This window comes from Vitis riparia, chromosome 19 (genome assembly GCF_004353265.1).
Source record: "Vitis riparia cultivar Riparia Gloire de Montpellier isolate 1030 chromosome 19, EGFV_Vit.rip_1.0, whole genome shotgun sequence".
Lineage (NCBI taxonomy): Eukaryota > Viridiplantae > Streptophyta > Magnoliopsida > Vitales > Vitaceae > Vitis > Vitis riparia.
Genome location: NC_048449.1, coordinates 2,567,107 through 2,620,305, shown reverse-complemented (window position 1 = coordinate 2,620,305; position 53,199 = coordinate 2,567,107). Strand labels below are relative to the sequence as shown.

The window sequence follows — 53,199 nt, the reverse complement described above, 5'->3', positions numbered from 1 at the left end:
ATATATTTGATTCCCAATTAAGAAAATATGATGGTCTCTCTTTCACTTGAGTTGAAGGCTTGATATACCTTTATAAATTGATTGTTTCTAAGTAGCTTATTTGGGACTTTTTTTTACTAATAGACAACAAAGGTATGTACTAAGAAGCGCAAAAAAGAGGGGGCACACTCTTTGTATATAGATAGTATACACAAAACATCACAATACAAGCATCAAAGATATACAACTCCTTCAAATGAAACATGGGACCACTCTAATAGTGATTTAATGAACAACTCCTTCAATCTTTGATCTAAATCATCAAGAGTCCTTCGATCATGCTCTTTCCAAATTCCCCAAAATAAGCAAATCAAAGCCATGCGTAAACAATGCTTCTCTTCTTGTCTAGCCCCTTAAATTTCCATTCAAGGAGGAGGTTTCTCACTGAAACCAGAATTCCCATTTCAAGCCAAAGACCGTTGACACATGACACTTTTGTCTTATCACAATGAATCAAGATGTGATCAACTAATTTTTCATTAACTTTACAAAGGTTGCATCTATTGACCATGGATCATCCCCTTGTTCATTAACATATCTAAAATTAAGACATGCCCCTAAATAGCTTCCCATGTGAAAAAAACACGTTCAAAGGGGAGCTCGGGATCCCCAGATTTCTTTGATTGGGACTACTAAATTGCTCTCAACACTTGGGGATTTGTAGTACAAATTGACACTAAAATTTCCCTTCCTATCGTCTTTCCAAAGTAAATTGTCCTTTCCTTCTTACACTTTCAAAGGGTAAATAAGCTCTAGAAATTGGGTCACCTCCTCTATCTTCCCATCTTGGAAGGGTCTTCTAAATTGAACTTTCCAATGGCTATCTCCACCTCTTTCTCCATCCTATAAATCTACAACTGTAGCATTTTTGGAGGAGGCTATTCCAAAAAGCCTAGGGATGCATCTTTTAACTTAAACCCTCATGCCCATCTATCCCACCAAAATCTTGTATGTCTACTAGAGAAGCATAGCTTTTTTGGGACTAGTAGAGACACAAAGCAAGAATTTTATCTTAAGACTCAAAACACTATGATTAGACAATGCCTCAAATATGGTTATTTCTTCATAAACTAGGAGAATATCAAACAAATGCCAAGAAAGAGTGTAAGCCAAGCACACAAGTGCTACACAAGTTACTAAAAATTAAAAATGAAAGCTACACAAATGTTAAATATGAACCCTTGAAGCAATATATGTTAGCACTGAAAATCTAAAAAATGCAGTTCTCCTAACCTTTTGAGGATCTTGCTGACTGTGCAAACAAGGATATCAAAGTTTCTATACCAACTTGGTAGTGTCTTTTTTTTTTTTTTCTGTGCTCTTTAGAACCCAATTAATGCCAAATAGGGGGAAAGGTCATAAACCTTAAGTTCAAAACTGCTCAAGTTTAGAGTGGTCCCAAGATTCATTGGAAATGGAGAACCCCTCTATTTTGAATTTCTTAGATGCTCTTTCTTGTGGTTAGCTTTACCTTGTTTTTTAAGGCTAACCATGTATTTGTTTGGTTCTTGATTTGGCATGTATTGTGTATACTGCCTGTATACATAGGGTGCACCCTCTCTTTTTTGCATTTCTTAATACATGCTTTTGTTGTTTACTAAAAAAAAAAAAACTGTTCAAGTTGACAATTATCCTTAAGCAGTCTATACCTCCTTTGTGTACAGTTTTCCTCATAAAGTGGAGGTTGTACAATTCTCCTTGTATAGTGGAGGTGTTTAGTCTTACTTTGATCAGTATTTTGTGTTTGTAGGGAGGACGTCTCATTCTTCTATTGTACTTCTTTCATAATTAATATATCTTTTGTTTGCAAAAGAGAGGTTGAGTTATGGCAAATAGATGTTTTCTTTGCCATAAGAGTGAGGAGACAATTGATCACCTTCTTATCCATTGTGAAAAAACGAGGGAAGTATGGATGGTGTTCCTTTCCTTTTTTGGTGTTTCGTGGGTTTTCCCCCGGTCGGTCAAGGAAACCCTTTTAGGGTGGAGGGGGTCTTTTGTGGGAAAGAAAAGGAAGGTGGCGTGGCAAATGGGACCGTTATGCTTGTTTTGGGTTATTTGGAAGGCTAGAAATTCAATTGCTTTTGAGGATTGTGAGCTGTCCATTCAAAGGCTGAAAGCATCTTTTGTGTATTTTTTGTGGTCGGAATCCAAAGTGTGGATAAAAGATGGTCCTTCGACCTTAATAGATTATATAGATTGGGTATGTATGCGTTAAGAGAGAGGTTTTTTTGTTCTACCTTGTCCTTTGATGTTTGGGCCCTTTTGTAAGGGGGTAAGTCCCTTTATACTGTAATTTGGTGGGTCGCTTCTTTAGCGCCTCTTTGCAATACAATCTTATACTTATTGATCAAAAAAAAAATAATTAATATATCTTTTGTTTCTGGTAAAAAACAAAAACTGCTCAAGTTGACTTATGTTAATCAATTTATGAGGAAAAGAGGTTGACGTGGGCCCAATTACTTGCATAGACATTTATGGCTTGCAAATTTATGAGTTGAGCTTTGGCATTGCTATCTATCTATCTATCTATCTATCTATATATATATATATATATATATATATATATATGATGGAATTTGCACTTTTTTTAAATTATTTTTTTTCCTTTTTCTCTTACTTCTAGAACTAGGATTCAAGGTGCAATCAAGGAAAGGACACTGAATGGTATAGTTTAGAATCCAGTTCGAGTGATAGGTAGATTGGAGACTTTTGCCATGAAATTCATTCTATTTATTAGACAGAGACTAATATTTCCTGTTATTTTCCTTCAAGCCAGACTTCATAAGGCTTTATTATCTGAATGCCTTTTTATTTTTATTTTTACCTTTGTTTGTATTCTTTTTTCATTGATATGCTCTTAGTTGGATTTTTTTTTAAAGAGGACATTGGCTAGTTAGCAATATTACTTCAGGTTTGGGTTGGCCAGCCCTCTGTTCTGGGTCATCTTAATGCTTGTTTTTTTCAATGCATGGATTTTTCCTGATGCTATGTGTTTATATAAGTTTATATCAGGGCTTTCAAGTCTTGCTATATGATAGAACATGTTAATAGGAAGTCAGTGGCAATCTTTAGTGTTTGTTTTTCGGCAACTTTTATCTTTACATATTACCACATGCCTATCAAAAAAAAAAAAAAAAAAAAATCTTTACGTATTATCAAACATGCATTCCATTTTTCTAATTTATTATCTATGCATATTGAATGCTGGAAGTCACAGTTTTTGTTATTCTTCTCTTCTTTTCATTCAAATATCATGTTACGGTTAATCTCCATTCATTATGATATTTGCAGGTTTATTTTGCTGGTTTGGGATGCTTGAAGAATGTTAGGGCCGCACTCTGCAGAGGAAGAGCATTGAAATGCAGTCGCTGTGGGAGGCCAGGTGCAACTATTGGATGTCGTGTTGATCGGTGCCCAAAAACTTACCACTTGGTTAGTTAGTTGATGATCATTCAACAAGAAGTCATCCCCTTTTTCCTTATTTCCTTTTGTTTTATAGAAGGCAGTCATCTTTATGTTAAATTTCAAATGGATTTTTCGGACACATATATTATTTTTAGCTTCATTGTTTTTTGGCTTATATAATTGTTTTTTGTTGCAGCCTTGTGCACGAGCTAATGGTTGCATTTTTGATCATCGCAAATTTCTTATAGCCTGCACAGATCATCGGCATCTCTTCCAACCTCATGGCAATCAATATTTGCAACAGATAAAGAAAATGAAAGCAAAGAAAATGAAATTGGAAATAAGGAAGGTGTCAAATGATGCTTGCCGGAAAGATCTTGAAGCAGAAGAAAAGTGGTTGGAACACTGTGGTGAGGATGAAGAGTTCTTGAAACGGGAGAGCAAGAGGCTCCATCGAGATATATTGAGAATTGCACCTGTGTATATTGGAGGCCCGGGCTCTGAAGGTGAGAAACTATTTCAGGGTTGGGAGTCTGTTGCTGGCTTCAAGATGTCATCCGGTGCTTGAAGGAGGTTGTCATCTTACCCTTACTGTATCCTGAGTTCTTTAATAATCTGGGGCTTACGCCTCCTAGAGGTGTTCTTTTGCATGGTTACCCTGGAACGGGCAAAACTCTGGTAGTGCGGGCATTAATTGGATCATGTGCTCGTGGTGATAAGAGGATAGCATACTTCGCACGGAAAGGTGCAGATTGTTTAGGAAAGTATGTTGGTGATGCTGAGCGCCAGCTGAGACTCTTGTTTCAGGTTGCTGAGAGATCTCAACCTTCTATCATATTCTTTGATGAGATAGATGGATTGGCACCTTGTCGTACAAGGCAGCAAGATCAGACACATAGTTCAGTTGTGTCCACTTTGCTTGCTCTATTGGATGGTTTAAAATCTCGAGGTTCAGTTGTAGTAATCGGTGCAACAAATCGTCCTGAGGCTATTGATCCAGCTTTAAGACGGCCTGGAAGATTTGATAGGGAGATCTATTTTCCTCTGCCATCAGTCAAGGATAGAATTTCTATTCTCTCACTGCACACACAAAGATGGCCGAAACCAGTTACCGGACCCTTGCTTAATTGGATTGCAAGAAAAACTGCAGGCTTTGCTGGGGCTGATCTGCAGGCTCTTTGTACTCAAGCAGCCATTATTGCTTTGAAGAGGAACTGCCCCTTTCAAGAACTTGTGTCTCATGCTGGAGAGAAAGCTCCTGATGGTAATCGCTATCCCCTTCCCTCCTTTGCAGTGGAGGAGAGGGATTGGTTGGAGGCTCTTTCATGTGCTCCACCCCCCTGCTCTCGTAGAGAAGCAGGTATGTCTGCAAATGAAGTAGTATCCTCTCCACTTCCCACCCATCTTATATCTTGTCTACTTCGACCACTATCCAGCCTGCTTGTTTCCCTGTATCTTGATGAATGCCTCTATTTACCTCCTCTTCTTTACAAAGCTGCAAAAATGATTAAAAATGTCATTGTTGGTGCTTTGAGGAAGAAGAAAATGCCTAATGATCATTGGTGGGCCCAAGTTAATGATTTGCTTCAAAAGGCAGATGTTATAAAGGAGATAGAAAGGAACCTGTCATGTCTTGGCATTTTAATTGGAGAGGCTGGTTTTCCATTTTCTGATGCTTTAAATGATGATACTGATGAAGACAGGGTGAGGTTTGACCCTTCGAGGGCATACCACAATGGAATTCACACTACTTTGTTGCAAAATATTTCGTATACATCAGGAAAGAAATCAGGATTTCGCATATTGGTTGCTGGGAGTCCCCGGTCAGGCCAGAGGCATCTTGCTTCTTGTATTCTCCACTGTTTTGTTGGGAATGTTGAAATTCAAAAGGTTGATTTGGCTACAATTTCACAGGAAGGACGCGGAGATGTACTAGAAGGGCTAACAAGAATATTGAGTATGTTCCCCTTTCTTTATCTTGTGTTTTATTGTGTAAATTTGCAGAGAATGTGTAGTTCAACCTTCAAACTCCATAAACTTATCATCTAGCAATGCCTCTAATTCCTAATATGCTTTTAATTTAGTACTCCTTTGTCGTCTTCTTTTCTATTCAAGCAGCATGGGCATTCATTTTCCTAGTTTAATTCCCAATTGCAGTCTGCAAACTTTAGTTGTGAGTTCTAGCCAAATGCAATCAGATTAATTGGTGTGACTTCTTCAACTTGTTAGGATAATGATTCTCTCTCTCTCATTGGTTCTTGAGTATCATGCATTTCCTAATAGAGGACAGCCTTAAGATGGTTGCCTATGAACAAACAAGGTGGGTTTGGGCTTCTTTCTTTTAGAATTTTAAGGAGAGGGACGGGGAACTAAGGTTATGGCAGCAGGGAAAAAATATATAGTTTACAACAAATAAAGAGAAGATAAAGAAGGGATAGAATATATGCCCCCCACAACAAACTAAACAGAAATTCAAATTAAAAGAAAATAAAAATCTTTGAGAATAAAACTTTTGAAGGAATGGATGTTCCTAAAAAAGTATAGCCTATAAAAGAACTATTCTTAAAAAAGTATAGAATTTTTGGAAATTAGACAGTTTATAGATAATAGAGGCTTTTTAAAAAATAAACAATTTTTAGAAAATAGAAACTTTTAGAAAAGGGAAAGTTTGTAACCCGCCAGGGTAGCTTGGTTGGTTACAACGAACATTGGGAAGTGTGGTCCCAGTAAGTGGCACATGGTCCTGGGTTCGAATCCTGCTACTGATGATACCCTGAATTTACCTGGTGTTGGTTGTTGTAAGGCGGTCAGCACCTCAAGATTTGGATCCCCATGGAGAGTCCTAAGGGCTTGGCCATGGAAGGTTCCTTGGTTATAAAAAAAAAGGGTAAGTTTGCACGTATGAGGGTTTATTAAAATAAGAAGTTTCAAAGAAAAGGGACTTTCTAAATTCTAAGAATGAGTCAAGTTACTACTTATAAATTCTAAGTACGAGTCAAGTTACTACCTACCACTGATCGACTCCAAGTAAACAAATTTGTAAAATTATTCAAAATAGCCAGACTTCATTTCGTTGATAAACCCTAAGGGGCTCTTCCTTGTCATTTTCTCTTTCTAGTTTCTATTGGACTGCTGATTGTGTTGGTCTTTTAGATTTTACTTTAGGAATCTTTACTTGTTCAGTTGTAGTTTTGGCTCTCTATGTGGTTGTTGCAAGGCGGTCAGCACCTCGAGATTTGGATCCCCATGGAGAGTCCTAAGGGCTTGGCATGGAAGGTTCCTCGGTTATAAAAAAAAAGGGTAAGTTTGCACGTATGAGGGTTTATTAAAATAAGAAGTTTCAAAGAAAAGGGACTTTCTAAATTCTAAGAATGAGTCAAGTTACTACTTATAAATTCTAAGTACGAGTCAAGTTACTACCTACCACTGATCGACTCCAAGTAAATAAATTTGTAAAATTATTCAAAATAGCCAGACTTCATTTCGTTGATAAACCCTAAGGGGCTCTTCCTTGTCATTTTCTCTTTCTAGTTTCTATTGGACTGCTGATTGTGTTGGTCTTTACACCAACTAGATTTTACTTTAGGAATCTTTACTTGTTCAGTTGTAGTTTTGGCTCTCTATGTCTCTCTCTTTCACATTGATTCTTGAGTAGAAGATGTTGTCTCTTCCCTAATTTTTGTTGAGCACCTAACTTACTTGGTGTCCTGGATTTTATTTCAGGAATCTTTCCTTATTAAGTTGTATCTTTGGTTGTTTGTAACAATCTTCAACATACATTTTATGTAAATTTTCTTTTATTTGGTTGCTTACAATGTGTTGTTTCTTGAAAAATTAATTTGTCAATTTGTTGGGTTTAGTTTCTTTCTTCCTTTAGATACTTGATTCTGGGTACCATTTTTTCCTAATGTTCCTTTCTCTCACATTTCTCCTATCTTGTTTTGTCTATAGTTCATCTGGTCTTGATGATGGTATACATGCCTTCATTTTCTCGTTGTCTCATTTCTAGTGTCAGTATTAATCAAATTACGTATGCATGCCTTCATTTTCTTGTTGTCTCATTTCTAGTATCGGTATTAATCAAGTTACATTGATAATGCTCATGTATTATACAATCTATGTGAAGCAACTGCATATTAATTATCACCTAATCTTAAAAGGTATTTTGTGGATGGCTTTAGCAAGGGGGCAAATGTAGGAGGAACCACTATGAAGTCCTAATAGAACTTTTGTAGCTCAAGAACTTCTCTGTGATTGTGGTTCTTAATTGATAATCTTTCATCCAGTAATATTGACTTGTACAGCTGAGACACAACCCCCAAAACATGCTTGAACAAGGAAATTCTTGTAGCAATGTTTGTATTGCAAGAATTAAGAATTGATTTTGAAAGAATACTGATAATTAACTATTCTTATGGCAGTGAAATGCACTAGTGTGGGTTCATGCATGCTATTCTTGCCTAGAATTGATTTGTGGGCTATAGAGACATCTGATCAAGATGATGAAGAGTGTTCCTCTTCAACAAACCATCAATCATCTGAGGAAGAATTCTGTATAACAAACAGTCAAGTTGTTGAAAAGGAAAATGTATCCGGTCCAAGGGCATGCAAATCTGCTGAGACAGGAGTGCCTGAAGATGTTTTGCAGAGAGCTTCACATGCATGGAGGTCGTTTATTGAGCAGGTGGATTCCATGTGTGTGTCCACGTCTTTGATGATTCTGGTAAGAATTGGATTTTGCCTCTCTTAGCTGGTAAAATTTGTACCCTAGTATGGGCCTATGGATCAAGCACTACTTTGGAAGAGAAATATATTACTTTTTATGTATAACAATGACAGACAAATGATATTAATATATGGTGCTTAAGATTTCTATCCTTTACTAACCTTGCTCTTCTATGTCATTTTTGTCATCCTGCTGGTGCCACACTGTTTTGGTCTGTCATATGAGCTAACCAATAATCACAATTTATAATATGTTGTTTGAGTCATTTATAGATTGTAGCATTTCCTTTTCTTTTGCCATCGGCTATCCATACTTTGCAAAAGTACCATGATTTTGAAAGTGATTTTAACATTCTTTGTATGCATTTTTGTTTACACCAACAGGCTACTTCAGATGTGCCATATGCAGCATTGCCTAAAAGAATAAGGGAGTTTTTCAAGACTGATATATTGAACTACAGTTGTTCAGCTTCTTCGGAACACACTGTACCCCAATTCTCTGTGCAGGTTGATGGGAACTTCAATCGTGATACGTTGATTGATTCATCAGCAACAGAATTGTCGAGGGATTTGGTTCAGCAGTTTGTTCAGTTGATTCATCATAGAACTCACATTCTTACAAGTGTTTTCGAGGAGTACAAAGCTTGTGATACAGGTCAAGGTAATAAAGATATGGTATATCATGGTGCAGATCATGTACTGGTCAATGAAGGTGAGGATAGAGCTCAGTGTCCTGAAGAATCTGTTGCAAAGGTCCCATCTCCACCAAACAGTAGAACTGTGAAAGGGAAATCAAACCTGTTATTAGCAATATCTACATTTGGCTATCAAATGCTTCGATATCCTCATTTTGCTGAACTTTGTTGGGTCACATCCAAACTCAAAGATGGTCCCTGTGCAGACATAAATGGACCATGGAAAGGCTGGCCATTCAATTCTTGTATTATTCGTCCTAGTAACTCATTAGAAAAGGTAGCTGTCGCTTGTAGCCCAGCAATACTAAAAGCAAAGAAAAATTTGGTCTAGTTAGGGGCCTAGTTGCCGTTGGTTTATCAGCATACAGAGGTGCATATGTATCACTTAGAGAAGTTTCCCTTGAGGTTCGAAAGGTTCTGGAGCTCCTGGTCGATCAAATTAATGCTAAAATTCAATCTGGAAAAGATAGATATGAATTTGGTCGTATTTTGTCACAAGTGGCTTGCTTGGAAGATATGGTCAATAGCTGGGTATACACACTACAGAGGTATTTCACTATTTTCATTAATATGCTTGTGGGTTCATCTTCAGTTACATGTTTTTGTCTAACAAATATTCCTTCTGTTTCAGTTTAGAGGTGGACGGTCAAATGACAGTGGTAAACCCTAAGCCTGGTACTGTAGGATCTTCAAGCTATGCATGTGGGATGATGTGGATAATCTAATCGAAAGCAAGGAATGTGGACCAAATGTTTCTAACAGAAGCTCACATGAAGGAGAAGTACCAGAAGAAAGGCCTGAAGGATTTACTTCTGAAAATACTGGATGTGTTAATTTGCACAAAGGAGATGTCAATTCTGGTGATCCTAATCTGAAGGAGGGAGTTCCAATCTCAGAAAAGTCTCCACTTCAAACAGCCTTCTTGACTGATTCTGCCCCTGTCGAACAATTTCAGAGTTCTTTGGCTGCCAACTTTTTGGATGGTAAAGTTCCAAACATGCATGATGGGACTTCTAAATCATTCAAGTCAGAAAATTCTGTGAAGTGTATGGTGAATAAGGGAGATTCTGGACTCTGGAGACAGTCTAATGGATTTGCATTCGTGGAACCCGTGGTCCATTCTGAAGATTCCCTATGTAGTGCAGGTGAATTGAGTGGCCTTAAGTCGTCTAGCTGTGGAAAGTTTTGCAACCAGTTCAATGGTTTATCCATGGCGGAGACTGATATTCCACCTCCAGATGGTAAGTCTATCCCTGATGAGCCTATTGTCAATGTCAACGTCTCTTCAATCAAAACTACAAATATTGCAGCTGATTCAGGGGTCATTTGTTTGTATCGTTGTTGTGCTGAATGCCTGTATACCCTCCATAGTTTGATGCAGAAAATTCTCATTCGTGAATGGGAAGTGAATGGGACCTATCGGACGGTAGAGGATGTTCATGATGTTGTTGCATCATTATCTGTTGATCTTCTTTCAGCAGTTAGAAAAAATTATGCTGCTGAAAGTTTCGGCAATTTATTTGACAAAAAGACGAGACAAGAAAATCATGGCAAATTGTCTGAATGTCAGGAAATGAGCATATGTCAGTGTAAAAATTCCGGAAATAGGTTAGTAATGCCAATTGAATGTAGTTGTCACTCATTAAACAAGAGTTTGTCTGCAAAAGCAAATCCTTCTCGCCAGCTTGATTTAAAATTCATCTACAGAGATGGTGTACTGGTCCCTATAGATCTTGACAAGGATGTTTCTTTTCACTGTAAATTCGAGACTTTGTGCCTTTGTTCTCTTATAGAGTGGATAGTAATGACCAAGCAACCTTTTGATTGATATGATGTTGTCACAGCTTGGGTTGGTCTTTGCCTTGGCAATATTTGGTTATCATTGCGGAATTTAGGTGTGGAACTTCCCTTGAGAGATGTAAAAAATCACAATTTTGTCGAGTTTCAGTTCAATCCAGTTCCTCCTCTTCTTACATGAGCAGCAATTTAAGGGCATTGCTTTATTTTTCCTTTTCTTGCTACACAGTCCTCCAAAGCTTTTGACTCTCTGGGTCGAAATCTGCACCTTGTAAGTACCATTTGGGGTTTTTCCTTTGGTTGATTTTATTGGAACTATATATAAATATTTACTGGCTTCATATGTTAAATGCCTTCGTTAAATGCTCCATTGTGTTTGTATGTCATAATTTTTGGTCATTGGTTCCCTTATGGAGTGCAAATGCTTCACTGCCTGTTTGTTTCCCAGGAATTGCATCTTTGAGTCAAATGGATCATAAGCTTAGCTTTTTCATAGTTTTTATTTTTCAGCTGGTAGTATTTTTCTTCATTTGAGATTTAAGTTCATGACAGTATATCATCTTAATGTACTTGAATTGGTTTTCCCTTTTTGCCTTTGCTTTCTTTCATATCTGTAAAATAATTTCATTTCAGGTGATCAATGTATCCATCTGTTTTCTTTTTCTTCTTCCAAGAACATGATTGAGGTTGAGGGAAAACTTTTGGTTCATTTATAATGTTGTGAAAAATGCGCTAAGAATTCGGCAGCACACGGTTGATTAGAATTCATTAGAATTTCTTGTATTTGAAGACTGACTTCAAGTCTTTCTCTGGTTCTCCTGATTTTAGTTTAGAAACTTTGGTCTTCCTCCACTTTTTCTAATAAATGGGCCTGCTGACTCTTCATTCAGCAGTTCTGTTATCATTAATGTTGGGGGTACAACAATGCCGCTCTTAAGATGATGTTGAATAATGGTTCTTATAATAGGCTCGTGGGGAGATGTTGAATGTTATAAAAGGTTTGACCTACCCTTACTAGACTCCAATTGGTTTTGAGATGAGATGGTCAAAACCTGATCCAACAAGTAAAAGTGCATTTAGGTTAACAAGTCTATACTATCTATGTTCTCCCTAGGAATAATACTATATCTCAATGTGCCCACCTTTCCAATGGTGTCAGTGAAGGCTCAGGCAAGACTGGACCTGTTAGGAACGCTGGCTTTGCATACTAACTTGCAGCATAGTCACAAAAGGGTCCCTTCAATTTCTTGACATATTCTTATAGAGACTGCATTGCAGTGTTTCATGGCAGTGATAATGCACTCGTGGAAGGTGAGGCGTTCCCCAAATGATGCTGATATGAAGTGCAATAACCGAGCTTCATGGGGGCTGAACGCCACCTTTGAGGAGGGGTAACCAGGGGTGGCTCAGCTGTGATTGGCCTGTCTCTGCTAACTGCAAGCTGGGACAAGGATGAGGGCAATGGCTGGTGCACAAACTGTATTGTAGCATAGGGACTTAATGCCTAGTTTGGATGTCAAATCAGGAATCCATTATGCAAAATCATAAAAAAAAATAAAAAATCAGGATTCAAGGCACGTAGGGCAGCTTCAACTTGGTCAGCAGTGTACTCCATGGTGATGGTGAGAAGGTGGTTCAAGAAAATGGGGATGTCAGCAGTGGTCGGCCCCTGGGGGAAGTCCTTCAACTTGGGGGACGGTTAGGGGATTGAAAGAGATGAAAGTAGGATGAGAATTCAAGGTTTGTAGTTGGGATTGAGCCTTTTTGGGCAGCATGAATGTGATTTTGTGGCTTCTCTCAGCAAGCTTGTTGGAGAGATGGAGGAATGGAGTTATATGGCCAAAGGCAAACCATGGGAACATGACTACATGAAATTTTGGGGTCTTGGCCATTGCCCTGTCTTTTCACTGTGACTTGGCTTGGGCTATGGCTGATGAATGAAGACGGTGCAATTTAGAGGTTTGGCATTCATGCGGTATAATAATTTGTGTGGATAGGCCTACTCACCAAGTCTCACTCTTTGCTTCTGAGGTCTATTGACCAATGACTGAAAATATACAAACAAATTCAACACATTTTTTGGGTATATATATATATATATATATATATATTACTCTCTTCCTTTACCTTGAACCTATTAGACTTTCCTCCAATTCCCAACTAAAGTTGTAAACCAAACATGGCCTTGGTAGCAAAAATAGTAATAATTTTCTATTTTGAATCATTTCACATGTTTTCAAACTTCTCCTTTTAAAAGATATTTATTAAATTTAAGATTATTTTTATTAGATTTCCTTTTTCTTTCCCTTTTTGTTAGTGACATGATTATCACAAGGTAGTTGATTCCACAGCCTCACCTCATGCCACTTACCACAAGAGGGTGGTAGGCCTTCTTTCATCATTGTATATTGCAATTTTATTTTATAATATAAAATATTTATAAATATTTTTTTTATAATTTTATTTTATTGAATTTCAAGGAAAAATATCGGCAGAAGTTTTATAGTCCTCACCTTTAGTTTGTAGGTGATATTGGGAAGGTATTTTATAGTGTATTTGATAGTGATTTTAAGAAGTGTTTTTAGTTTTTATAACACTTGAAAATTTTTATCTTTTAAGTATTAAAAAAGTTAGAAACATTTCTTAAAGTTACTACTAAACATATTCTAAGAGTCCGTTTAGTAGTGATTCTAAAAAGTACTTTTAATATTTCTAATACTTAAAATTTTTTATCATTCAAGTGTTAAAAATATTAAAAATACTTTCTAAAATTATTCCCAAACATACTCTTATTCGAAAAACTACTCTCTATATTTCTTAGAAAGATGCTTTTCTACAACATTTTTTTCCCTTTTTTTATAAAAAAATTGGAAAATCATCTTTACACTTTCTTCACACTTCATGACTTTAAACTAAAGTCTCAATTAGGAATTGAGCCTTTAATTTTTTTTGTTTTACTTTAAAATTTAATTTAAAATATTAAATTACAAATTATTATCGAAATTAAAAATACATACTTTAATAATAAAAATTAATATATTTAAGCTTAAAAATGTAATATTACTTCAATAAAGATAAATTAATAAATATAATATAAATAAATATTTTATTTATCAATAAATTAATAATCTTAAAATAATAAAGTTATATGAAATTATATAATTTATTAATTTAAAATATTTAATTTATTGTATTTTTAAGATATAAAATTATATAATTTATTAATTTAAGTTATATGATATGTAATACTTGCTATAATTACGGAGGAGAGATTTTTTTTTTCACTATATAAATGTTTAATGGGTAATTTTGTGTGACTTTGATAAAACTACTAAAAATTATATTTTGTAGTAGATTTTTTCTAATTAATTTCATTAACTAATTTCAAAATGTATATTCAAGGTATATATATTGTGTACAAATAGTTGCCTTTATTTTTTTATTTTATTTTATGTTAAATTATAAATATATGCTTTAAAATAATAAAAAATCTATACACGGAAACTTAAGAATATACTATTATTTCAATAAAAATAAATTTATCAAAATATAAATTAATTAATATCTTAAAAATACAAAAAATTAAATATCTTAAATTAATAAATTATATAATTTTATATCTTATTTATATGTCATATACATTATTATTTTAAGATTATTAATTTATTGATAAATAAATATACATTTATTATTATATTTATTGAAGTAATATTAGATCTTTAATTTTAAATATATAAATTATTATTATTAAAGTATATATTTTTAATTTCAATAATAATTTGAAATTTAATATTTTTAATTAAATTTTAAAGTTAAAAAAAAAATAACTGAAGACTCAATTGCTAATTAAGGGTTTAGTTAAAAAAATGAAGTCTCAATTAATAATCGAAAGACTTCAACTTAAATTTTGAAAAGAAAATAAAAATTATAATGTCATTTCGATGTGGTAAGAAGAGACTAATTTGAATATAAGTTTTGAAAGGGAGTTAAAACTTATATTTCTTGACATGAATGAGTTATTTTAGCACAATACTCATTAGGTGGTATCAGGTGTGCATTTTTAAATCTCTCTCCTCTTTCGTTCATTGACCAGATAAACAGCATTACAGAAAATGATAGATGCTAAAACATTTCCATCTCCAGGGGAAATCATTTATGATCCAAAAGTCCTTGCAATTGCCCAACAAAATTGTCAACATAATTGCTCAAAAAGCTTTGGCTCGTCAAGGCCTCCTTCCACTTAGCATGGTTCTTCTTCACCAGACCACCCACCTCACTGTTTTCATCCATCACCGTTTTAATGGCATAGCACAAGCTTTCCTTTGAAAACAACCCATTTTCTTCCCTCTCAACCTTCACTGCAACTTTAAGCTCTTCAGCCAATAGCCTGCTGTTCAATATTTGGTCAGGGAGTTCCGGTACCAGCACTATTTGAGGGTCGCTGGTCAAGGACTCCCACATTGATCCATAGCCACAGTGGCTCACAAAACACCCCACTGATGGGTGGCTCAGTACTGACGGCTGCTGCACCCACCACCCTCCATGAACCAATCCCCTCCCTCCAACCCTCTCTTGGAACCCCTCCGGTAAGGCCTCTTCAATGGTGGCAGCTCCTGTCGGTGGTTTTACAGCTGCGAAGAATGGCAGGCCTGTTAGCTCTAACCCCAGGAGTAGTTCTTGGAACTGGTCCTTTTCATGGACATTTTGGCTTCCAAATGCACAGAATATAACTGAACCAGGCTTGAACCCACCCAGCCACTGCGCCCACCGATCCTCCAATGGCTCCAATGAAGGTTTGGGTAGTACGGGGCCAGTTAGGAACACTGGTTTTCCATACTGGCTTCCAATGTAGTCACAAAAGGGTCCTTCGGTTTCTTGACATGTTCTTATAGAGATTGCATCACCGCGTGCCCGGGCAGTGGTGACGCGCTGCTGGAAGGTGATGCCTTCTCCATATGGTGCAAACATGAAGTCCATCAACCGAGCCTCATGTGGGCGGAGCACCACCGTTGAGGAGGGGTAGCCAGGGGGCGGCACATCTGTCAATTGCCCGCAGTCTTTGCTACCTTGTTGAGCCGGGATAGGCATGTGGGCAATGGCTGCTGCACAAACTGCACTGTAGTATATGGACTTAATCCCTAGTTGGGATGCCAAAGCAGGTGCCCAATAGGCAAAATCGTAGAACAAAAGATGAGGATTCAAAGTACGTAGAGCTGCTTCAACTTGGTCCCTGGTGCGGTCCAGGGCAGTGGCGAGAAGGCAAGTCAAGGAAACGGGGATATCAGAGGCAGTTTCAGTCCCCGGAGGAAGGCCATCGACATGAGGGACGATGAGGGGATGGAAAGTGATGAGAGCCGGATGAAAATTCAAGTGTTGTAGCTTAGATTGAGCCTTTCTGGGCAAAATGAAGGTGATCTTGTGGCCTCTTCCAGCAAGCTCGTTGGAGAGATTGAGGTAAGGAATCATATGGCCGAAAGCAAACCATGGGAACATGGCTATATGCAATTTCGGGCTCTTGGCCATGGCCATTTTCCTTTTTCTTGATTGGTTTGTGGTTGAAGACTTTGGTTGCAATTTATAGGAAGGTGGTCATTTCCCCTTCCTGAGAAGGGTTAGAGAACATCCATTATTGAGTTCATCCCCTAGTTGTTGTCCTCACATGTCAAAAAATAACTTGTCCTGTGCTACAATTAAAATATACTTTTCAGTAGTGTACCATCATTTTCTGCCAGCTCATATAAAAATGAGATGAATAAAAAATTAAAAATACCCATGATACTCAAAAAGCTATGAGGACGGCCACGATTGCATGAAACTCATCCAACGGATGTGGATGAATTTCGGATGGTACTGAGGGTGGTATTGTAGAACTCACCTTGTTAAGATTTATAAAATAAATAAATATTAATATAAAAAGTGTTATATAATAAATCTCTAAATAATAAATTATAATTTTTAAATTTAATACCTATGTATTATTATAATTAATATTTAAAAACATCAATTATATTATTTATGGAATAATATTTTTATTTTTGTCCACTATATGTTTATGTTTTTATTTAATTTATTATTAATTATCATTTTAAGTTTAATGTGTCCAAATATGATTAAAATCAATAAATATGGAGAGGTTAGAAAGTGAAAAAAATTGAAATTAAAGAGGCTTCATGAGGGAAAATAAATGAACGTATTGAAAAGAATGTTAAAAGAAAAAGAGAAAAATAACAATAATAAATACGATAAAAAAAAAGAGACAAATAATAATAGCAAATATGATCGGCAATAATGTGATAGAAATGAACATAACTCCAACATTGTCCCTACATATTTAAACCCCAACCTAAATGGTACGAGATGGTCCAATATTTTCAATAATGGAAGTGCAGCTACCAGTCTACCACTAGATGAATTCACAAATGAGAACTACCATTCTTCTATTTTTTAGCAATGTAGGGTGCAAAATTAATTATCTGTTATGCAAATTAAATGTAAAAATAACAAGAAGCTATTCTCAATTAATTATCTTACCTGCTAAGAGAAGAGCTAATTAGAAGGAAGATCCTTGTTTCCCGTGAACCAAACAATACAATTCTCTGAAAATTTTTATCATCACTCCAGTTTTCTTTCAACCCCATGATTGTATATGCATATATGAACATTCAAACACACCCTGGATGAAATTTTGGTCTCTTAGCCGTGGCCATTTTCCTTTTTCTGGGTTGGTTTTTGGTTGCAATTTATAGGGAGGTGTTCATTTGCCCTTCCATCTGATCAGAAGGGTAGAGATAAGCAGATAACATCCATTAATGGGGAGGACATGAAGCACATGGGGTTTTGGGGAGTATAAGCCATTTCAGTGACTTCACCGATAAGTCATAAGCAGTTTTTGGGAGTTTTAAAAGAGTTGTTTCGAATATTATAATGATACGGATGTATGATATTATAATACAAACAAAATAAATTAAACAATGACCGGCCTAATGCATTAACATATAAAATATATATGTTATCAAATATTGAATAATTATAAATAAATTAAAAATGAAAGTTTTAAAATATCTAATTGATTTGATTTTTATTTTATTTATTTGGAGTTAAGAAAATAAGTGTGAGGGGATAAAGTCGATATTCAAAATTCTCAAATCAAGTCAACTTTAATAGTATAAGGAAGAGATAAGGAGATGCTGGTACGTCCATTCAATCACAACTTTCATTCATTAATGAGATAAACATGACCACTCCGGAAAATGATGCTAAAACATTTTTCAGCTAAACTTATAATTCAACACTGCAATTTCCATCTCCAGGAAAATCAATTTTGATCAAAAAGTCCTTGCAATTGCCCAACAAAATTGTCAACATAATTGCTCATAAAGCTTGGGCTCGTCAAGGCCTCCTTCCACTTAGCATGGTTCTTCTTCACCAGACCACCCACCTCACTGTTTTCATCCATCACCGTTTTAATGGCATAGCACAAGCTTTCCTTTGAAAACAACCCATTTTCTTCCCTCTCAACCTCCACTGCAACTTTAAGCTCTTCAGCCAATAGCCTGCTGTTCAATATTTGGTCAGTGAGTTCCGGTACCAGCACTATTTGAGGGTCGCTGGTCAAGGACTCCCACATTGATCCAAAGCCACAGTGGCTCACAAAACACCCCACTGATGGGTGGCTCAGTACTGACGGCTGCTGCACCCACCCTCCATGAACCACTCCTCTCCCTCCAACCCTCTCTTGGAAGCCCTCCGGTAAGGCCTCTTCAATGGTGGCAGCTCCTGTCGGTGGTTTTAGAGCTACTAGGAATGGCAGACCGGTTAGCTCAAACCCCAGGAGTAGTTCTTGGAACTGGTCCTTTTCCGGGATATGTTGGCTTCCAAATGCACAAAATATTACTGAACCAGGCTTGAACCCACCCAGCCACTGCGCCCACCGATCCTCCAATGGCTGCACTGAAGGTTTGGGTAGTACGGGGCCAGTTAGGAACACTGGTTTTCCATACTGGCTTCCAATGTAGTCACAAATGGGTCCTTCGGTTTCTTGACATGTTCTTATAGAGATTGCATCACAGCTTACCCAGGCAGTGGTGAGACGCTGCTGCAAGGTGATGCCTTCCCCATTTGGTGCAAACATGAAGTCCATCAACCGAGCTTCATGTGGGCGGAGCACCACCGTTGAGGACGGGTAACCAGGGGGTGGGAGATCTGTCAATGTCCTGCAGTCTTTGCCACCTTGTCGATCTGGGACAGGTATGTAGGCAACGGCGGCTGCACAAACTGCACTGTAGTATATGGACTTAATCCCTAGTTGGGATGCCAAAGCAGGTGCCCAATGGGCAACATCGTAGAACAAAAGATCAGGATTCAAAGTACGTAGGGCTGCTTCAACTTGGTCTCTGGTGCGGTCCAGTGCAGTCCCGAGAAGGTAAGACAAAGAAAAGGGGATGTCAGAGGCAGTTTCAGTCCCGGGAGGGAGGCCATCGACGTGAGGGACGATGAGGGGATGGAAAGTGATGAGATCGGGATGAAAATTCAAATGTTGTAGTTTAGATTGAGCCTTTCTGGGCAAAATGAAGATGATCTTGTGGCCTCTTTCAGCAAGCTCGTTGGAGAGATGGAGGTAAGGAATCATATGGCCGAAAGCAAACCATGGGAACATGGCTATATGGAATTTTGGGCTCTTGGCCATGACCCCCTTTTTTAATACAAACTGAAATTGGATGGAGGCATGGGTTTAGGAGTACTGGGAGTTTGGTTTCAATTTATAGAAACATCCCCCGGGGAAGGGTTGAAGAGTTGAAGAGTTGAAGAGAGAGAGGTCGTTTCTACTTTTTAGTAATAATTGATAATTCATTTATTTGTACTTTGATGTCATAAAAACTTATTATGTGTTTGTTTATATTCTTACATCACATTTTGATATCTAAAAGAAAACATATTGGATTAGACTTTAGAGTAAAGAAATGATACTTCAAAATCTATAATTGGCACCGCTTAATTAAATAGTGTCTTCTCGATACGCACCAAAAAACACGCAATTTTGTACTGTATTTTGGACCCACCTAAATAATCCACTTTTAGCCGTCTTCATGCAAATACAAAACAAGGAGATTTAGATGCATTATTTATTCATTTCATGGTTCCTTTCTGTCACATCACATGAGATGACAAATTATTAGATATTTCCAATAATGGAAGGGCCACTAGCTGGTGATGATGACTGTCTTGTGACTTGTGAGCCACAATTTTTTGAACTCACAAATGTCAACTACCATTCTTCAATTTTTGTGGTACCATAGGCCTTATCCACTTATCTCTATCGGTCGGCTTTTTTTAAAAAAAAAAACTTGTACGGCTATTTTAAAAAATGATTAAAAAATTATTGATAAATCTTTGTAATTTTGGTCACTTTAAAAAGTATTTGTTTAAGGGACATCTTTCATATTTTTCATATCAATGATATATGTTTAAAAAAAAAATTTGAATTTACATTAAAGTTGTTTCTTCAATAGACACCTTTCATAATTTCATAAAATTGAATTTATAATAAAAATGTCTTTTCAAAAGACGCTTTTCTATAATTTTTTTATTAGTCATATACGTTAAAAAAAATTGAATTTATATTAAAAAAATATTTTTTTCTATAATACCATAAAATCATATTTATGCTAAAGATGTCTCTTGAAAAGACATCTTTCATATTTTCATATCAGTCACACAGTAAAAAAAAAATTTGAATTTATATTGAATGCATCTCTATAATTCCATAAAATCGAATTTATACTAAATATGTCTTTTGAAGATACACTTTATACAATTTTTATATTAGTTACCTATCGAAAAAATTAAATTTATATTAAAAGTGTCTTGATGATTATAACTGTGCAGTAACTATTTGCATATCTCTTCTCTTATATCAATTTTTAACATAGTGGATTTCTATCTCCTCGTAGTTTTTCCCTTTTAAAGTTTTCCATGTAAATTAATATCTTCTTATCATATTTTATTTTTTATTATTTATTTTTGTTATTTCATAATAATATATATAACCATTTATATGCGTTTTAAAGTCTGAAAGAACTCTACTTTCCAACTAAAAAGATATATAGTAAGATTGGTGATGAATTTTTAATAAATTATTTTTCATTGTATAAATAAATGATATGTGCAAGTTGATGAAAGTGATTTAAGGAAAATAAGTCGGTGAGGAAAAGATTTTTGTCAAGACCTACGGTATTTCAAATCTTTTCATTGATCACTATATAGGTAATATAATATAATATAAACTATCTAATCACTTCTCTGAAGACCATCTATTTGACATATATTTGGTAAATAAATATATATAACAAAAGTAACCAAGCTCAAAGATTTGAAAAAGGTACAATAAATTTTTTTTTAAAATAAAATAATCAATAAAATTAATTTAATTCCTCCAAATCGATCAAATAGATTTGATTTTCAACGAAGATAGGTGGATTAGGTTTCAAAAATCTTGGAACAGATTCGCTTTTGATCTCTCTCATCAATAAAAGCTAGATTAAACCAATATTTTCAAATAAATGTAATTTTAATTAATTTTAAAAATAAAATAAACTTAACGTTCTATGATTATTTAAATTAAATTAAATCAATCTTAAATAAAATTGGTTTGATTTGATTTAATTTTTCTTGTCATTAGAAGGTCGATTTGGGTTTTTATTTAAGTATGAATTAAATATGTCAAATTGAATAATTTTTTTTCAAAAAATTAATTGATTCACACCTTTTTACACTAATAAATTTGATAATATGTAGTTTTATTTTATTTAATATAAATATCAATTGATTAGAATAGTGAATTCTTTCAGCGAGCTCGTTGGAGAGATGGAGGTAGGGAATCATATGACCAAAAGCAAACTATGGGTACATGGCTATATGCAATTTTGGGCTCCTGGCCATCGCCATTTTCCCTTTTTCTTGGTTGGTTTATCACCATGGAATCATGGATTTTGGTTACAATTTATAGGGAGGCGCATCCCATTTCCAATGGGTTTGGGTGGAGAAAAATATGACCGAGAAACAAAAAATAATTATTAGGGTATTAAAATGTGAAAAATATGATGTAAATATTAAGAACGTAATTGACATATATGAAATATATAGACATGTTTTTTATTTTTTTAAATTGAAACTACTCTAATTTAATTAAGTTAAAACTTGAGACATGAATAGATGAGAGCACAATCATATGAGGTGATGGTATAATAAAACAAAATTAAGATATTAAAACATAAAATTAAAGTACAAAAACAAAGGAATAACGTGTGTAACAGTAAGAATAAGAAGGTGTGTAACAATAAGAATAAGGTATAAAACAATAAAATCATGCCAAAATTACAAAATAATAAGATTTTGGTGCAAATTAATGAACTAAAATTATTTTGGTGGGTAGCAAAGATCCTTATCATATTGAGATGACACTTGCTTGAATTGAGCTTGTAATTATATATATATATATATTTCATAGGGATTTATATATTTTTTTAGAAGAAAAAAAGTTGTTAACATCCCATCCTTTCCTACATGAGTAAGGAAAAATATTTCAATTCTATTAGACCCACTTTTATCTTCCTTCATTTGTGCCTATCATTGTAAGAAAAACCAAAATAAAAATAAAAATTGTTACTTCAAAAACATTAATAAAGAATCAAGAAACGATATGATGATTCTAAATTTTCAATATGATCATATCGTATCAAAGCATAACTTTTAAAACCAAATGTATGTCTAATCACTTGTTTGACCCTATTTTCTATATCTTTCCTAAACATCTCTTGCAACATGAAATAATAATAATAATAATAATAATAACAAGTTAACTAAATAAATGCTAGTAAATAAAATATTAAAACATAATAGTTTTGTAATTATCTTACTATTGCTTCCTCAAAGTTCCAAAAGTGAACAAACTATCTCTAATCATTTTGATACTTTTTGGAGGTTTATGTTGCAGTCTCTCCTTAGTAGTATCATATGACTCATAGTATTTAGCTTTCAATTTGCTTTTATAACTTCTGTACTTGTCTCCAAAGTACTTCAATATATATGACTTATGTTTTTCATCTACATGATATTTTTCTAATATTTCATTGAAATATTATATATAAATTTAAAACTATTTTTTGATATTTTGTAAAATAAAAATTTATTTGAAAATTTAAAATGTTTTAAACCTATTTTTAAATATGTTTTAAAAATAATTTTTATATATAATATTTTATTTTTAATCATTCTACATATATATATATATATATAATTATTTTTTAAAGCAACCATTAGAAAATAAGTGAAAATAACAAAAAATAACTAAAAAAATATGATCGTAAAACACTCTATATCTTAAAAATAGAAAATAAAAAATAATTTTTAGTTGTCAAATATATTTTCTTGATTTTTTTTTACAGAGAATAATTTTTTTTAAAAAAAAATAGTTGCAAATAGGCCTTTAATTTTTAACTAGATTTATAAATTTCAAGATTAAATTCAAAACTCCAATAAGCAATGATTATATGTTTGAATTTTAGTTATGTAAAAGTTGAATAGGGGAATAAAAAATGATTAAAAGCAAACCTATAATATGCTACCTTTATCTATCATTAGTGAACTTTTAGCTCAGAATAAAGGAAACTTATAATATATTAAAATTTTGTATTGACACCTATAGAATTTAAAATTTTGAACATTAAATATGAATGGTGAGATCTAGGCATTCAAATAAAAATACGAACAAATAAATGAAATCAAAATATAAAGATACAAACAAATTGAACTAAGATACAAAAAATATACTTAACAAAAAGTTATATATTAATGTATTGTATTGGTGTCCACAAAACTTCAAATTAGAATTGTTGAATATAAATGGTGAGACCCAAATCGTCAAATCAAAGTATAAACAAATAAATCAAAGTATAAAGGTATAAATAAATTAAATTATGATACAAAAAATAGACTTAAAAATACATATGTAACACCACCTAATTGTTAAACACATTTTTAATGCCTAGGTTTTGAATAGAGGTAAATTTTTGTAGTGTGGTTGCAACGTAATATAAATAGTACACTTTTTGCGATGGTCCAAACACAAGAGGATAGGGATGGCAACGGGGCGGGGCGCCCCCCTCCCAACCCCGCCCCATTTATTTAAAGGAATTCCCATCCCCGTCCCATTTAAAAAATTAAACGGGCCGGGGCGGGGCGGGGCGGGCGGGTATGCTACATTCCCATATCCGCCCCGTTTAACTTTTTATTTAATTTTAATTTTAATTTTTTTTAAATTACTTTTAAAATTTTTAATTATATTAAAATAAATATATTTTATAAATAATTAAATTATTATATTTTTTATAACTTATTTTATTAAAAATAATTTATTATTATCTATATATTAAAAATAATAAAATAAAATTTAAATTAAAATAATTTTAAATTTTAAATTAAATTTAATTTTAATTTCAATTTTATATATAATCGGAGCGGGGTGGGGCGAGGCAATACCCGAACCCGCCCCGGCTTAAAAAAAAATCCCAAACCCGACCCATACCCGTTTAAGAAAATAATATCCCATCCCATTAGGGGCGGGGCGGGTACCCGAAATGACCCGCCCCATTGCCATCCCTACAAGAGGAGCTGTAAAGTGTAAAGTGTAAAGAACGCAATCTCCATGAAAGCTATGCTTTACGCTTTTTACACCTTCACCTTTCCCTATCCGGCCGGAGTCTCTCTTCCACAATAATGGAAGTGCAGCTACCAGTCTACCACTAGATAATGGCAATGGTTATTGACATGAGGGCCACACTTTTTAGTAGATGCATTCACGAATGGGAACTGCCATTCTTCCATTTCTGTAGTACTGTAGGGCACAAAATTAATTATTTGCTATGCAAATTAAATAGTGTCTTCTCGATACGCACCAAAAAACACACAATTTTGTACTGTATTTTGGACCCACCTAAATAATGAACTTTTAGTCGTGTTCATGCAAATACAAAACAAGGAGATTTAGATGCATTATTTATTCTTTTCATGGTTCCTTTCTGTCACATCACATGACATGACAAATTATTAGATATTTTGAATAATGGAAGGGCCACTGCCACTGCCACTAGCTGGTGATGATGATCGTCTTGTGAGCCACAATTTTTTGAACTCACAAATGTCAACTACCGTTCTTCTATTTTTGTGGTACCATAGGCCTTATCCACTTATCTCTATCGGCTTCTTTATTTTATTTTATTTATTTTTTAACTTGTACAGCTATTTTAAAAAATGATTCTTACAAAATGGGCACTTTAATTTTTTTTTTTTAAATATGGTAATTAAAAAATTATTGATAAATCTTTGTAATTTTGGTCACTTTGAAAAGTATTTGTTAAAGAGAGATCTTTTCATATTTTTCATATCAATGATAGATGTTTAAAAAAAATTTTTGAATTTATATTAAAGTTGTTTCTTTAAGAGACATCTTTCATAATTTCATAAAATTGAATTTATAATAAAAATATCTTTTCAAAAGACATTTTTCTATAATTTTTTTATTAGTCATATGAGTTAAAAAAAAATTGACTTTATATTAAAGTTTTTTTTTTTTTTTTTTATAATACCATAAAATCATATTTATACTAAAGATGTCTTTTAAAAAGACATTTTCCATATTTTCATATCAGTCACACAGTAAAAAAAAAATTTGAATTTACATTGAATGCATCTCTATAATTTTATAAAATCGAATTTATATTAAATATGTCTTTTGAAGATACACTTTCTATAATTTTTATATTAGTTACCTATCGAAAAAATTAAATTTATATTAAAAGTATCTTGATGATTATAACTATGCAGTAACTATTTACATCTCTCTTCTCTTATATCAATTTTTAACATAATGAATTTCTATCTCCTCTACACATAGTTTTTCCCTTCTAAAGTTTTCCATGTAAATCAATACTTTCTTATCATATTTTATTTTTTATTATCTATTTTTGTTATTTTATAATAATATATATAACCATTTATATGCGTTTTAAAGTTTGAAAGAACTCTACTCCCCAACTAAAAAGGATATAATGTAAGATTAGTGATGAATTTTTAATAAATTATTTTTCATTGTATAAATAAATGATTTGTGTAAGTTGATGAAAGTGATTTAAAGATGTGGAAAATGAGTCGGTGAGGAAAAGATTTTTGTCAAGACCTATAGTTATTGCAAATCTTTTCATTGATCACTATATAGGTAATATAATATAATATAAACTATCAATCACTTCTCTGAAGACCATCTATTTGACATATATTTGGTAAATAAATGTATATAACAAAAGTAACCAAGCTCAAAGATTTGAAAAAGGTGCAATAAAAAATTTTAAAAAATAAAATAATCAATAAAATTAATTTAATTCCTCCAAATCGATTGAATAGATTTGATTTTCAACAAAGATAGGTGGATTAGGTTTCAAAAATCTTGGAGCATGTTTGCTTTTTGATCTCTCTCATCAATAAAACCTAGATCAAACCAATATTTTAAAACAAATGTAATTTTAATAAATTTTGAAAACAAAATAAACTTAATGTTTACTATGATTATTTAAATTAAATTAAATCAATCTTAAATAAAATTGGTTTGATTTGATTTTTCTTCGAAGGTCGATTTGGGTTTTTATTTAAGTATGAATTAAATATGTCAATTCAATTAATTTTTTTTCAAAAAATTAATTGATTCACACCTTTTTAAACTAATAAATTTGATAATATGTAGTTTTATTTTATTTAATATAAATATCAATTGATTAGAATAGTGAATCAACCGTAGCAAAAAAAATTCACAAAGTCATGGCATTCAAATATTACAAAGTGTAGGGCACAATCTTAAGGATTCTTTCCCTATACTGCTTAGTCTAGTTATCTTTAGAGATTGAAATGGCTCTGCACAATAAAGATGCTAAAACATTTTTCAATAAACACTGCAATTTCCATATCTAGAAATCACTTCAGATCTAAAAGTTGGCGAACAAAATTATCAATGTAATTGCTCATAAAGCCTTGGCTCATCAGGGTCTCTTTCCACTTTGCATGATTCTTCTTCACCAAACAACCCACCTCTCCCTCTTCATCCATTACTGACTTAATTGCTTTGCACAAACTCTCCTTTGAAACCCACCCATTTTCTTCCTTCTCAACCTCCACTGCAACCTTAAGCTCTTCAGCCAATAGCCTAGCGTTGAAGGTTTGGTCAAAAAGCTCTGGTACCAGCACTATCTGGGGGTCACTCATCAAGGACTCCCACATTGATCCAAAGCCACAGTGGCTCACAAAACACCCCACTGATGGATGGCTCAGGATTGAGGGCTGCGGCACCCACCCTCCATGAACCACTCCTCTCCCTCCAACCCTCTCTTGGAACCCCTCCGGCAAGGCCTCTTCAATGGTTGCAGCTCCTAATGGTGGTTTTAGAGCTGCTAGGAACGGCAGGCCTGTTAGCTCAAACCCCAGGAGTAATTCTTGGAACTGGTCCTTTCCGGGGAAATTTTGGCTCCCAAATGCACAGAAGATTACTGAACCAGGCTTGAACCCACTTAGCCACTGAGCCCACCGGTGCTCCGGTGCCAACGGTGAAGGTTCAACCAAAACGGGGCCCGTTACAAACACTGGTTTTCCAAACCGTCTTTCTATGTAGTCACAAAATGGTCCTTCGATTTCTTGGCATGTTCTTATAGAGACTACATCAGAGTGTTTGATGGCGGCGGTGAGGCGCTCGTGGAAGGTGATGTCTTCCCCAAATGGAAATAACAAGAATTGAAGCAAACGAGCTTCATGGGGGCGGAGCACCACCGTTGAGGAGGGGTAACCAGGAGGAGGCCCAGTTGGAATTGGCCGGCTTTTGCTAATTTGTTGATCCCGGACAAGGCAGTAGGAAAAGGCTGCTGCAGAAACTGCACTGTAGAATATTGACTTCATGTTAGTCATTCATGTCTTCTCCATTAACACCAAAACACACATAAAGAGTATATTCATCAATCAGTCTTTAGATAGGAACCAACCTGAATCCATTTTGTTGCTTTTGATGAAGAGGTATCGATCTTCTAAGGCTGATGGAGGGCACCACCTTTCTCTGATTCTCTCAGGCAATGGGAGCGGGAGAGAGAGCGGTTCTATTATTTCAAAAGGATGTGATGTGATGTCTACCAAAAGACACAAGCCGAAGCCCTTTTATACCCTCTTGCCTTAGGGACCATACCCATTAGTTATTGGGCCTCACGGGCCTTAGGCCCATCATCTAAAGCCCGTGATTGCATTGGGCTCTACACATAAGGTGGCCCATACTCTTAAAACGAACATTAAATCAAATGTCTATAATTCGAATAGCTTAATCATGAATCATTGATTAAGAATGTGTGAGTCCATATCTTAACAATCTCCCACTTGGACCACACATGTTACCAACCAATGTTCATGATGGTACTTTATCGAGCTCATCTTGCTATTCTATCTTGATATCCTTAAACAATCCGATCTACTAATTAAGTTAACATAGGATTAAAGCGGCCTTCGTTAATTATAATTATAACTAGACCCAACAATGATCACAATATTAACAAAATCAGCAATATGGATCAAGTATGGATGTGTAGCATGGAAATTACATAGAATGTGATATTTAATATGTCTATTTCCAATTGGTCCTACTTTATGACTTAAAAATAGTCAAATTCCACTTTCAACACTTGATGCTAAACTGCTTTTGAAAGTAATCATTTTAATTCAGAGAATTCAAATACAATAGTCTTTAAAATCAAGATCTGTACAGATAACACAACATAATATCACATCAAGAAAATAAACACAAAGTTTGAATACAAACTCCCACTATACTGGCACATCATCAATGTGTACAACACCCATATGTGTGACGTGCTCATGATATACTTTGGGTGGCAAACCCTTAGTGAGTGGATCTGCAATCATGGAGATTGTGCTTATGTGTTCAATCGATACTTGAAGACTTTGAACTCTTTCTTTCACAACCAAGAACTTGATGTCAATGTGTTTGGACTTTGACGAACTTCGGTTGTTCTTAGAATATAATTCTGCGGCCTTATTATCACAGTTGATTCTCAACGGTTTCTCAATCCCATCAACTATTCGTAACTGAGTGACAAAATTCCGCAGCCATATCCCATGGTTTGATGCTTCGTAGCAGGCTTGTGACGAGACTCAAGGCACTAAAGTTAGAGTTGTCGGAAGACATACTTGTGCACTTGGTCTTGATCTCTCTGCCTACACAATTCAGTCCATTCAAAATCAGTTACAATACACAAAAGGAAAAATGGACTTTGAATGAGCTTATTGCTCAATGTGTGCAAGAGGAAGAGAGATTGAAGCAAGAAAAGATAGAAAGTGCTCACTTGGCTTCCACATCTCAGGGATTTGGTACCAACAAGAAAAGAAAGAGGGACAATAAAGGAAAACAAACTGCAGTTTCTGGGACATCAAAGCAAAAGGAGCAAAAGAAACAAGATAAGGAGATCACTTGTTTCTTTTGCAAAAAGGCTGGTCATATGAAGAAGACATGTACCAAATACGCTGCTTGGCGTGAAAAGAAAGGTACACTTCTCAACTTTGTTTGTTCAGAAATTAATTTAGCTGTAGTGCCTACTGACACTTGGTGGATAGATACGGGTGCAACTACTCACATAAGTGTCACTATGCAGGGTTGCCTAAGGAGCCGAATGCCAACTGATGGTGAAAGATACATTTATGTGGGAAATGGCAACAAGGCTGCAGTCAAGGCTATTGGTCTTTTCAGATTACAGTTAGACTCTGGATGTACATTGGATTTGGAAGAGACTTTTGTAGTACCGTCATTTAGACGGAATTTAATTTCTGTTTCATGTTTGGACAAATTTGGATATTGTTGTTCATTTGGAAATGGAATGGTTAGTCTTTATCTAAATTCAAATCTTATTGGTACAGGTAGTCTAACAGACAAACTATATAAATTGAATATAAAGGCCACTAATGGAAATGAAACCTTGCATTCAAGTGATTATGGCATTAAGCGAAAATTAATGAATGAGAATTCATCAATGTTATGGCACAAGCGTTTGGGTCATATTTCAAATCAACGAATACAAAGACTTGTGTCAGAAGGAATTCTTGATCCACTTGATTTTTCAGATTTTCAAATCTGTATAGAGTGCATTAAAGGAAAACAAACAAATATGAGGAAAAAGAATGCCAAAAGGTGCAGTGACGTCTTGGAATTGATACATACAGACATTTGTGGTCCATTCCCTACAGCTTCTTGGAATGGACAACAATATTTTATCACTTTCATTGACGATTACTCGCGCTATGGCTATCTTTATTTGATTCATGAGAAATCTCAGTCATTGGATGTGTTCAAGAATTTCAAAGCTGAAGTTGAGAACCAACTAAGCAAGAAAATAAAGGCCGTCAGATCTGACCGTGGAGGTGAATACTATGGTAGATATGACGGATCAGGTGAACAACGTCCAGGGCCATTCGCCAAATATTTGATGGAGTGTGGTATCGTTCCTCAGTACACCATGCCAGGGACTCCAAGCCAAAATGGTGTAGCAGAGAGGCGAAACCGTACTCTTAAGGATATGGTAAGAAGTATGATTAGTCATTCCACCTTACCAGAATCACTTTGGGGCGAAGCCATAAAAACTGCAGTTTATATTTTGAATAGAGTACCAAGCAAAGCAGTAGCCAAAACCCCATATGAGTTATGGACTAGCAAGAAACCTAGTATTAGGCACTTGCATGTCTGGGGTTGTCCAGCTGAAGCTAGGCCTTACAAGCCAAATGAAAAGAAATTGGACTCTAGAACAGTGAGCTGCTACTTTGTAGGGTATTCTGAAAGGTCGAGAGGTTTCAAATTTTATGATCCCTCAACTAGATCCTTCTTTGAAACGGGCAATGCTAAGTTCATTGAGGATGTTGAGTTAAGTGGGAGAGAGCCAGTAAGAAAGGTGGTCTTTGAAGAGGAATCTGTTAATATTCCTATTATTACGACTGGACATGGTCATATTATGTTTAATGACACTATTCAGAATGTACAGTCGATAACAGGGATTCAAGACACACCTGAGATTCCTCCTGCTCAAGTTATGGAACCAATTCAAGTTCATCAAGAGGTAACTCAACAACCTCAAGTACAAGTGCCACTAAGGAGATCCACTAGAGAAAGGAGAAGTACAATTTCAGATGATTATGTTGTATATCTCCAAGAACATGAGTTTGACATGGGTCTGGAAGACGATCCAATTTCAATAAGTCAAGTCAAACAAAGTTCTGATTCTGAAAAGTGGATAGAAGCCATGAAGGATGAGATGAAATCAATGAAAGACAATGGTGTTTGGGACCTAGTAGAATTGCCTAAAGGTGTAAAACCAATTGGTTGTAAATGGATTTTTAAAACCAAGCGGGATTCAAAAGGCAATATTGTTAGGCATAAGGCACGCCTAGTTGCAAAAGGTTTCACTCAAAAGGAAGGCATTGATTATAAGGAGACTTTTTCACCAGTTTCATCAAAGGACTCCTTTAGAATCATCATGGCACTTGTAGCTCATTATGATTTAGAGCTACATCAAATGGACGTTAAAACTGCGTTTCTTAATGGCAACATTGATGAGACAATATACATGGTGCAACCGGAGAACTTTGAGTCTAATGATTCAAAGCAACTTGTATGCAGATTAAAAAGGTCCATATATGGTTTAAAGCAAGCATCTCGACAATGGTACCGAAAGTTTGATCAGGTGATTACTTCATTTGGTTTTAAGGAGAACACCGTTGATCAATGCATATACCTCAAGTTCAGTGGGAGCAAATTTATTATCTTGGTGTTATATGTTGATGATATTCTACTTGCAAGTAGTGATGTGGGACTTTTGCATGAAACCAAGCGATTTTTGTCTAGTAAATTTGACATGAAGGATCTTGGTAATGCATCTTTTGTGCTGGGTATACAGATCCATAGGGATCGTTCAAGAGGTATACTTGGATTATCACAAAAGGCCTACATCGATAAGGTGTTGAGTAGATTTGGCATGAGCACTTGTGCACCAGGAGACACGCCTGTAGCAAAAGGCGATAAGTTTAGTTTGCACCAATGTCCGAAAAATGAACTTGAGAAGAAAGATATGGAGAGATTTCCTTATGCCTCGGTAGTAGGAAGTCTCATGTATGCACAAGTTTGTACGCGTCCGGATATTGCGTACATTGTTGGAATGTTAGGCAGATATTTAAGTAACCCAGGTATGGATCATTGGAAAAAGGCAAAACGGGTTATGCGGTATTTACAAAGAACTAAAGATTACATGCTCACATACCGTAGATCAAGTCACTTAGAGATCGTGGGATATTCGGACTCCGATTTCGCAGGATGTCTTGACAGTAGGAGATCCACTTCAGGCTACATCTTCATGTTAGCTGGAGGAGCAGTTTCATGGAAAAGTGTTAAACAAACACTTATTGCTTCTTCCACCATGGAGGCAGAATTCATAGCCTGCTACGAAGCATCAAACCATGGGATATGGCTGCGGAATTTTGTCACTCAGTTACGAATAGTTGATGGGATTGAGAAACCGTTGAGAATCAACTGTGATAATAAGGCCGCAGAATTATATTCTAAGAACAACCGAAGTTCGTCAAAGTCCAAACACATTGACATCAAGTTCTTGGTTGTGAAAGAAAGAGTTCAGAGTCTTCAAGTATCGATTGAACACATAAGCACCATACATACATGAATAAATATACATCATGCAAGATACCTAGCACAAACATTAATATTCAATCTTTGGACAAAAATATTAACTTGTAATTGGTATCCTTATACAAAATTAATTCATAAATATTGACAATAAAGCCGAAAAACAATATGTCTGTCTTTGGACTAACATATCGAATGCAAGATAAACATTATATGTCATATATTTATGATTTCTTTATTTATTATCATATAAAAAATAATCTTCCTTTGGGCCGATTATTTTATACAATAATACCATGTTTCATACTTCAAAATGAATAAAATTATGTAATATAAGTCACTTTGGCAACAAATATATAGATAATCTATTCATTTTAAAGCGTTAAACATAAACGCAACAAGAAATAATAAATTCTAGAAAAAGAATAAAAAAAAAAATTCATCAAAACTATAAATTTATAATAGTACAAAATTCATAAATGAATATAAAAGTCCCACAGCCTAGTTGGTCAAACACAAGGTTTTACAATCTTGTGATCGTGGGTTCGAGGCCCATAGGTGTTTTTTTTTTTTTTTTTTATTTTTTTATTTTTTATTTTTTATTTTTTACGCCATTCATGGCGTTGGCAGCAACAGCATGCCGCCTAAATGGCGGCTTAAAGGCACTTTGAGAGAAACGCCTTGACGGTGCCTACAGTGGCGCCCCGAAGCACCCCCCTGGAACGGCGTCGGCGGCTGCGCCTGAAGCGCGCACAAGCCGCGCCTGAAGTACGCACATGCCGCGCCTGAAATGCGCACCAACCTCGCCTGAAATGCGCACCAACCGCGCCTGAAGTAATTGAAGCGGCGTGCTTAAATGTGCCTGAACGGGGGGTCAAAACGGTGCCGAAAACGGCACCTTTCCGATCCCTTTGAAGGCGCGCACCAGCGGCGTAAGCACCAGTGGCGACGCCTGCAAACGTGGCCCTAAAAGACGCTGGAATGGCGCCCTGAAGCGCCCCTTAATGGTACCCTGAAGCGTCCCTTAATGGCGCTGGTTGAACCGCGCTCTGAACGGCGCTAAACGCCGCCTGAACAACGGCCCCACTGGCGCCTGGACGGCGCTCCCACTGGCGCCTGGACGGCGCTCCCACTGGCGCCTGGACGGCGCTCCCACTGGCGCCTGGACGGCGCCCCCACTGGTGTCTGGACGGCGCCTCCACTGGTGCCTGGTATGGCGCCTCCATTGGCTCCTGAAAGGCGCTGCACAATAGCCCCTTAACGGCGTCTGAACGCCGCGTCTGAGTGGCTCCTTCATGTGGCGCCTTAAAGCACACTTCCTATGGCACTGTAAAGGATGTTGCGTCTGAACCCATTTTCTATTTAATTACACTTTACTAGTTAGATATAATTAGGATCCTTTAAAGGGTCCTGGATCTGTTTGATTCCCAATGCAACATGCAACGGGAAGAACTTGAAAGTGGTTTTGGGGAAAATGGGAACCTATGCTCTGATACCATTGTTAGTCATTCATGTCTTCTCCATTAACACCAAAACACACATACAGAGTATATTCATCAATCAGTCTTTAGATAGGAACCAACCTGAATCCATTTTGTTGCTTTTGATGAAGAGGTATCGATCTTCTAAGGCTGATGGAGGGCACCACCTTTCTCTGATTCTCTCAGGCAATGGGAGCGGGAGAGAGAGCGGTTCTATTATTTCAAAAGGATGTGATGTGATGTCTACCAAAAGACACAAGCCGAAGCCCTTTTATACCCTCCTGCCTTAGGGACCATACCCATTAGTTATTGGGCCTCACGGGCCTTAGGCCCATCATCTAAAGCCCGTGATTGCATTGGGCTCTACACATAAGGTGGCCCATACTCTTAAAACGAACATTAAATCAAATGTCTATAATTCGAATAGCTTAATCATGAATCATTGATTAAGAATGTGTGAGTCCATATCTTAACACTTCATACCTAATTTGGATGCCAAAGGGGGAGCCCAATAGGCGGCATCATAGAACAAAAAGTCCGGCTTCAAGGCACGTAGGGCTGCTTCAACTTGGTCAGTGGTGCGATCCATGGCGGCGGCGAGAAGGTGATGCAAGGAGATGGGCACATCGGAAGCAGTTTCAGCGCCGGGAGGGAGGCCATCAACATGGGGGATGGTGAGGGGATGGAAAGAGATGAGAGTAGGATGAAGATTCAAGTGCTGTAGCTGAGATTGAACCTTTTTGGGCAAGATGAAGGTGATGCTGTGGCCTCTTTCAGCGAGCTCGTTGGAGAGATGGAGGTAGGGAATCATATGACCAAAAGCAAACCATGGGTACATGGCTATATGCAATTTTGGGCTCCTGGCCATCGCCATTTTCCCTTTTTCTTGGTTGGTTTATCACCATGGAATCATGGATTTTGGTTACAATTTATAGGGAGGCGCATCCCATTTCCAATGGGTTTGGGTGGAGAAAAATATGACCGAGAAACAAAAATAATTATTAGGGTATTAAAATGTGAAAAATATGATGTAAATATTAAGAACGTAATTGACATATATGAAATATATAGACATGTTTTTATTTTTTTAAATTGAAACTACTCTAATTTAATTAAGTTGAAACTTGAGACATGAATAGATGAGAGCACGATCATATGAGATGATGGCATAATAAAACAAAATTAAGATATTAAAACATAAAATTAAAGTACAAAGACAAAGGAATAATGTGTGTAACAATAAGAATAAGAAGGTGTGTAACAATAAGAATAAGGTATAAAACAATAAAACCATGCCAAAATTACAAAATAATAAGATTTTGGTGCAAATTAATGAACTAAAATTATTTTGGTGGATAGCAAAGATTCCTTATCATATTGAGATGACACTTGCTTGAATTGAACTTGTAATTATATATATATTTCATAGGGATTTATATATTTTTTTAGAAGAAGAAAAGTTGTTAACATCCCATCCTTTCCTATATGAGTAAGGAAAAATATTTCAATTCTATTAGACCCACTTTTATCTTTCTTCATTTGTGCCTATCATTGTAAGAAAAACCAAAATAAAAATAAAAATTGTTACTTCAAAAACATTAATAATGAATCAAGAAACGATATGATGATTCTAAATTTTCAATCTGATCATATCGTATCAAAGCATAACTTTTAGAACCAAATGTATGTCTAATCACTTGTTTGACCCTATTTTCTATATCTTTCCTAAACATCTCTTGCAATATGAAATAATAATAATAATAATAATAATAACAAGTTAGCTAAATAAATGCTAGTAAATAAAATATTAAAACATAACAGTTTCATAATTATCTTACTATTGCTTCCCCAGAGTTCCAAAAGTGAACAAACTATCTCCGATCATTTTGATACTTTTTGGAGGTTTATGTTGCAGTCACTCCTTAGTAGTATCATATGACTCATAGTATTTAGCTTTCAACTTGCTTTTATAACTTCTATACTTGTCTCCAAAGTACTTCAATATATATGACTTATGTTTTTCATCTACATGATATTTTTCTAATATTTCATTGAAATATTATATATAAATTAAAAACTATTTTTTGATATTTTGTAAAATAAAAGTTTATTTGAAAATTTAAAATGTTTTAAACCTATTTTTAATATTTTTAAATATGTTTTAAAAGTAATTTTTATATATAGTATTTTATTTTTTTATCATTCTGTAGACCCTCAATTTTGCCCCTTTAGCACATGTCTTTAAATTCGTTTTCAGTGCTCCATAGTAGTCCCTTGGTGGCCCATTGCTACTCATACTACTTACCTTTTCTGTCACCGTGGAGACTCTGGTTAAGGGATTGCCTAACCCCTTTATTGTGACCCTTGGCAGATTTGATTTAGACTTAGGCTTTTCTTGTTTTTTTTTAGGATAGCTTTTAGATACACTTGACCCATTAGGCACCACCCTATGCCCACTTAGTCTCATCATAGGCCCGTTTAGGCACACTTGGCCCATTTGGATATTTTTAGTGTGATTTGTATGACTTGCATGGTTACATGGCTTTTGGGCTCGGCTTTTGTTTATTGGTTTATTTTTTATTTTATTTTATTTTAGTTTTAGTTTTAGTTTTATGATTATCATTCACTTTTATTGGTTATCTTCCTCTTTATATTATTTTCCTTAACTTATTTATTTATTTATTATTTATTTTTGTTTATTTATTTATTTATTTTTTACCGTTTCCTAATTTATTTACTTGCTTATCCGTTCATTCAATTATTTAACTTCAAAAATTTCATGTTTTTGCAAGGAAACTAACTATTGGAGTTTAAGGAAGATGGGACTCTCTTTGGAAGGTTTTGGAGAGGAATTTGAAATTGGGAAGATTGCTTTTGAATTGGAAGATTTAAAAAAGGATAAGGAGAAAAAAAGAGAAAAAATAGGGGATTTCGTCTTTTTTAAGGGGATTTAGGTTTTAGGAAAAAGGGAGATGATACGCGAGAGAGGAAGAAAAGAAGAGGGTGAGAGATTTTTTATTTTCAGGGGGATGGAGAGAACAATAGGAATTTTTTTAGAAGGGGTTTTTTTGAGAAATTGAAGCATAAAGCAGAATTTTTTTTAAAAAGAGAGCACACAGAATTTTGGAAAAAAAGCAAGGGACTTTGGATCGGGCTGTCATTTAATCATCAATAGAGGATTTTCTCTTTCACTTCAAAGGTTAGTTTTCTATATAGTACTTTTATTTAGCCTAGATTTTTTTTTTTTTTTTTTTTTTTTGGAAATTTTAGTTTTTGATTAATTCTTTGCATTAAAGTTTATATTATTTTCTTTTTAAATCCCTAATTAGTTTAATTCCAATCTATCTTTTAGTTTAAGTTTGTTAATGATTTTAATTCTTAAGTTTAAATAATCATATTGAATAAAGTTTGTATTTTTAATCCCAATTAGTTTGATTTCAATTCGTTTTTAATTTAAATGCATTAGTTGATCTTAATTCTTTGTTTTAAATAATCACGTTAAATAAAGTTTATATTTTTAATCCCAATTAATTTGATTTCAATTCGTTTTTTAGTTTAAATGTATTTTGTTGGTCTTAATTCTTGACTTTAAATAATCATGTTAAATAAAGTTTGTGTTTTTAATCTCAATTAGTTTGATTTCAATTCGTTTTTAGTTTAAATACATTTTGCTTATCTTAATTCTTTAGTTTAAATAATCATATCGAATAAAGTTTGTATTTTTAATCCCAATTAGTTTGATTTTAATTTGTTTTTTAGTTTAAATGTATTTTGTTGATCCTAATTCTTTACTTTAAATAATCACGTTAAATAAAGTTTATGTTTTTAATCTCAATTAGTTTGATTTCAATTCTTTTTTAGTTTAAATACATTTTATTGATCTTAATTCTTAAGTTTAAATAATCATATCGAATAAAGTTTGTATTTTTAATCCCAATTAGTTTGATTTTAACTTGTTTTTTAGTTTAAATGTATTTTATTGATATTAGTTCTTAAGTTTAAATAATCATATTGAATAAAGTTTGTATTTTTAATCCTAATTAGTTTGATTTCAATTCATTTTCAATTTAAATGCATTAGTTGATCTCAATTCTTTGTTTTATATAATCACGTTAAATAAAGTTTGTATTTTTAATCCCAATTAGTTTGATTTGAATTTGTTTTTTAGTTTAAATGTATTTTGTTGATCTTAATTCTTTACTTTAAATAATCACGTTAAATAAAGTTTATGTTTTTAATCTCAATTAGTTTGATTTCAATTCGTTTTTAGTTTAAATACATTTTATTGATCTTAATTCTTAAGTTTAAATAATCATATCGAATAAAGTTTGTATTTTTAATCCCAATTAGTTTGATTTTAACTTGTTTTTTTTGGTTTAAATGTATTTTATTGATTTTAATTCTTAAGTTTAAATAATCATATTGAATAGAGTTTGTATTTTTAATCCCAATTAGTTTGATTTCAATTCATTTTCAATTTAAATGTATTAGTTGATCTTAATTATTTGTTTTAAATAATCATGTTAAATAAAGCTTGTATTTTTAATCCCAATTAATTTGATTTCAATTCGTTTTTTAGTTTAAATATATTTTGTTGATCTTAATTCTTGACTTTTAATAATCACGTTAAATAAAGTTTGTGTTTTTAATCTCAATTAGTTTGATTTCAATTCGTTTTTAGTTTAAATACATTTTGTTGATCTTAATTCTTAAGTTTAAATAATCATATCGAATAAATTTTGTTTTTTTTAATCCCAATTAATTTGATTTTAATTTGTTTTTAGTTTAAATGTATTTTGTTGATTTTAATTCTTTACTTTTAAATAATCACGTTAAATAAAGTTTGTGTTTTTTAATCCCAATTAGTTTGATTTCAATTCGTTTTTAGTTTAAATGCATTAGTTGATCTTAATTCTTAAGTTTAAATAATCACGTTAATAAAGTTTGTGTTTTTAATCCCAATTAGTTTGATTTTAATTTGTTTGTAATTTAAATGCATTTTGTTGATCTTAATTCTTTAGTTTAAATAATCATATTGAATAAAGTTTGTGTTTTTAATTCCAATTAGTTTGATATTGATTTATTTTTAGCCTGAATACATTCATTGATCTTAGTTCTTTAGTTTAAATAATCATATTGAATAAAGTTTGCGTTTTTAATTCCAATAATCTTATTAAATCCCTGTTATTATCTTTATATGCTAAGTTTGTTGACTTTTAATCTTTGGTTGGTTATTTTTATTTTAATTCATGTGTTTCTTGAAATCTAGATGTTAGTCTTGGATAATATTTGTGTTAGTTAGTTTGACTAGGAAACCATTAGTTTGTTGCTTTAGTAATTGTTGGTAAAATCTTTTTTTTTATTTAAGGCCATTGGAAAATCATGAAGATTGGCCTCTACCATCACCTTTATCATTTTTGTTAATTACTAAAAAATTTTTACTTTGAGGTTTCTTTTTCTGTTTTGTTTGGTATTTTATTTCTTATATTTTATTTTTTCCAAATTAATTCCTTTTATTTTAAAATAAAATACTTTTTCTCAAAAAATCATTTTAAAAATCTATTTCAAAAACTCGTTTAGAGTCCTCATGATCAAAATCTTTTTTTTTTATTTAAAAATAATAATATGCAACCATATCTTGTTCGGTTTGCATCCTTCTCGGTTTTTAACAAAAAGTTTGGTTTTGAACAAAAACACGAATCAAAGCTTATGGTCCCAAATAATGGGATAATTCTGGGCTAAATTTGTGTATATTAATTTGGGGAATTGGTGAAACCCTTACATAAGAAAATCTTTTCAAAAATTATTTTTGTTGCCACCTTTGTCACTTGTTGAAATTATGTCTATCTTTCTTAGGAATTGTATACAAGATGTGTGTGATAATTAATGTTTTCATATACTTTGATAATTTTTGTTATGCTAATTAGATAACAAGCATGCTAGGGTTTCTTTATTTTATTATTATATAATCCCTCATGTCTTATGGAAGCGCATTGTAAGTTATCTATGCTATCCAGGTATGTCCTCTATCACCTACTTTCTGAATTATGTGAATATGCTTGTCATTGTGAAATAATGCTTATGTCTAATAACGCTTGAGTGTTCTGATATACATGTTTCATTGTTTGATTATTTCTAATAAAATACATGTTGGATGATATACTGTTTAAATTAACCTTTGATGTCTTGTGATAGCGCTTAAGAAGCAGTCCAGGTATGTACCCTAAATCTTTTTTTTCATGATTGTGATTAGTTTTCCTACTAAGCATGCTATTTTTCGAAATCACCCTAGCTCACTTAAGTATCCATGATTAACCATTTAATTGCCACGTTTTCCTCAACTTAGTCAGTAGAGACCTTTTTAGGGCTTAGAGGGGTGCTACCTCCTAGAGGTACCTTCCCAATAAGTAACCTGATCCCCGGACTTAGACTCGGGTTTTCCAAAGACACGCTTTTCCAAAAATTATGGAGTCACATTTTAGGGTTTTTCTTTCTTGTTTTATTTTCCCTTTAAAATAAAAATAAAATAAGTGGCGACTCCAACTTTTTCCAAAAATTAATTTTTCACAAATAAAAAGCGAGTCTCGCCGATCGAGTGGGGACACACGTGAAAAATACGGGTCCACACATTCTACATATATGTATAATTATTTTTTAAAGCAATCATCATAAAACAAGTGAAAACTGTTGAGATATTAGGAATGCTTTCCTTATATCATTATTTCCTTATATCATTTAGTGTTGAGATACTAGGAATATTGAGATATTAGGAAAGTTGAGATATTAGGATATTAGTTGTTATTTCCTTATATCATTCTTTCCTTGTATCATTCTTTCCCATTCTTAGAATGGTGATTTCCCTCTATATATAATCTGTACGTGAACGAATGAAAGTATGAATGAAAAAATTACAATTTATCAATTTGAAGATGGTATCAGAGCCATAGAACTGAAATCCTGGATATTTTGTCGCTATGGTAGTCCGACAGCGATCAACCATCCTAAGACAAGTCCTAATATTGATAAGTCAACCTTCAAATGCACTCACTGCAATAAGACTGGTCCCACCAGTCTGGATATCCCACAATTTCAAAGCAACGACTCTTGGTATGACCAGGAAAACAATAAGGAACCGAGGGTTTAAACCATGGACCTTTAGATCATGTTTAGGCTATCAACACTTTGTTATTAATTATAATAATCGTGATCAACGGAAAAAGGATTTCAAGAAAACTTCGACTGCAACTGTTGCCGAAATAAAAACAGAGGTTAATGTTGCTGAAAAAGCCTCTGCATTGGTAGCCGCTACTGATCATGGTGGTAAGTTTTTAAATACTTTTACACTTGTTATTAATAGTGCATGGATAATTGATTTTGGTGCTACAGATCATATGACTTTTGATTCTAGACAGGTTTCACCCCTTATACCTTCCTCACAAAAAATTGTTTCCACAACCAATGGTAACACAACCCCAGTTATTGGAGAAGGATCCTTAACTCTTACTGATACTTTGAATTTGGATTATGTTTTAGTTGTTCCATCTTTAGATTACAATCTTTTGTCAGTTTCTCAAATCACTGCGGCCTTATCTTGTATTGTCATTTTTTGGCCTGAATTTTGTGTGATTAAGGACATCCAAACAAGACAGACGATTGGTTGTGGTATTAAACGGGGAAAACTCTATTACTTGGACTTGCAGTCAAAGGATTCAAATAAGTTGCAACAAGCCTTGATGGCAGATGGATCTGAGGGGGAGAAGAAAAAGTCTGAAATTTGGTTGTGGCATCGACGTCTGGGACATGCTTCCTTTGGTTATTTAAAAAAATTGTTTCCTAATTTGTTTGCAAAGAGTGATATTTCTGGTTTCCGTTGTGATATTTGTGAATTGGCTAAAAGTCATCATGCTTCGTTTCCGTTAATTTTGAATAAAAGTCCGTTTCCTTTTATGGTTATACATTCTGATGTTTGGGGCCCATCCAAAGTCCCAACTTTGAGTGGCTCACATTGGTTTGTTACTTTTATTGATGATTGTACCAGAATGACATGGTTATGCTTGATGAAGACCAAAGATGAAGTGAACTTGTTGTTTCAAAAATTTCATAAAATGATTGAAACTCAGTACAATGCAAAGGTTCGGGTTTTGCGTAGTGATAATGGTGGAGAATATCAAAGTTCTGATCTTCAAAAGTATTTGGAAGGACATGGCATCATTCATCAGACTACTTGTTCCAATACACCCTAGCAAAATGGAGTCGCTGAACGAAAAAATCGACACTTGTTAGAGGTTGTTCGTGCTTCATTGATAGCAGCAAAAACACCGATATCTTATTGGGGAGAAGCAATTACATTTGCCGCATACTTGATCAATCGGGTACCTTCTAGCTCAATTAACTTTCAAACACCTCTCCAAGCTCTTACTAATGCCGTAGTTGCCCCAACCGTCCCAAATCTACCTCCTCGTGTTTTTGGTTGCGTGGCATTTGTGCATCTACACAAGCACCAACGCACCAAGTTAACTTCCCATGCATTGCAATGTGTGTTTGTTGGATATGCATTGCACAAAAAGGGATATCGATGTTACCATCCTCCAACTCGACAAATGTATATTACAATGGATGTGGTGTTTCATGAAGATTCAATGTATTTTTCATCTGAATCTGAACTTCAGGGGGAGTACCATAAGGAAATTCAGACTCTCGATTATGATTATCATATTTATGAGGAAGATGAATCTGGACAATCTGAACTAGTGAACCAGGAAGTGGGTGAGTTGGATATGAGTGGTCAACAATTTGGGTCCGAAGATGTCTTCATTGAAATACCAAACCAATCGTCGTCTGTTGAGGGTGTTCTTAATTTGGAGCCCGATCCATTCATGAAACGGTTACCACATCGTTATAATAGAGGTATTCCTAAACCCACATATGAACCTGAATTGTCTACTAAAGTCAAATATCCCATGAGCAACTATATGTCTACCCATCGTTTGTCTGAATCAAATAAGTCATTTGTAAATCAATTATCTACTGTAGCTATTCCTAACAGTGTGCAGGAAGCCTTAGCTGATCCAAGGTGGAAAGCAACCATGAATGAAGAGATGAAATCATTGCAGAAGAATGAAACATGGGAACTCGTAGAATGTCCACCAGGAAAGAAGCCAGTTGGGTGTCGTTGGATCTATACTGTGAAGTACAAGGCAGATGGTAGAATTGAACGATTTAAAGCAAGACTGGTAGCAAAAGGGTACACTCAAACTTATGGAATTGACTACACAAAGACATTTGCACCTGTAGCTAAGATCAACACAATTCGAGTATTACTGTCTTTAGCTGCAAACCTAGATTGGCCATTACAACAATTCGATGTGAAAAATGTTTTTCTGCATGGCGAGTTATCTGAAGAAGTATATATGGATCTTCCACCAGGATGCATGGTGTCAGAAAAGCAATGTCAAAAGGTATGCAAATTGAAGAAGTCATTGTATGGGTTGAAGCAATCCCCGAGAGCATGGTTTGGAAGGTTCACAAAGTCAATGAGAGCTTTTGGCTATCGTCAAAGTAATTCAGATCACACTTTGTTCCTAAAAAAGCAACATGGTAAGATTACGACACTCATCGTGTATGTGGATGACATGGTAGTTACAGGAAATGATCCTGAAGAAAGAAAAACTCTACAAAATTATCTATCTAGAGAATTCGAAATGAAAGATCTAGGTCCTCTGAAATACTTTCTTGGGATTGAAGTTTCTCGATCAAGTGAAGGAATTTTTCTGTCTCAAAGAAAGTATGCCTTAGATCTTTTACAGGAGACTGGAATGTCGGGATGTCAACTTGTTAATACACCAATAGAAGAAGGTCTGAAATTGTGTATTGAGTCTAATCAAGTATCAATCGATAAAGGAAGATACCAGAGACTTGTGGGGAGATTAATGTACTTAGCTCATACAAGACCAGATCTTGCTTATGCATTGAGTGTAGTGAGTCAATACATGCATAATCCTGGAGAGCAACATATGAATGCAATCATGCGTATTTTGAGGTATTTGAAGAATGCTCCTGGGAAGGGAATTTTGTTCGCTAAAAAATGTTGATCATTAGAGTATAGAAGTATATACTGATGCTGATTGGGCCGGTGTAGTTGATGATAGGCGATCTACATCTGGTTACTTTACCTTTGTAGGTGGTAATCTTGTGACATGGAAAAGTAAGAAACAGAATGTCGTCGCTCGTTCAAGTGCAGAAGCGGAATTTAGAGGTATGGCTCTAGGACTTTGTGAGGCATTATGGCTAAGACTCCTCTTACAGGATTTAGGTTACCTATCTAGGCAACCAATCCGATTGTTTTGTGACAATAAAGCCGCATGTGACATTGCTCATAATCCAGTACAACATGATCGTACAAAGCATGTTGAGGTGGATAGATTCTTCATTAAGGAAAAGTTGGATGATAAGATTGTGGAATTGCCTAAGATTCGATCAGAAGATCAATTGACCGATATCCTTACCAAAACTGTCTCAAGTCAAGTGTTCTCAAAATTTTTAGACAAGTTGGGCATGTGTGACATCTATGCACCAACTTGAGGGGGAGTGTTGAGATATTAGGAATGCTTTCCTTATATCATTCTTTCCTTATATCATTTAGTGTTGAGATATTAGGAATATTGAGATATTAGGAAAGTTGAGATATTAGGATATTAGTTGTTATTTCCTTATATCATTCTTTCCTTGTATCATTCTTTCCCATTCTTAGAATGGTGATTTCCCTCTATATATAATCTGTATGTGAACGAATGAAAGTATGAATGAAAAAATTACAATTTATCAATTTGAAGAAAAACAACAAAAAATAACTAAAAAAATATGGTCGTAAAACACTCTATATATTAAAAATAGAAAATAAAAAATAGTTTTTAGTTGTCAAATATGTTTTCTTGGTTTTTTTATTATAGAGAATAATTTTTTTTTTTTAAATAGTTGCGATATAAGCCTTTAATTTTTAACAAGATTTATAAATTTCAAGATTAAATTCAAAACTCCAATAAGTAATGATTATATGTTTGAATTTTAGTTATGTAAAAGTTGAATAGGGGAATAAAAAATGATTAAAAGTAAACCTATAATATGCTACCTTTATCTATAATTAGTGAACTTTTAGCTCAGAATAAAGGAAACTTATAATACGTTAAAATTTTGTATTGACACCTATAGAATTTAAAATTTTGAACATTAAATATGAATGGTGAGATCTAGGCATTCAAATAAGAATACAAACAAATAAATGAAATCAAAATATAAAAATACAAACAAATTGAACTAAGATACAAAAAATGATACTTAAAAAAAATTATATATTAATGTATTGTATTGGTGTCCACAAAACTTCAAATTAGGACTGTTGAATATAAATGGTGAGACCCAAATCATCAAATCAGAATACAAACAAATAAATCAAAGTATAAAGGTATAAATAAATTAAATTATGATACAAAAAATAGACTTAAAAATACATATGTAACACCACTTAATTGTTAAACACATTTTTAATGCCAAAGTTTTTGAAAAAAGGTAAATTTTTGTACTGTGGTTGTAACGTAACATAAATAATACACTTTTTGCGATGGTCCAAACACAAGAGGAGCTGTAAAGTGTAATGAACGCAGTCTCCATGAAAGCTATGCTTTACCCTTTTTACACCTTTACCTTTCCCTATTCGGCCGGAGTCTCTCTTCCATAATAATGGAAGTGCAGCTACCAGTCTACCACTAGATAATGGCAGCTACCAGTCTACCAACTACCAGTCTACCAGTTTGACATGAGAGCCACACCTTTTAGTAGATGAATTCACGAATGGGAACTGCCATTCTTCCATTTCTGTAGTACTGTAGTGCACAAAATTAATTATTTGCTATGCAAATTAAAAGCTAAAAATAACAAAAGTATTCTCAATTAATTATCTTACATGCTAAGTGGAGCCAATTAGAAGGAAGATCCTTCTTTCCCGTGAACCAAACAATACAATTCTTTCAACCCCATGATGGTACATGTATAATACATATATGAACATTGCACACCCTGAGTGAAGCAACGCTTTTAAAGGACTTTTCTCAATAGTACGGTAATTTAAAAAAGTTATACTTAAATTATTGTAGTAGAAGAAGTTATTACAAATATATAGTAGTTTTTGCCACCTAGGAGAGAGGAGATAGGAGATAGGAGAGAGGGTAGGAGAGAGGAGTAGGAGAGAGGGTAGGAGAGAGGAGTAGGAGAGAGGAGAGAGGGTGAACGGATAAATTTTTTTAAAACTAAAATCATCTTTTCAAATTTCAAAATTCGAAAAAATTTCAAAAGGAACTCGTCTCTTCAAGAGACGAGTTCCATGAAAAAAAAATATAGCAAAAAAAAAATTCCTAAGGAAACTCGTCTCTTCAAGAGACGAGTTCCATGCAAGAGATGAGTAAAAAAAATATATATATTTTTTATAAAAAAAAATTCCCAAATTAAAAAAAAAAATAACAATTCCTCGAGAACTCGTCTCTTGAAGAGACGAGTTCCATGAATATATATATATATATATATATATATATATATATATATATATATATATATATATATATAAATTCCCAAATTAAAAAAAAAAAAAAAACAATTCCTCAAGGGAACTCGTCTCAAGAGACGAGTTCCCTTGAGGATTTTTTTTTTTTTGGAATTTTTTTTAAAAATATATATATTTTTTTCCATGGGAACTCGTCTTTTGAAGAGACGAGTTACCTTGAGGAGTTGTTTTATTTTTTTATTTTTTAATAATTTGGGAATTTTTTAAAAAAATATATATATTTTTCATGGGAACTCAAGAGATGAGTTCCATTGAGGAATTGTTTTTTTTTTTTTTTTAATTTGAGAATTTTAAAAAGAAGAGACGAGTTCTCCCTTGCGGAATTGTTTTTTTTTTTTTTTTTTGAGGAATTTTCTTTTTTAATTTGGGAATTTTTTTTTCATGGAAAAGAGACGAGTTCCCTTGAAGATAATTTTTTTCGATTTTTTAATTTGGGAATTTTTTAAAAAAAATATATTTTTTTCATGGAACTCGTCTCTTCAAGAGACCAGTTCCATTGAGGAATTGTTTTTTTTTTTTTTTTTTTTTTTTAATTAGGGAATTTTTTTTTTTTAAAAAAATTTTTTAAAAAAATTTTCCATATGGGAACTCGTCTCTTGACTTTTGTTTTTTTTTTTTTTTTTTAATTTGGGAATTTTTTTTAAAAAAAATATAAAAAAACAAAATTTTCCATGGGAACTTGTTTCTTTAAGAGACGAGTTCCCTTTTGCCCCTTTTTTTTTTTTGGAATTTTTTTTAAATATATATATTTTTTCTCCATGGGAACTCGTCTCTTGAAGAGACGAGTTACCTTGAGGAGTCTTTTTTTTTTTTTTTTTTAAATAATTTGGGAATTTAAAAAAAAATATTTTTTTTTTCATGGGAACTCAAGAGACGAGTTCCATTGTGGAATTGTTTTTTTTTTTTTTTTTTATTTGTGAATTTTAAAAAAGAAGAGACTAGTTCCCTTGAGGAATTATTTATTTATTTTTTTTTTTGAGGAATTTTCTTTTTTAATTTGGGAATTTTTTTTTCATGGAAAAGAGATGAGTTCCCTTGAGGATAATTTTTTTTTTTTCATGGAACTCGTTTCTTGAAGAGACGATTTTTTAATTTGGGAATTTTTTTAAATATATATATATATATATTTTTTCATAGAACTCGTCTCTTGAAGAGACGAGTTCCCTTAAGGAATTTTTTTTTTTCATGGAACTCGTCTCTTCAAGAGACAAGTTCCCTTGTCTTTTTTAAATTTGAAAAGATGATTTTGGTTTAAAAAAAATTAATCCGTTCACCCTCTCTCCTCTCTCCTATCTCCTCTCTCCTAGGTGGCAAAAACTACCATATATTTGTAATAACTTCTTCTACTACAATAATTTAAGCATAACTTTTTAAAATTACCATACTATTGAGAAAAGTCCCACTTTTAAAACTCCCATCAAAAAGCCCATCATGATTATCTACTTATCTCTACCCATCTGATCAAGAAGGGAAAGGAGCACCTCCCTATAAGTTGAAACCAAAATCTTCAACCATAAACCAACCAAGGAGAAGAAAAATGGCCATGGCCAGGAGCCCAAAATTGCATATAGCCATGTACCCAAGGTTTGCTTTTGGTCATATGACTCCTTACCTCCATCTCTCCAACGAGCTTGCTGAGAGAGGCCACAAGATCACCTTCATTTTGCCCAGAAAGGCTCAATCCCAGCTACAGCACCTGAATCTTCATCCCACTCTCATAACTTTCCATCCCCTCACCATCCCCCATGTTGATGGCCTCCCTTCCGGCGCTGAAACTGCTTCCGATGTGCCCAACTTCTTGCATCACCTTCTCGCCACCGCCATGGACCGCACCACTGACCAAGTTGAGGCCCTACGTGCCATGAAGCCAGACCTTTTGCTCTTTGATTTTCCTTACTGGGCTCCCGCTTTGGCTTCCAAACTAGGCATCAAGTCCATATACTACAGTGCAGTTTGTGCAGCAGCCTTTGCCCGCCACCCTGTCCCGGGTCGACAAGTTAGCAAAGACAGGCCAATTAATGCTGTGACACCCCCTGGTTACCCCTCCTCAACGGTGGTGCTCCGCCCCCATGAAGCTTGGATGGTGCAATTCCTGTATGCACCATTTGGTGAAGGCGTCAACTTGTATCTGTAAAGGATAATAAATATCCTCAAAGTGATAAAGATAAAACTTATCAAACTTATATTTATCACAAAGTGTATTAGTTGATAAGTTGGTAGGTTTTTTGTTTTCTGTATTTAAATTCAAATTATTATCCGATTAAAATCAGATTGTAACTACTTCAAGTATATGATATAAACATTGCATAACCTCTCCTTGATAAGCAAGAGAGGCTTTTCAACATTTCAGAATTCTTCTTTTCTTTACTTCGTATCAGAGCAATCTCCGACTAACGTCCAATGTCTTCTACTATAGAGTCATATTCAATCTCATTTCTTACAACACCCTCATTATTTCACAATACCTTTAGCCATCCCATCCCCAACAAACTTGATCGGAGTAACTATCTTCTCCGGAAATCACAGATTATACCTGCCATCAAAGGTCATAATCTTGGTGGTTTTCTCTTTGGGACACTGCCTTGCCCTCCAAATATCAAGAAGAATCAACCCATAGTAATAACCCTGATTATATTGCATGGGAACACCAAGACCAACTCCTTTTGTTTTGGTTACTAGCCTCTCTCTCTGAAGCCATTTTAGGGCACGTGGTTGGATGTCAAACCTCTCATGCAGTTTGGACCACCCTTGAAACTTTATTGGCCTCCCAGTCATCATCCAATATCATGCAACTTCAATTTCAACTCCAAACTACAAAAAAAGGAGTTTCTGACATTGATGATTATCTTCTCAAAATGAAAAATATTGCAGATAAATTGGCAGCAGCAGAAGAACCTGTGGATGAACAAAGACTAGTCTTTCACATCTTAAGTGGACTAGGAGTTGAATGCAACCCTTTTGTGACATCGATCCTTGCCCGACCAGCATGGATTTCTCTATCTGAATCATCTACTTCGCTCACCAGCTTTCACATCCGTTTGAAGTAGCAAAATGCAAGAGTCACATTGGATGTTAATCAACCTTCTGCCAACCTAGCTACTGCAACATCTCCGAAGCCAAAATCAGCACCTAAATATCATGGTAGTCAGCAAGGCCGTTTTCAGTTTAGTGCCAGAGCAAGGGGACATGGTGGCAATAGCAGAAATGAAATGGGTTGTGGCACTCGTCCACGATGCCAAGTTTGTGGAAAACTCGACCATCTTGCAATCTCATGCTACCACCGATTTGATCGTAACTTTCAGCCTCCAAATAACCATTAACAATACCAGATGCAAGCCATGATTGCCACACCTCAGATAATAACTAACCCGTCCTGGTATGTCGACTCTGGAGCACCTCATCAGCTCACCCTGACATCAACAACCTTTCAACCCAAAATCCATACACTGGTACTGACAAAATAACAGTCGGCAATGGCACAGGTCTGGACATAAAACACATTGGAAATCCATTACTTCAAACACATCCACACACATTTACCCTTCAAAACATTTTGTTCTTGAAATTACAAAGAACCTTCTAAGCATTGCCAAATTCACATCTGACAACAATTGTTTTTTTGAATTTTACCCCACTTTTTTCTTGTTTAAGGATCAAGTTTCCAAGAAGATTTTGTTCCATGGGCTCCTTGATCATGGTCTTTACAAATTGCAACTTCTGACCCCTCGTGCTGAGCAATCAAAACCTACTTGTTCGTTCAGTCCAGTTCAATTAGTGCAGTCTCACAACCAAGTTGTTTTTCTACTTTCAATAAGTCAAATGCCTTAACCACTTCACCTTCTCAGGCTCACATTTGGCATGATCGATTAGGTCATCCTTCCCTTTATCCCAAGTTTTTTCATATTGTAATTTGCCTTTCAATTTTAATAAAAATATTGCATTTTGTGCTTCATGTCAGTTTTTGGCAAACACAAACGTCTGCGTTTCAAACCTGTTGTTCAGAAAACAACCAAACCACTTCAGCTTATTCACAGTGACGTTTGGGGACCATCCCCCATGATCTCCACCAAAGGCTTTCGATACTACATCTGATGATTTTTCACGCTACACATGGTTATATCCCTTACAAAACAAATCTGAAGCCTTATCATCTTTCAACAAATTTAAACTTCTTGTTGAAAATAGAATTGGAAACAAAAATAAAATTTCCTCAAACTGATGAGGGTGGAGAATTTTCATGTCACGACCCAAATTCCGGGCAATCCAAAATTTGGCCCGTGACCCCAAGTCAAAGGTTTGACTCTAAGGGTTCCTCCTATTCCACGTTGGTAGTTAACCAAAACACTCTTATTTTTTTTTTTTTACACATACATCCCACTAGAATTCTCATAAACTACAATATCCCAAAACTACTCAAAACAACAAGGTTTAATAAATATTCATTATAATCCAAAAATAAAAGTTCACAATTAAACAACTCAATCAAAATAAGGCTTCATAACAAATCCATAAGTCATAATTACTAAAACAAATCCCAAAAAAAAAAAAACACACAATAAAAGAAAATGCCACGCTCCACTAGGCCGCTCTAGGAGCATCCTAAAGTCCTCCCTGCCCCACCTGTGGATCCCCAGGAGTGATATGTGCATCTAAAAAGATGTAAAAAAGGAAGGGGTAAGCATTTTCACATTGCTTAGTAGGATGCCTAACACCCAATGGGTTAATGGGATTACTAAGTTCCAAAGAATACGAAAGAACACTTCAACACAATAGGAACAATTCAACAGTATCAATCAAACCACATAGTTTAATATCTAATATTATACACAATTTCACAACATTCAACAATTAAATGAATGCACATGAACGTGTGACACACAATCATACAATGCACTATTGTTCTCGGGCTTTCATCGAAGGATACGCATCCGCACCCAAATACACTCCCCATTCGGAGTCTTCTCGGGGTAACTTTTGGGTCTTTCACCCTAGGGATCTCTCTCCCTTCTTAATTCGCCTCACACGGGCTTTCACTTTTCATCACTATTTCATTTTTTTTCCATTTCATGTACTTTTCACAATTTTCATAATTTTTTTCACATAACCATGATGCGAATGAATGCCACAATTCCAAAGTTCCTCAATAATTTCAACAATTTCAGCATTCCCCAATAATTCAATAAAATAATTTTCCACATTAAAATTTTCAAAAATATCCCAAATAAATATTCAAAAATTTGCATATCAATAAACTTGAAATTATACCACACTTACGGAATTTTTCAACCATTCTAATAATTTCTAATATTCGAAATTAACTAACTTTCCACCATAAAAATTCTGAAAATATTCTAACCAATGCCCAAAAATTCACAAATCACTATTTTTGAAATTAAACCCTAATTTCGGAAATTTTCAACCCTTCTAATAATTTTAATATTCGAAATTAACTAACTTTCCACCATAAAAATTCCGAAAATATTCTAACCAATGCCCAAAAAATCACAAATCACTATATTTGAAATTAAACCCTAATTTCGGAATTTTTCAACCCTTCTAATAAATTTTAACAATTCAAAAAAATTAATTATCAACCAAAAGCAATTTCCCACAATTACAAAAATTCCAAATAATCCAGAAAAATTCATACAACACCCATATTTCCTACTTAACTCATAATGACAAGATTTACAATTTTTTTCAAAGGCAAACACATTAAATTTAAGTTTTAGGGTTAGGTTCCCCTACCACAGATCTAAGAATTCAACCGTTAAAAACACGATTGGCCACAGTAGGATTGTTCCTCTTGTCAAGTAGAGCACCTCCTCAAAATCTGAGCCGAAACAGAGGTCGTTTGGCCACCCAAACAACCAGTCAAAGTTCCGGCAAGATGAAATTTCTCTACAGTGCCGCCGCCTCCTTTTCTCACCCGTTTTGCCACTGTTTTCCTTTCTTTTTCCAAAGCCCATTTCATTTCCTTGTTTTAATCCACTTACCACCAGTCCACTCAAGCCCAACCCAAAGTTCAAAAACCCAATAACTAATTCCCATGTTTTCCTTTCTTTTTACAAATCCCATTTCATTTCCTTGTTTTAATCCACTTACCACCAATCCACTCAGGCCTAACCCAAAGTTCAAAAACCTAATAACTAATTCCCATTTTTCTATTAAAATCCCATTTCATCCAAGCCCAAATTAATTCCTTTTCATTTTTGTTTTTTTTTTTTTTTTTATTAATTCTAATTAATTTTAATTAATTAACTTTTCATTTTCGTTTTTGTTTTTCTTTTCTAGAAATTCTCAATTACTAAAATCCTAAGAAATTTCTACCCTAAGGCTGACATGGCATAAAATTTTCAACTCGCCTAATTGACCAACACAATAAACCGAATTTCATCAATCCAAAACTAACATGTGTTCTTCAGACACTTTTCTTTTTGGCTTTTCAACCATCGCTCAAAATAAGACTTTTTAAAATAGAAATGCTAACGTGGCATAAAATACCCGGTCATTACATTTCATCTACAACTTTTCGACAATTTCTTGAATCCCATGGCATACACCACCAGTTATCTTGTCCACACACCCATCAACAAAATGGCAAAGCAGAACACAAACAACGTCATATTGTCGAAATGGGTCTGACTTGTCTTGCTCATGCATCTTTAC

The 53,199-nt window shown here is 34.3% G+C and overlaps 4 protein-coding genes and 1 pseudogene across 4 annotated transcripts; 2 read left to right on the top strand and 3 right to left on the bottom strand.

Annotated features, from left to right (window-relative positions):
* Nucleotides 1-3,321: 3,321 nt before the first annotated feature.
* On the top strand, nt 3,322-11,024 carry LOC117909063 (the record flags this gene model as incomplete). The annotated part of the gene is given in 8 exon segments (XM_034822965.1): nt 3,322-3,471; nt 3,641-3,986; nt 3,989-5,401; nt 7,866-8,167; nt 8,554-9,157; nt 9,160-9,412; nt 9,496-9,566; nt 9,569-11,024. Coding segments are annotated over 8 exon segments (4,263 nt in total), but the record flags the coding sequence as incomplete, so codon positions are not given.
* Nucleotides 11,025-14,632: 3,608 nt separating this feature from the next.
* LOC117909677 (UDP-glycosyltransferase 79B9-like) lies at nt 14,633-16,216 on the bottom strand. Its single transcript, XM_034823776.1, has one exon. The coding sequence runs from the start codon at nt 16,188-16,190 to the stop codon at nt 14,811-14,813; it is 1,380 nt and encodes a 459-aa protein (XP_034679667.1). The 5' UTR covers nt 16,191-16,216; the 3' UTR covers nt 14,633-14,810.
* A 1,644-nt stretch (nt 16,217-17,860) lies between these two features.
* On the bottom strand, nt 17,861-19,373 carry LOC117909679 (UDP-glycosyltransferase 79B9-like). The gene is made up of 2 exons (XM_034823777.1): nt 17,916-19,373; nt 17,861-17,884 (listed from the first exon to the last, which is right to left on the bottom strand). The coding sequence occupies exon 1, from the start codon at nt 19,345-19,347 to the stop codon at nt 17,977-17,979; it is 1,371 nt and encodes a 456-aa protein (XP_034679668.1). The 5' UTR covers nt 19,348-19,373; the 3' UTR covers nt 17,861-17,884; nt 17,916-17,976.
* Nucleotides 19,374-26,622: 7,249 nt separating this feature from the next.
* Nucleotides 26,623-34,835, bottom strand: LOC117908577 (UDP-glycosyltransferase 79B9-like). The gene is made up of 2 exons (XM_034822226.1): nt 34,399-34,835; nt 26,623-27,653 (listed from the first exon to the last, which is right to left on the bottom strand). The coding sequence occupies exons 1-2, from the start codon at nt 34,789-34,791 to the stop codon at nt 26,682-26,684; spliced, it is 1,365 nt and encodes a 454-aa protein (XP_034678117.1). The 5' UTR covers nt 34,792-34,835; the 3' UTR covers nt 26,623-26,681.
* Nucleotides 34,836-48,051: 13,216 nt separating this feature from the next.
* LOC117909523 overlaps nt 48,052-53,199 on the top strand; it is a 13,543-nt pseudogene continuing 8,395 nt past the window's right edge.

Excerpts from the sequence above, each read along its gene's own strand:
- LOC117909677 (XM_034823776.1), bottom strand. The coding sequence starts at position 16,190 with ATGGCCATGGCCAAGAGCCCGAAATTGCATATAGCCATGTTCCCATGG.
- LOC117909679 (XM_034823777.1), bottom strand. The coding sequence starts at position 19,347 with ATGGCCAAGAGCCCAAAATTCCATATAGCCATGTTCCCATGGTTTGCT.
- LOC117908577 (XM_034822226.1), bottom strand. The coding sequence starts at position 34,791 with ATGGCGATGGCCAGGAGCCCAAAATTGCATATAGCCATGTACCCATGG. Across the intron at positions 27,654-34,398 it reads CTTTGGCATCCAAATTAGGT|ATGAAGTCAATATTCTACAG; the intron begins ATGAAGTGTTAA and ends TGAATGACTAAC.